The sequence below is a fragment of the Sprattus sprattus genome (genome assembly GCF_963457725.1).
Source record: "Sprattus sprattus genome assembly, chromosome: 13".
Taxonomy (NCBI): Eukaryota; Metazoa; Chordata; class Actinopteri; order Clupeiformes; family Clupeidae; genus Sprattus; species Sprattus sprattus.
In genome coordinates this window covers 19,790,167-19,861,149 of record NC_137911.1, presented here as the reverse complement: position 1 = coordinate 19,861,149, position 70,983 = coordinate 19,790,167, and the positions used below count along the sequence as shown (strand labels likewise).

At 41.6% G+C, this 70,983-nt stretch overlaps 7 protein-coding genes across 8 annotated transcripts; 3 read left to right on the top strand and 4 right to left on the bottom strand.

Moving 5' to 3' along the window:
* The first annotated feature begins 29,955 nt into the window (after positions 1–29,955).
* syf2 (SYF2 pre-mRNA-splicing factor) lies at positions 29,956–33,860 on the top strand. The gene is made up of 7 exons (XM_080849661.1): positions 29,956–29,978; positions 30,536–30,631; positions 30,928–31,053; positions 31,741–31,858; positions 32,148–32,238; positions 32,454–32,552; positions 33,362–33,860. Exons 1-7 carry the CDS (start codon positions 29,961–29,963, stop codon positions 33,525–33,527), a joined length of 714 nt encoding a protein of 237 aa, XP_080705787.1. The 5' UTR covers positions 29,956–29,960; the 3' UTR covers positions 33,528–33,860.
* A 2,742-nt stretch (positions 33,861–36,602) lies between these two features.
* On the bottom strand, positions 36,603–42,336 carry rsrp1 (arginine/serine-rich protein 1). Of its 2 annotated transcripts, XR_013968874.1 has the most exons (6): positions 42,082–42,336; positions 40,776–41,244; positions 39,909–40,084; positions 38,247–38,327; positions 37,804–38,131; positions 36,603–36,729 (listed from the first exon to the last, which is right to left on the bottom strand). XR_013968874.1 is itself a non-coding variant. In XM_080850372.1 (5 exons), exons 2-5 carry the CDS (start codon positions 41,236–41,238, stop codon positions 37,985–37,987), a joined length of 867 nt encoding a protein of 288 aa, XP_080706498.1. In that variant the 5' UTR covers positions 41,239–41,244; positions 42,082–42,336; the 3' UTR covers positions 37,751–37,984. The 2 variants fall into 2 exon arrangements, 1 of the variants encoding a protein (XP_080706498.1); XM_080850372.1 differs by lacking the exon at positions 36,603–36,729 and having other exon boundaries at positions 37,751–38,131.
* A 335-nt stretch (positions 42,337–42,671) lies between these two features.
* Positions 42,672–44,658, top strand: mgst3b (microsomal glutathione S-transferase 3b). Its single transcript, XM_080850034.1, has 4 exons — positions 42,672–42,946; positions 43,385–43,507; positions 43,796–43,868; positions 44,118–44,658. The coding sequence occupies exons 1-4, from the start codon at positions 42,821–42,823 to the stop codon at positions 44,216–44,218; spliced, it is 423 nt and encodes a 140-aa protein (XP_080706160.1). The 5' UTR covers positions 42,672–42,820; the 3' UTR covers positions 44,219–44,658.
* Positions 44,659–45,304: 646 nt separating this feature from the next.
* On the top strand, positions 45,305–50,520 carry tmem50a (transmembrane protein 50A). The gene is made up of 7 exons (XM_080850785.1): positions 45,305–45,366; positions 46,140–46,250; positions 46,352–46,464; positions 46,554–46,621; positions 48,766–48,858; positions 49,350–49,410; positions 49,557–50,520. The coding sequence occupies exons 2-7, from the start codon at positions 46,149–46,151 to the stop codon at positions 49,600–49,602; spliced, it is 483 nt and encodes a 160-aa protein (XP_080706911.1). The 5' UTR covers positions 45,305–45,366; positions 46,140–46,148; the 3' UTR covers positions 49,603–50,520.
* Positions 50,521–50,683: 163 nt separating this feature from the next.
* On the bottom strand, positions 50,684–54,051 carry rhd (Rh blood group, D antigen; the record flags this gene model as incomplete). Its single annotated transcript, XM_080850402.1, has 10 exons — positions 50,684–50,710; positions 50,836–50,909; positions 51,031–51,110; positions 51,206–51,333; positions 51,414–51,551; positions 51,792–51,955; positions 52,477–52,624; positions 52,741–52,891; positions 53,031–53,220; positions 53,919–54,051. The coding sequence occupies 10 exons, from the start codon at positions 54,049–54,051 to the stop codon at positions 50,684–50,686; spliced, it is 1,233 nt and encodes a 410-aa protein (XP_080706528.1).
* Positions 54,052–56,202: 2,151 nt separating this feature from the next.
* LOC308374435 (ras-related protein Rab-39A) lies at positions 56,203–57,053 on the bottom strand (the record flags this gene model as incomplete). The annotated part of the gene is made up of 2 exons (XM_080850211.1): positions 56,203–56,623; positions 56,839–57,053. The coding sequence occupies 2 exons, from the start codon at positions 57,051–57,053 to the stop codon at positions 56,203–56,205; spliced, it is 636 nt and encodes a 211-aa protein (XP_080706337.1).
* Positions 57,054–58,886: 1,833 nt separating this feature from the next.
* On the bottom strand, positions 58,887–59,634 carry LOC308374433 (protein FAM167A-like; the record flags this gene model as incomplete). The annotated part of the gene is made up of 2 exons (XM_080850209.1): positions 58,887–59,150; positions 59,320–59,634. The coding sequence occupies 2 exons, from the start codon at positions 59,632–59,634 to the stop codon at positions 58,887–58,889; spliced, it is 579 nt and encodes a 192-aa protein (XP_080706335.1).
* Between the last annotated feature and the right edge of the window lie 11,349 nt (positions 59,635–70,983).

Below are 70,983 nucleotides of genomic sequence, written 5' to 3'. Positions count from 1 at the left end.
TGCGCGCGTGCGTGTGTATGAGTGTACGAAACATTACGAGTGTGTGTTTGTGTGCATGGCTGAGTTTGTATGTGTGAGTGCATGTGTGTGTCTGTGTGAGTGCATGAGTGTGTATGTGTGCGTGTGTGTGAAAGAGTATGTGGTTGGGTGTGGTTGTCACCAAGTTAATTTTGTTGTTTTCCCCACAGTCCTTAAGAAGCTGTTCTGAATGGCATTTAGCCACACTCAGACATATGCTTCAATCATTTGTCCATCATTTCATGTGTTAGGTAAAATGTACACATACTGTAGTCAATAAAAGCCTAATCTGTGGGTAGAGCTGTAGGAAATTTGGCCTCAAACAGTTGAAAAATCCTCCTGACAGATATCTGCAAGGACCTCCTCGCAGACACACACACACACTAGTCTTCAAAGGAGCCTGGGATATCAAGTCACATATGGAGGACCAGAGCAAACATCTGTGAGGTTGTTGATTAAATCTGAGGCTGTGGAGAGATGAGAGAACGAAGTGCAAAGTAAAAAGATGAAGGAAAGAAAGAGAGTGAGAGTGTGTGAGAGAGAGAGAGAGGGAGGGAGGGAAGAAAAAATGAAATGTTCCTGACTGTGAAATGACTGCCAGCTTTCTATTTGTGCTTTCTTTTAGAGTCTCTCCACGGCAATCCTTTCTACTCCAGCAGCATATGGGATGTGGGATTGGAGTTTTGGCGAATCAAAGCCTTCTGGATAAAGATCTCTGGAAGCTCCAACTAGTAAACAGTGCCATAAAAGTGGCTTGTGGGGTGGAGCGTCAAACAAAAACTTGAATGTCTGCCCACTGCCAATAAAGCCATGGCTTCTACAGCCATCTCCTCACTCACTTTCCCTCTCTTCCTCTCCATCTCTCTTCCCCTCTACTTTCTCTTTCACTAACTTCTTTATCTCCCTCCCCCTTCTTACTGTCCCTCTATCTTACTTTCTGTCTAACACCTTCCTCTATGGGCTCTATTTTCCTCTCGTTCCCAAATCCTTCATCATTCTTTGTCTTTTCGCACTCTTCTACAGTCAGAATTGGGTTCTGAGCCTGTCCTACAGAACTCCACCCTGTTTTTTCCCTCCATTTGTATCAACCTCTATTCACCTCTCTCCTCTCCTCCTCTCCATAAGTTACACCTTAGAGGTAAGATTTCTTTATACATTCATCAGGCGGAAACCAAATGAGGTCCCACAGCCATGCTCAGCGCTTGGAGTAGGGGGTATTTCAGGATCTAAGTGTTTGTGACATTGCGGCTAGACGCGGGTGGAGGTGTTTTGACCAGAATACTCCATCTGAAACGACTCAAGCCTAGTAGCAATATACACCGACACGTCACTGCTCGGGAAAGTGAGACCTGCCCTCCTGCTTTGCGGTGCATACATGCATAGCTGTGGGGCTTCTTTTTTTTTCTCGGTGTGAAAAAAATACCTTGGGAGCAGTTGGCTGTTTCACATCTGGGTCAAATCGTACAGTGTGCTGTTGTGAGGAAGACAAATGTCTAGAGAACTTCAACTGAGACAACAGTGCCTTCCCCGCTGCGCTCCCCAAATCAGAAACTGGGCAGCTGCGTATAGAAGATGAATGGACCCGAGCCCCCCAGCCCTTTTTCAAAACTATATTGCCATCCTGTGTTGCTCCACCTTTTCTGATCTCACAGGTAGATAGTTGACTTTCTAATGGTTAACAAAATGCTCCCTTAAGTCAGTCCATGTGTTTTTTAATGCGTGTGAGAAAAATGGCTTGAGGTGATGATGGAAGTGGTCAGTGAAGGCCAACCAATCTTCATGCTCAATACTGTCCTCTAGTGGTCTTTTGAAGATGAACAGTGTTTCCATTATTCCTTATACTTAAACAGTCCATGAACATTAAGCTTTTTTGGACAGTTAAAGTAAAAGTCAAGCGTAGCAAAGTACAGGTTTGTGACTTATTTAAAATGTGATGTTAAATACCTCATCTCACACAAGATTCATGGGTGGATGGAAAAATCTGCTCTAAGCGAAGTAAAGCTGAAAGGTGGATAGTCAAATGTGTTAACCAGATTGCAAATGGGTTCATTAATGACAATTAAATATTTATTAATTCAAAAGTAGCCATTACAGTATCACTTCCTTGATAATAAGTTCAGTTCTCGCTTCAGAATTTCTCATCAAGGGTGAGACCTAAATGATCCTGACAACATGAAATTCATATCTTTTACTTCTAAATAGAGCTAAATATTCTATATCTATAATCTATAATCTCTATAACTTCCACAACCTCTAAGTACTGGCACTCACAAAGCTTGAGTAGAGAGAACCCCAGAGCCCCCAACCACCCATCATCATGAAACCTGGTGTTAAGGGTTTAATGACCCTCTCCGCTGCATGCCTTGTTAACTCTTCCACGGTACAAATTAGAACGTGGTGTAAAGGGCAAAGGTCATAACAGCTGCTGTGGCACCTTTCCTCAGCCACTCAGCAACAGACACTTTCTTCTTGTCCACTCCAAACATTTACAGTAAACAGGCCTTCAAATACAATTGGACACATTAAAACTAAATTTACAAACACAAAATTGATTGTTTCTTCTAACTCTCCATATTGTTTTAGTCAACAGAAGTCCTTGATCTTCCTCCACGTGGATGATTAATTGTTGTTTAACTGTTTTTGTATGATGTGTGTTTATAATTAGATGTTGTAATCAGTGAAACACATTAAAAAGATGATCTTAATCAATTGCCTATTAAAGTTTTAACATTTATAATGAATAGTGTCAATAATTTACATAGACTACAAAAAGTCCTACTGGTAAAATGATGACACTGTCTAGAAACTTTGCATTTTGCTTCTGATTATCTGGCAAACCGTTTTTTTTTTGTCAATTGTAATGACACAATGTATTAAATTTGTGTAAAACAAATGAAAGAGAGAGATAGAGAGAAAGAGAGAGAGAGAGAGAGAGAGAGAGAGAGAGAGAGAGAGAGAGTGTAAGAGTAAAGGAGATGGAGAAAGCGGATGGGAGCGAGTGCTAATGAGAGAACACCGGAAAAGGTTTCATGTGACCCACTCCACTCACTGGCACTGAAACGCACTTGTTTATTTTGGTCTGCACCCTGTGATTTCTCGGTCACAAGTGTAAATTACATGTCGCCACCATTAATTATTAAACCCAATCGGTGCTAAATTATTGATGGTATCACCTATTATGCAACGGTGCCCCTGCTACAGGAGGGGTCTGACAAAGAGCTTTTCTTCATTAAGATTTCCTTGAGGTTAGAGACTCTGCCCACCATTCCCACCCATTTTTCCTGTTCCCTCGCTCTCACTCACTAGTGATTGATGATTGCAGGAAGTTCGTAAACGAAAGACTCACAGGAAGAAAAAAAAAAACGCCCTCTCAGAATCGTATCTTCGTGGGTTGGGATGGCCACTCAGAGTGAAAGTAAGTGCTTCTCAAACCACAGCTAAGTATTTTGTGTGGACCTGAAGACACTCAAGCTCTCACCATCTCTAACGATTGGTTTTGGGAGTAGTGGGCCGAGGGTGGCGAGTGGTTACCCACAATGCAATGGGAGCCCGTGGGCCTCTGCCTCGCCCCTCCACCGGCGGTGTGTATACGGTTGCATTGGCATGCCACTTCAAAATGTTTAATCTGCACACAGATAATCATGCGATAGCGGCAAATACCACTTAGCACTCTTGGGGAAACATCAGTGACCATGATCACCTCAAGTCGGTAAGGAACACAGTGTTAGCTGGGCCTCAGCTGCCAGTCTTGCTCATGCTGTATATCACAACAGCGGTTGGTTTCGGAGGGCTGTAAACCAAACCCTCAAAGGGCTCTGCAACTTTCTGTTGTGTGCAGCAGAACATCAGTTGTCAGTCAAGTCAGTCAAGTCTTTCAAAATGTCCTGGATAAATTATTAATAATAACAATGACCAATAAAATCTTGATGCTTATTTATGCCTTAGTTTATTTTGATAAAGCACAAGCTAGTTTGGTGATTAGTTTCAACCTAATCAGTCCTCATTCACTCAAAATCACACATAACACAATTCACATCCACATTTAAAACAACAAAAAAACGTAACTTTACAGGTGGGCATCTAACTTTTGCTTATGGAAGAAACCTCTCAGCACAGAAACAAAAGCAGGCTGACATATCGAGGAGTGTCCAGACAACATGACGGGCACGCTAATGAATACTAACAGACAGGGACCCAAGGCGGTAAAAAGCCCTCACCGGGGGCACTGTTAGTCGTCGCTGGCGATAATCAATATGGCTTAATAACCTATAATCGAGTCTGTACTCGTCAGAGGCGATGGTGATGGATGGAGCTGGGCTAGGCACTGACGCTCAGGCTAATGTGCTCTCAGTGAGCGACTGTTTATTACTCAATAAAGGACTCAGCAACTGCCATGATCAATAATGGATGGAGCTCTTTTAACTGCACACACTGGCAGAGGAGCTGGGAGAGACTAGAAGTAGAGGGCCCTGGACTGGCAAATGCCAGGAGTGTAGCCAGTTTGAGTTTGGTTTGTATGGTTAGGGGACCATTTAAAAGGTAAGGTCTGTCATATGGCCCACTTAAATCAAAGGCATTTTCCCTTGAGTAGGAGGTCTGAATCGTGTCATTGTAGAGATTAACATTTATGCAACAGATATGTAACATACAAAATAATTACATATACAGAAATAAAAACAAATACTTCAAACTAAACTTATAAAACATATAAAATGGAAACTCATCATAAGACCCCATACTGTATGGTAACAAAGCTCTTCATCTATAAATGAATGTTTATGGTTGAGAGTGGATTTTTAAACACAATCGGGTTAATGCTATTTTCTGTTTGTTTAGACTCTGCTAAATGGAGAGTTCAGAGCCCTTAGTTTATATATGGAGGTGAGATGTAACTGCTGATTTACCTCAGATGAAGGGAGAGCTTGGACTAAGGTGGCCTTGACGCTCCAAATCTTTGATTCAGCAACCTTGAATGGACCTTTTCAGCAAATTCTTTCACACACATTTTCAAAAACCAGGGATGACAGGTCACCAAAAAAAAGTGAATCTTTCTGGGCCCTCTGAAAATATTTTCCGAAACATAAATAGCAGCACACTTAAAGAATGACACTTTTTTACACGACTGCACAGCAGTGGGCAATATATCAGGCAGCCAGGTTGTCCAGATCTCTGTCTGAGGACGAGATGTTTGTGTTTTTTCTGCCAGTAGCCACAACTTAGAGGCAAAGAATCCTCTATCCTCACCACGGGCCCCTCAGTCAAGTCACTGTTCCTGGCCTGCTAGAGGAGTGGAAAGGGAAAAAGCTGATGGACTCTAAAAGTGGTTGAGGTTTCCTCAGGACTCCAGCGGTCTCTTAGACTTGTCTGTGTGTGTGTGTGTGTGTGTGTGTGTATGTGTGTGTGTTTGTGTAAAACCAAGTGTGTGTGTGCTCAGCGCATGAGTATTCCAGTTCAGTCAGAGAAAGCCCCACCAACATCCGGCAGTCCCTGTCCAAATATTTACCCCTCGTGGGTGTGTGGGTGTATGTATGTATTTGTATTTGTATTTTGTGCGTGTGTGTGTGTGTGTGTGTTTGTGTGTGCGTGAGCGCGTGTGTGTGTGTGTGTGTGTGTGTGTGTGTGCGTGTGTGTGAGTGTGTGTGTATATGCGTGTGCCACTGCCTGTGTGTGCATGCACAAACGTGCATGCATGTGTGGTGTCCAATATGACCATAGGCTCCATGTGTGGGCAGCATCCAGGCTGTTTGCCACCTTCCTGACCTCCCTGCGTTTTTGTCTGCTGCTGCCCCACCTACGGCCCTGCTGCCCAGCCTCAGACCACACAGACCACCCAGCCTGGGCCAGAGCTGTGAGGGGGCCACTATACCTCCAGACTGGCCCTCCTCACCAAATACAGCCCACAGGCCCCTAGTGTGTGTGTGTGTGTGTGTGTGTGTGTGTGTGTGTGTGTGTGTGTGTGTGTGTGTGTGTGTGTGAGAGAGAGAGAGAGAGAGAGAGAGAGAGAGTGTATGTGCCAGTGTCCAGTGAGGGAGCTTTCTGAGCCTTTTTTTCTAAATTCATTCATATTTCTAAGAGCATATAATTTGTGGAGTACAAGTGAGTATAATTTCAAACTATGCGTAGCGATTATCAGACCAGAAAAAAATGCTGACTTAATTTTCGGTTTAATATTGACAATATGGTTGTGTGTGTGTGTGTGTGTGTGTGTGTGTGTGTGTGTGTGTGTGTGTGTGTGTGTGTGTGTGTGTGTGGTGTGTGTTTAGTACAGAATTATACATTACGAAGGACAGTGTGTGTGTGTGTGTGTGTGTGCGTGTGTGTGTGTGTGTGTGTGTGTGTGTGTGTGTGTGTGTGTGTGTGTGTGTGTGTGTGTGTGTGTTGGTGTGTGTTTACTACAGACTTATACAATACGAAGGACAGTACAACACTGAATTACAGTAACAAAAAATCATAATTCTTTGTAAATACATATTTACATATAAATAATGGGCAAAAAGACAGAGCAAGGCAGACAACACATGATGGGACAAGACGGTCAGACACATTGCACACTGCACATTGTTTTTCCTTGTAGGTTTGTTAGAGCAGAAAGAAGAGATGAGAAACAAAATAAAAAAATAAATAAAAATGGAAAAGAATAGTATCACTTATTAGTATTATTATATTATATTAAGGGCTGTTTGGGGAAAGAGGAATCAGCTTTAAAGGTTTTGTAAGAAAAAAAAAGCTTTTGACAAGTGTTTTTACAAGATTTAATGTTGTTTTTCAAAGGTGTGGTAATTTTTTCTAGATTTGAATGGTCTGTCAGTAGATTTAGCCAGTAGGTTTTGGATACCTTGGTTCTGTCCTTTCAGTTCAATTAAATGGTCATTTTGGCAATGGTTAGTGATATTAATATGAATGTGGAAAAACGCCACCAGGTAATGCAATGATGTGGCATAAGGGAATGCTGAGGATAAGGATCTAAAATAGCCTGCTTGTGACCTCTGACCCTACGTTTTGGATGTGTGGGCAGAGCAGGAGGACATGGGAGTAATCATCTGCTGAGGCTGTCCAATATGAACATGCATGACTTTGGCTAAAGCCGGTGCGGTAGTTTGTGGTTCCTGTGAAGGATTTCATACTGTATTAGTTGGGTTTTGGAGTTGCATGCCATAGAAAATGTGTTATTGCCTATGCTTTGCCAACTGATCTCTATTGGTAGGTTACTCATGACTGTGGTTCAGTTGTCTTTAGGGACTGATATTGTTCTGTCTTGGGTGCCAGGGGTTTGTATTTTTAGGATAATATTTTTGATGTCTAAGTGAATGTAACTCAAAATGGGGAGGTGGGGGAGGGGGGGGGGGGGGGTGCTGAACTATTTTCGATTTCTAGCCAAGGTGGATAGTTTTTACTTAACCAGTGGCGGACGTACAGTAATTGGTGTGAGAAGAAATAGAATAAGAAATATGGAGCCCAGAGTCATCTGTGTTGTTTAAGCTTTTGGAGGGTATGCTAGATCATGTAGGGCAGATCACTTAGTTTGTGTTTTTTTGGCGTTTTCTTCAGTAGAATCTAGTGACTGAACAGAAGAACCAGCCTAAGGGTGGGGTGACTGGGGTCATGGAAGTAATTTATTTTTGGGAGGATGTTTCTTTTAACGGTTGAAATTCATCAAATTAAAGATAGCTGTGATTTATTCCCTCTTTCCTGATTGTCTTTTATTTCTTGTGTTAGGGGGGTGTAGTTGAGACATTAAAAGTACATGATGTGAATCTGCAGTGGTGTGAATTTTTTTTCTCAACTGCTCAAATAAGGCTAAAAAATATCATTTATGTTGACTTGCTCACTGCACATGCACCAGTGGCGTGGCTGTTGCTATGGTAACGGTGGAAATAAACAGAACGTTCAGGTGAGATGTTATTGGCTATTTATGATACAGGGCAGGACTTCCAGTTACAAATCTGCCATGTTTAGCATCAGATTCCCCCTCATACCACATTAATCTTCCCGTCAGTGATTTGTCACCTCTCTTATGATATCTCTGATGTGGTGGCGCTGCAAAGTGGTGGTAGTGCTCATAAAGGTGTCAGAGTTCTGAACAGATGTCTGTTAGGAGCCACTCCTCACCATAACTCCTCCCCACATCTAACAGCCTGCCTGAGATGCCCAGAGCAGGTGTCAGAATTCCCTCTATTCCTACACCTATGGGTCACAAGAGAAGCATCCTGACAGGGAGAGAGAGAGGGATGGAGTGAGGGATGCAGAGAGAAAAGGGGAGCCAGTGGTAGCCCTTAGGAAACTGTGGAACCGCAGGAGCCACGGATGAGTCATAGTGCGGAGTCCTCCAAACCCGCTCGGAAAAGGCCCAGGAGAAGCCGCTTCTCGTGGCATCCATCCTCCACACCCCTTTGTTTATTTTCCCTTCCTGTCGCCTGATTGGCTTGTGCGGGCTACCAGTGCTGCACGCGGAGCTCTTCCCTCCCGGGGCCGATGACAGATCTAAAGGATAGTCCCCCTATCCCCTTGTTACAAATAACTTCCTCCAACATGTTTGGGCATGCTGACAATGTTTTGAGTGAAAACAGCTTTCAGGCCTGGCCGGGAGTCAAGCTTTCAACCCCTGGGGTGGGCTAGTTCTTCAATCGCTGTTTTATTCCTCCAGAGAAAGAGACAGAGTAGAGAGAGAGAGAATGTAAATGTGTACGAGAAGAATATATGGATTTGTAGATGGGTACAGGAGCTGTGGGTTTACTGGTGGTAAGACAGGGAGAGAAAGACAGAGCTGAATAAATGACTTTTTTGCCGCAGATTCCTAGTAGAAATAAAAATGTCAGAGGAGAGATTACTGGTCTTTCCTATGACTAGTGAGCAGTAGCTGCTATTCATCATTATCACACTATTCCCATTTTCTTCTCCGTCCTGAGCTACCTTTTCCTCCTCCATCCTCCCTCTCACTCTGTCTGTCCTCCACCTCCCCCTCTGGGTCTTGTGGGAGTCTCGCCTCTGATCAGTCCACCACCGTCAGAGTGTTCTACTCAAATGCTTAATCAGAGGAGATGGCTAGATCGATGAGATGTATCGTAACAGGAATCTGAAATGAATCTGTTCCTCTGGATCAATGAGTCCATGTGTGGAGGTCGACTGGAGGGGGAGGAGGAGGAGGAGGATTTGGAGGTGGAGAGGGGATGGGGGTTGGGGTCTGGAGAGGGAGAGGGAGTCGACCTTCCATGGGATATCAGCGTGCTGAAGAGGAGCTGAATCACTTTTGGGAAGTGGTGCCTTAGAGGAATGAATGAGACAGGGATGCGACAGAGGAGTGTAGGGAAAAAGACGTGGGACTGAAAGTAGCGGGTTGTTCTCCTCTGCTTACCCTGTCCATGAGTACAAGTATCCTTAAAAGGCATCTACTGAAGTGCTTCATCACTCTGTGTGCCAGTGGACTACAGGCAGTATTTATTTGATGGATGTGTGTTTACTTGTGACTTGCTTTCCCAGTATTAGAAATTTGTCAGACTCACAGATCACACTTGTCCAGTCACAAGGCCGTGAATAACCTTCAGGGACTTTCTGATGGGCAAGGAAACCATACAAATCTCATTTACCACACACTGATGAAGGGTCCTTTATAGCATTATTTGTGCTGTGGCATGATTTGGACAACATTGAGGGGCAAAAGAATGTTTACTAAACGTAAACTGATGCAAGCAACGTGCAATAAAGACATGTCTAAGGTATGTATCCAGACCATGTGTAGAAAAAGCTGCGGAGTGAAATGAAATCTAATGTAAACAGACATGGAAGGGGGACAGGAGCCCCATAATCATGGTCACCCCCAAATGTGTCCAGGTACCCTGCAGTGCTTCTACAAGGACAGATAGCAGGTAACACTCATTTAATGTCATAATAACAACACATACGTGTAATCCATTGAAGGTGAGACGGCCCTTTATAAAAGCGTGAATGGATCTTCGCAGTGTTTCTTAAAAGTAAGAAAATCTTCTGAGAGCACCCCTCTAAAAGTTGAAGCTACTGGCAGTTTACCTCAACCCCCAAACTACAAGAAGGGTTGGTGTCAGTGTTCTGCTGCAGACTGGCTTACTTCACCTAGCATAATGCTAAGGTTTGTTTTATTCTTTAAGAAACTGCCATTGCTACACAGAATTAAAGTCTGGCACACCCCCAACCCAAACCTTCTCCTCTTCCCTCTACGTATACTTCACTCAGAATGAAGAACAGATATTGTGAAAAGGGGGAAAGAAGTATAGTGGTAGGTTCTCTGACTGTGCAGACATGAGAGTGCAGCCTCCAGTAGATTAGTACCAGATTAACACCCCTGTAAGGGAGAAGGTTGGGGTGGAGGGGTTGGTGACCTGAAGCCGTGGATGAATAATGGCTCTGGAGCATAATGGAGAGAGACAGGGAGACAGAGAGAGAGCAGACGAGAGAAGCGAAGCGACGAGGAGATAAGCTAAACAAGAAGAAAGGAGAGAGGTCCACGGGAGCGAGTGCAAACAAAAGACACTGGTGAGTCACTGCAAGCATCTCATCCCATATGGGCCTGATCACGGTTTCTGATGGCACGGCTGATGTCATCGTCACAGAAGATGTTAGCAATTAAGTCTCGGGCTGAAAACATCTTCTGATGGCACTTGCAAATGGGGCCTGGATGAAAGAGCTGGAGTTTGCTGTCAATGTTGCAGAACAAGCCAGTCTGCAAACACTGGAAAATTCGCAAATTATCCCAGGTCATGAGAGAGTTAGAGAGCAGAGAGCAGAGAGTAGAGAGTGAAGAAAATGGATGGGATGCCAAGTTAAGGCCTAATCCAGCATCTCCATTTGCTGGATACCTTTTAGAAAGCCCAAAGGGTGGGACATTAATTTACTGTTTACATAAATAAATATTACACTGTAGTGTGCAGGGCAAAGCTCTGGCGTCCAGCCTTTTTTAATGGTGCTACACAAATAACGTTCGATTCAATTGAGCAATCCTGCAACACAGCTTAGTGCACTGTCCCGTCATTGTTTTCATATGTTGTGTCATCCATCACTTCATCTACATTTTCACCACTTCATTCAACTAATACATCTACTACAGGAACTACCTCTGGTATCTGAGACCACAGTCAGAAACAGAAATCTCACCCACTTCTGAATTTAATAGCTGCTTGGCTGGCGGAGAGGACCACGGATGACAAAACACCCTGGCCACCTTGGTCTACATCTGGGGGGAGGTAGAAGAGAGGGGGGGGGCAGAAGCCTTCAATGGTCTGCTGCGCGTCATATTTCTTTATCTGAGGCCCAGGCAGCAGGCGAGCCTCTTTCCCAGAAGCTGTCAGGCGGCGATGAGATCAACGCCTCATCCATCAGAGCGGCCAACTCCAGCCAGCCCCTCCGTCTGTGTCAGGAGGCGGCAGCGGCGGCCGTGGCGGCCTTGTGCCCATTAACTTTTCACATCATCGTCCCGCCGCCTGTCACGGCTCTCAGAGCGGCCAAACGGCAGCCCCTGGATCTTTTCCTTGCTCTTGTTCCCCCTGTGTGGATGTGTATGTCCATGTAGAGTGCAAGTGTGGGTTTGTGTCTGTGTGTGTGTGTGTGTGTGTGTGTGTGTGTGTCTCTGTGTGTGTGTGTGTGTGTGTGTGTGTGTGTGTGTGTGTGTGTGTGTGTGTGTGTGTGTGTGTGTGTGTGTGTGTGTGTGTGTGTGTATGCGTGTGTTTTACGAGGAGCAAAATCACATTTGAATTTGTGACGTGCTCTTTTTGAGGCTCTTTGACTGCAAATGAAAGCCATATTTCTTTTTCGCTCTCACCCCCACAGAGAGAGAGTGGAAAAGGCAAGGAGAAGGGGGAAGAGAAAGAGATGGAGGGAGGGAAATATTCATGTGTTTGGTTTGAATCTGTGTTGGGTTCCCGCTGCTAACATTTTTCTTTCATTACAAGTGCATGTTATTGACAGCTGTACTTGTTTGCAATGCAATACACAAATACTGCTTCCTGTCATCTCTGGCTATTCCTAGTGTGCACTCATGCTAATTGTACTTTGAGATTGACATATGTTGTGGATTCTAATGCAGATTCATGTATAGTATCTGTTACCATTGCAGAATAGTTGGTCTCAGAGTTTGTCTCACTATTGTCTGTGACTTTTTGGTCACTGAATGAATTCTTGTGAGAGTCACATCATTTCTACTCACAGAGGTATTAAAGGACAGATGCCATTTTCGAAAGGGAGAAAAAAAGTGACTGAGAGGAGTGTTTGAGAAAGACAGAGAGGGAAGGAGAGGGAGACTGAGGGGGTTGACAGAAAGTTATAGAGAGAGATATTTAAATGGGGGCCCTGTTTTTTTGTGGTTTATTTTCTTTCCCATATCTCTCATGTTAAACTCTCCGGCATTTAAGGGTGGCATGCAGAGACAGGGGGTTCTCCTGAGGAATTGAACAGGCTTTCCCATTCACCCCTGTCGTCTGTCTGCACAAGTCTCGCCAGCACAGCCCCTCAGCTCCCTCTGCACAGGAAGGAAGCAGTTGTGAAACGCTCAGACAGCTTCCTCCAGAGGCTTCCCCGAGTACCTCAGCCTTAACAACGAGAAGAGCAAACTCATAGTTCCCCTCGTGTTAAAATGGGTTTCAGAATCTATACTGGCTTTTATATACACGGAGGACAATTTTGTCTTCTTGTTTTTGTTCTTTGAGTTTCCCACCAAACAGCCCCATCCAGTGTTGCATTTGTTCCTCGCCTTCTCTCATCTGTCGTTTTCACTCTCCCACTTTCTCCACGTCTCCGCCCTCTGAAGGTGTTTACATAATGAACATATTGAGTTTGTTACAGAGACCGATCCCTATTTCCCTTCACTGTGGGGAAATAAAAAGGGTAGTCTTCGTATTAAAACATATTTTTGAAATTATACGATAATTAAAGCAATTAGAACTTGTTTATGAGGCTGGGCTGGGGTTATGGCCACTTTAGGCAGGCACAGGAACAATATGGATCTTGTTTGGCTGCTGTTTGAAGCGGTTTGGCACTGCAGAGTGTCCTGTTAACAGTGCCTTTCAAGCAGATGATCTGCACTTTGCAGTTTCTGAAAACTCAACATAGATTTTACCCAAGCTGTCATCTACAGTTCTACTTCTAAAGTGTTTGTTGAAGTCAGGGCCCGGTCTTTGTAGGGAGTATGATGTTGTAAGGGTCTAACTTTCTGAATAAAAACTTAAATTCTTTGTGGGTCTTTGAGTATGACTCATCAAAACCAGTTGTCATAGAAACTTTTAATTCATCCTAACAGTAGCAATTTAAGTGTCATAGCATAATTATCAGTGTCCTAGTGTATTGTCCAGTTTCCAATTTCATCATTAATATGGTGATTAACTAGTATTTTATCTACAAGTTACACATTTTACTGACTTCATCGTTGTCTTGTAATGGTCTGCAGTCTACTTTGATTCCATCTGGGACAGGCAGTGCTGATCTGGGCCCACATTCAAGTTGAATCCGAAACACTCCACACCATTGTTGGTTTCATAACAGCAGTAAATCTTTGGTCCTTCAATTTGACTCATCAGTGTATAGATCTCCTCTTTAGTTTTATCTAAATCCTTGTAATATATTGTGCTAAAGACAAATGCCTTGTATCCCTCATTTACATGTTGAAATTTTTCTTTGACAACATCGGAAATATTCAAATCCAGATCTGTACCAAGACAATGTTTTGTGCAAGGGCTGTTATACGTATAGAAGATGAGGCATTCCACACCGTCAGTCGTAGTGCTACTTAGCACTCGCCTTTCAGAGTGCTCCGTGTGTGGTTTACCATCCTTGTTAAACCTACGCAGTGGAATAGCTGCTGTGATTGGTCCTTTTCTGTATATTTCACCTTTTGCCATTACTCCTCTTATGGCTTTGAAATCAACAACATTCAAACTCTTAGTTGTGCCATTACTGCAGTCCTGCTGAGTTAGCTTGAGTGCAATGGAGAACTGCACACCCCTAAATGAAAAAAAAAAAAACAGACCCAAAAACAAACATAGCAGCAAAAATTATTTTATAATTAAATGGTTAAATCTGTCTGACAAGAAACATTGCACATACTGTATGTTGCATCTAAAATCAGATTTCACATAGATTGTCAGGTTAAGTTAGGAGATGTTAGAAAAATGAAATATAAGATTAGCATTGCCCGATCTGTAAGTAAAACATTAGTTCATTTTTGTATCACACCCATTGCCGTTAGCCTCAAACTTTGAATGTTTCAGATAACTAATCAAGACAGGAAGGACTTAAATTAAAAGCAATGATGATGCTTATAGTGATGATATTAACTTGGCATCTTGCGTTTACCCTCTACATAACCCTGTGCTTCAGTCTCTGCCTGGACTTCTGCCTGTAGTTTATTGTGGTCAAGCCTGCGGAGAAGACATTCACACAGTCTTTTCTCTTTTCCATTCTTGTGGCTCATAGAACATTGAACCTGATATATATACTGTATATACAGTATGTCTTCAGTTTGTGTTACAGTTATGAATAGCATTCTGAAAGTGTAACTGGTTAAGAAGATGGCTACAAATGAGAGATGTATTACCAACGGCACTTACTCATCAGACACTCTCTGTATTATGGATGCCAGTTTAGAGTTTGTTAATCCATCGATAGGTGTCACAGATACGATGCACGTGCCTGTTATCACAGTGATCATCAGAATCAGTTTCATACCTATGGTCTTCATCTGGGTCAAACATATCAGAAAGTGTGAAAGGGTGAAGCATTATGATAATGTCAGGAAGAATAATTTCTGAAAAGACATTTTACATTTCAAATAATAGTCCTGCTTGTTCATTGAACTCACCTGTTCAATCACGGAATGCCTTCATAGCGTTCAGGATTTGTGGAGTTAAACCACTAGTTTCATTCCATTCCTCCTTCCACTGACTGACCGATGACGTGTCCGTCTCGTTGAGACGTTATCACTGAGAGGCAGTCCATTATATGCTCTGATGTTCACCTAAGTAACGCCCCTTCAACACTTTCATGGCCAAAATGATAATTTTTTCATCACACAAGAAAAAAAACTTACCATGTACCATACCATGCAACGACTTCTCTGAACATGTGTTAATAAATAGCAATAATCAATACTTATGACTAATTGATACTCAATATATTTTATTTAAGCTTTACAAATTCAGATTCGAAACATTAATAACGTTAGCCAAGTACTTGGGCAGGTGAGCTGAAAATCCATTTTCCTTGATTACCCTTGAGAACTTAATCTGTCCAAAACAAAACAATCCCATCTGGGCTTTTCAAAATGGCAAGGAAAGTTATTTTGTTGTTGTTAATGTAACAGGTTAGAAAAGCTGTGTTAATAATTGCTCAAGATCTGTTACCTGTATTTCAGTTTCTTTTATTATTACTTTTTTTTTTTGGTATCACACTGGTATTGGGGTCTCTGGTAGCCCCCCCTGTCTCCCCTTGTATTGTCCCTCTCTCCCCCCTTCCTCTTTCCTGTTTGTTTTATGCATGAATGAGCCTTTACAGTATAGGTGAAGCAAGCAGGCTGGAAACTATTTCTGTTGGTGTGTTTACAGGAATAAATTACCATCTTACAACAGTTGTCCACGAGACATTTTTTTATAACACAACGCAGAGATTTACACCGGTTACATTAACAAATCTGGATTTTATAATTATCTGTACTACAACTGTTTGACTGACTTGCTGTGCTGTAAAAGAATGGGCCTGTCCGTTTTGTAATATCTGACCTGTACAATCTGGGCATGCCTTCACAGCTGTCTGGATTTGAGGAGTTTAACTACTAGTTTTATTACATTCTTCCTTCAATTACATTACAACACTGTCTGGTGCGTCAGACACACAACATTCACAATCCAGGCCTGTTATCACCCTTGCTGATAAATGAATATAACTACACTGAAGGCCTATGGAAGTCACTGAATGGCACAGGCCTGTGGACCCCTTGATGACTCACAGAGGAAGACAGATTAAATGTGAATGATTTGATAAACAAAGTGTATCTAATTCCAAAGCATTCCACCACAATGCTTTGCATGACAGCTCAGAGTTGTGGCAAAGCATGAATATCTATTAAATGCTTTTATTGGTGGCTGCTATAGAAACATTGACCCAAAGCAGTTTTCAGTGAAATGCTGTAGGCCTATAGTTTTGGTTCTTTTTTTTGGGAGGGGGGCATTGGGGTCATTGGGGTCCTGCAGGGGTATTTTGGCACACATGGACAGAAACACACATATGGACAGACAACCAAACTCTAGAATGAAAAAGGCTGTGAACAGTTTCACAGAGCAAAATTAAATTAAGTTAATGTTATTAGTCAATATGGCCATATCAGTGTAGTTATTTTAGCCTGGTGAAGATGACAGTGTAAACAGGAAACAACTCAGACATAATCATACTCATTTCAGTTGCTTTCATGTTCTGTCTGCAAACTTTGGAGTTTATATTAGCTACAAAACCCTACTATGGGCTCTCTATATTAGCCATTCAATCTGGACCAACCCTTTGGAGACTGCTCTTTGGCAGCACGATAGCTGTACATCACACCATAAAATCTGGTTAACACTATATTAAAAACTATTAAAAAGCCACATGTGGGAATGAAAAAAATGGTTAGTGGTTACCTGACCTCACTTGAATTGTAAGGTTATGTCAGAACGAGTGCAAGTGAGTAGCAAACAAACAATGCTGCTTTGTGGCACTGCAGCTTCAGGGGATGGTTGCATCATGAGCGGCGGCTCACCCGTCAGATCTACCCATCAAACGGCTTCTGTGGCAACAGCTCCTAGCCCAAATATCATCATGTGTGGGAGGGTTGGTGTTTGTTTTATTCAAAACCTCGCCTCATACTTTTGGTTAACCATTATCTTGCATCAGGTTTGTTGTTCCAGTCGGCGGGTGCTGATCGGGCCTGAAGCGCGTGGTTTGTTTGAAATGTGGGTGGCGCGATGGCTTGGCTGGCTCAAATCAGACGGCATTAGCTGAGGCAGCTCGACCGGACCCGCTCGAGAGTATTTTAAACCTCCCACAACATGAATGGCTCATTCAGGCCACAGACCCCCCTATTCCTCTGACTGCACTGTCGCTACAGCCCGAATACCTTCGGATGTGTGTACACAGAGCCACAGCCGTGCCTGCCCCCCGACTACTCAAACACATGTGCTCACAGACATTCCCCCGCCCCACCTCCCACAGGCATAAAGCATTATGACGCCTTATGGGTCATCTACTGATAAATGTCACTGGAATGCCAAGGATACCTGTTTCAATAACCATACAAACAAAATTGCCTTGTCATGCTTTGCACTTTAAGTGTTCTTTGACATTACCATTCGTGCCAACCTAGCTGTTAATATACATACACGCTCACAGTGTGCACACACATGTATACATATTCACACACACACGCACACACACACACACACGCACACACACACACACACACACACACACACACACACACACACACACACACACACACACACACACACACACACACACACACACACACACACACACACACACACACACACACACACACACACACACCACATACGTGAGTAGCCAGTTCGCAAGAAGTTGGGAGGAGTGTGACAGAGAGCCAACAGCCACCCAGCCGAACATTCCATTTTAGCCGGGACATGCATGAACTGAGTTCTTACTGAGGAATGCAGACATGAAGACAAATAGCTGCCTCCTTAATCAAACATCAGCAATTAAATCACTCATGTTTTTTCTTTCCTTGTTCGACAAAAGAGGCAGATCAGACCTTATCAGCGGCTTGATCAGATGAGTCAAAGTCATCAAAAAGGTTCTCACGGCAGTTCATCAACAACCAACCAGACACTTCTCCTTAAAGCAGAAGTATTGACAGCAAATAGTGCAGTGCTTGGGTTTCCAGTCATGGTGATTGGCAAAAAAAAAAAGAGTCATGCTCGTTGTTTAGAATATTTTGTGAGCTTCCCATTTCTAAGAACAAAAAATATATATTTTTCATGACTGTGTGTGTGTACCTATCTAGTGTACAGCAGACACAGTTCAGTTGAAACTAGGAAACAATATGTATTTACTAAACAGTGAAACACTATAGATTTGATACCGCTCATAAAAGAGACAGCTGAGGAAACCAACAAACAATGCCTGAGTAAATGAATGATAACAATTAATGATTAAAAATTCTTGTAGTGTAATTGTTCCCCTTTCAATTCCCTCGCAGATTGGGCCGATTTACATGTTCCATGTAACAGCGATACAGCTTTCAGGATATAATTCTCCCATTAATATTTCATCGCCATCAGGAGTGTTTTCCAAAGTATAGGGTGACGTGCTGGTCAATCCCTCCACCACCCCCCACCCTCACACAGGCCCTCAGCTCAGCTACAATCCAGCCGATCTCCGCCTGGGTGGAGGAGGGCTGTGGTGTGGATGTGGAGGGCAGAGTCTCTGGAGTCATTTTATCCTGCGCGCCCCAGCGCAGGGGCACCTGTAGCATCCTGGCAGCAACAGTAAATCACGTGACCATTTCCGCGCGAGGAAATCCTAATCCTGACGCTGATCCGCCGTGCCCTGGGCCCAGCGCGGCTGATAGAGGGCACACTGAAACCCGAGGCGACGGCATTAAGAATTAAAAAGCCTGGAAAGTGGTCCCCACGCTCGCCTTGTTTTGTCATCAGTGCTCCATTAGTGTCACTTTAGGCCACGCGGCCCCTCCTGCTGCCCTCATTGTGTTTGAGTCAATATCGGGAAAGCCGGCCCGTTTCGGCCCAAATGGTTACAATACACCGTCTTCACGCCTAAAGAGCTGACAAAGGTTATTATAGTGACCCACTGGGTAGACATGGAGGAGATAGCTCCAGAGGATAGATCGTTACTGTATCGGCCCCGGGCACAGCAAGTAATGCGGAGCATTGGTGCAGAGGTGAGGCCCTGTTCACTGCTGTGCTTAGAATGCCACTGGAGACAAGGGCGTCATTATGTACCTTCCATCCCAAATGTTAACTTAAAGCTTTCAGACAAACTTTTACAATTTTGAAATTGAATGAAAGTGATAATGAATTTCATGGATTTTTTATGGATTTTAACTACTCCTGCATGTTACAATAAAAACATTGTTTTACCTCTTTAGTCTATTTTGTTATATGCTTTGATGTGTAGAGGAATTCCACATTAGAATAACTGTATCATATAGTCGTTCGCTGTGTTGGTGTCCTCATCCTCTGGATACATACAGACGTCCTGTGCTGAACTGAACTGAGGTAGGAGGCCATGGGGGAGGCTGGAAGGTGGAGGGAGGTGACCCAGGCGGGTTGTTTATGATGTGGCCTGCTCAGGTGGTCTGCTGCACCCACAGCCTCCACAGATCCATAGCCACTGCCACTGCATCCCCACAAGCACAAAGCCACAGGGCACCCCACCCAACCCAACACAGATATCCTGCTCCTGCACACACACACGCACACACACACACACACACACACACACACACACACACACACACACACACACACACACACACACACACACACACACACACACACACACACATGGTTTATAACACAGGGCACCCACCCAACCCAACACAGATATCCTGCTCTGGCACACACACACATACACACACACACACAAATACACACACACACGAGTTATAATACAGGGTACCCCACCCAACCAAACGTAGGGCTGTCTTCAGAACACTGTTTCACCTTACCCTTGCTCTCAACTCGGCTGCATCAGTCTCATTACAGGTTAACCAAAGGTCTGAGCACCAAAGAAGCTCAGTCTTTGATCTGCAGGATTAAATATTTGACCTTTTCAAAAAACAATTCTTCAAAATCATGCTTATCACATTGTTACAGATAGTGGTTACAGATTATGTGATGAATGAAGCTGTGTTTGTGGGTTTTAGAGAATGATCATTTTATGAATTATCATGAATTGGGTATGAAAAGTAGAAAGTGTTGTTTTGCTGGCTCTAGCCTGTCCCTATGTAGTAATGTGTGTTCAATACACGTGGCCCATCTGCCATCATACACACCAACACAGTTATCCTGCTTCTGCACACACACACACACACACTCTCTCTCTATCTTGCTCTCTCTCTCTCACACACATACACACACACACATACACACACACACACACACACACACACACACACACACACACACACACACACACACACACACACACACACACACACACACACACACACACACACACACACACACACACACATATTAAACCGAAAATGAAGTCAGCAGTTTTTTCTGGTCTGATAATCGCTAGGCATAGTTTGAAATTATACTCACTTGTACTCCACAAATTATATGCTCTTAGAAATATGAATGAATTTAGAAAAAAAGGCTCAGAAAGCTCCCTCACTGGACACTGGCACATACACTCTCTCTCTCTCTCTCTCTCTCTCTCTCTCACACACACACACACACACACACACACACTATATATACACTAAGGGTTAAAGACTTCTCTTTCATCCCCCAACCAAAGCTTTGTGCTTCTCCAGAATGTCAATAAATAAACCAAATAGCATTAAGAATAACTTGAACTATATGATCAGGCTCTAATTTCATAAAATTTGTATCAGTGTTTTAAGGTTTGGCCATTTAGGTGAAATCCTAAGCCAAAGTGGGAGTAATTTGGTCGTAAGGAAATTGATTTTGAGCATCAGCACTTTCTCATTTTCAAACGGAGCCTTCAGCTAACCAAGTTAATTTCTGTTAAGCGCATTACCCAGGTAGCTCCTGCCCTCCCTCGCAATGATTATGTGTCGGAGTTGAGGGATTAAAATTTCGTGCAAATAAGAGAATTATCATCGTCCCTGACTGGAAAGGGAAATTAAGAGCAGCCATTACGTTCTGTCTTGGGGCTCAGAGCAGAGATTAAAGTTGATATTATTAGGAACAGTTTGAGTCTCCATGGGATGAAATAGAGATTTCCATCAAATGATTTCTGTCTCTCACTGGGCCACTTTGTCAGGTTGAGCCGTTCACAAAAGCCGTTCACCCATTTTAGATGGGTAAGAATACACATAAAAAGATGTTGACTGGTAAACTTGCTTTTTGTCCTGAGTTCAATTTAAGAATCACACTTCCTATCTGCCCAACTACATGCTCACATAGAGACGTATATAGATATGTATATCAAAACTCAACATTTATGCTAAATCCTCTGTACCCCTTAATCTACATTGAATTCTACATCTTTGTTCTAAAGAACCTAAAACGTATGTCACATGTTGGTGTGGCCAGCCTAAGCCCTATCAATGTATGCTGCCTAGAACATCCAAATGACCTCAGTCCCTGGTGCTGCCTGCCCAGCTGCCTGTGGCCCTGTCTGGGGGCGCGTGTGGCCGTTGGGTGGTGGTAAGTGGAACCATGTGGGGGAACCCGACACTGCTGCTGAATGGGCAGAATGGTTAACCTGGTCAGACAGGAAAGCCTCAGAGCTCTGAATGGATGGTGCTGTAAATCCTTTCAACAGAGAGAGGAGCAGATAGACTGGCACACTGAAAAAGAGAAAAGTGGGTAAGAGAGAGAGAGGGTGGGGTAGAATAGCTGGAAAGAGGTAAAGATGGGGAGAGGTAGTGAGTGAGAGCGTTCGGGATAAGATGCTCATCTGACGAGAGGCAGAGAAAAAGCAATGTAGATTGGGAGGAGAAACAGAGACAGAGGAAAGAGACTTCTCCAGTCCAGCTCCGTCTCAGGGGTTTCTGCGGCCACCGTGCCTTCCAGTGTGGCCGCCAGACAGGAGGCATTTACCGTACACCATCCGGCAGGCAAACAACAAGCAGCCACACTAATGGGCGAAAAAAGCAAAAAGCCACAAGCCACACGTATCCAGTAAATAGCCGAGCGACCGCAGTCAAAAGAAATGCAGGCCCTTTCCATTCCTTTTGATTCCATATGCCAGGTACACTCCTGCGCCCATTACGACGTCCAGGCCAGTCGCTGTCTGACCACTGTTGTGACTCCTGTAAGTTCATCTCAGGGAGTGTGGTCGCATCCCTGGCTCCCACTGAAATGAGAGGAGGGAGCTTTCAGGAGAGGCTGTGTGGGGGCATGGAGAGAGAGGAGAGGCGCTCTAGTCTGCTGAGTTCAAGAGACTTAGTCAGCCATTAGCCTGTGTAAATATTTCATTCTCCTCCCAAGATGCATGTATTTGTATGTATGTGCGCACGCATGCGTGTGTGTGTGTGTATATGTGTGTGTGTGTGTGTGTGTGTGTGTGTGTGTGGTGTGTGTGTGAGTGTGTGGTGTGTTATCTGTGTACTGGAAGATGAGAAGGGTCAAATGCTGATGGATCTTCCTGAGGTCAAGTGGGCAGTCCAGTCCCCAAACAGGGATTTGGGGTGGTGGGGTGGCAACCTACCTCCCTATGCCTCAAACCTCCTGTTGACTCCAGCATGTGCTTCAACTTAAGGCAGCGACTGCGTCTGATGAGGGGTTAAGTGAATTTCCCAGCTCACCGGCGTCTGGGCTTATTTGCTTTGTTCAGCTCTGCAACGGATTACAAAGAGCCCATGCCCTCCAGTCGCATGCCCACAAATCCCCCCCAGGTCATTACTGTTACAGGAATGGTGTGATTGAGGCCCCCTTGTATTTGACTCTACACAGAGATACAGAAACCTGACACACACTGTTACACCAACACTGCACAGACCTTCAGCATGCATTCATTCAGGGCCAACTAAAACTGGTATGTCTGTAAGATTGAACTTGATCTTACAAGGTAGTATTTTTTCTCCCTTGCTTTCTCCCTCCGTACTCTTTCTTTCCTTTTCACATACACAAGCTCAGAGACTTTTTCCACTTTGTCCATCCTTAATGTCAGTCTTTTGAAAATGCAAGTTAATCTTCTGAACTTGATTTGAATGCTCCTCTGTTCACTGCACTTTCCTAAACAATTCTACATTCTGTTGCTGCTTGAAGCTTGAACATTTCTAAGCATCCATAGTAATCATTAAACTGCAGCTGGGATGTTGCTCTCTCTTGCAAAAATTGTAGCCCCTCTTCTTGTATCGCCAGCTCCCTGACTCTCTCCTTCAATCTTTCTCTCACTCCCTTTCTCTCTCCCTCACTCCCTCTTTTTTTTTCATTCTTTCACAGACGCTGTTCACCAACAGCACTGGCGCCTCCCTTAGGCTGTGATTAAAGTCAGTGAGTGAAATAAGATACAAGGAAATTGAAATGATTAGCTTTTATTGTAACCACGGCGACTGGCACGGCTGCCCTGCCACAGAACAGGAAGGCAGGGCCCATAAAACAGGGGCGCTCGACTGTGAAAATATGAGTGAGGCCTCGCTGTGCAGGGAGGAGAGGGAGACGAACGCTGATTATATGCTGATTTCTGCCGCGCTCCATGAAATGCGCCTGACCTCATCACACTGTCTCATGACTCCTTGGGACTCCGCTAGATGCAACTGAGTGATCGATCATGCCGCATGGGTTAAGGCATTAGTCTGCTCATATTTTTACCTTCCGTGGAGAAAGAAACAAAATACTTACTAACAGACATCCTAAAAGTATCTCTCTTCCTTTTTTGATATGTGCGTGTATATTTTATTAGCCATTAAAATGACTTGCATCATGGAAAATGTTGATGACATCTGGCATGGATGTGAATGTTATGAGCCCTGTTGTACGAACCGTAAATTTGAGGATGCCAAGGTAGTGCCCTGAATGAGAAATCTGATTAAAAAGAAGGGCTCGGCTCAGCTTACTCCCCCTTGGCACTCCTCTGTTGCTTACTGATCTGTTTGATCCCTCCCCCAATCCACCTCAGCCCCTTCCGAAGTCATCCCACTAGTCAGCCATACTCGGGCCTGGCAGCAGAATAAAGGCAGTTAGAGCAGCACAACTGCAAGCGGGCCGGGGCCAAACGGGCTCGGTGCCATCTGTGCGTTTCCACATTCTCTCATCGCCAGCGCTGTGCTTCCTCTCCGCAGGCAATCCATCACTCGCCACACACACCAGGCCCTCTCCCCACCGCGCCAGTCAGGCCTTCACCCCGCGCTCCCCGCGCCTCGCCGCACAGCTACAAAGCCACAGGGGAGGACGGATGAGTGCAGACGGGTTGGAGGGCGTAGGCGGAGCGCAACAACGTGGGCAAGAAGGCCACTGTCTCAATCAGGGGCAGATGAAACGACTTTGCCAGCTTCCTCCCTGACTCCTCTCTCCGCACCCCCCCACCCGCCCCCAGAGGAGAGGGGATTCCTCTCCCCCATGGCCTCCCCAATGATTTCCTTCTCTGGAGGATTTATTTAATTTCACGACGGGCGGCTCGGGTGTTGGCAGAAGTTCGGCTTCCCGGTGGGGCACAAATTGTCACGGCCACCAGTTGGCCAATCGCAAACCACCATGACAGGGAGGGAAGTGACATCATGCGCCCTGGCTTGGTGCAAGGGTGTGATGGTACTATAATGGACGTGGCACTGCACGTCTGACGCCTGCCAAGAGCCGCTTAACCACCAGGAACGGCGATGGCGGCAGAGAAGGGCTTGCGCGCTGCCACAAACGGCATCTTAATTTGTCCCAGATAGCTTCCTGTCAGGGGGCCTCCAGCCTCCATCCGGGCCCAGCTTTCCCTCCCTCACCACAGGAGCAGCGCCTGATGCCGATGCTTGTTTTCCTGAGCTTCATCTGCTTGTTGTGGTTACACTGTCTTTATTTTTGTGACTACAGAAAACACATACAGGACCATGGCAAATGGAGACAATACACAGAAGGACAGATCCATGACTTAGTAGAATCATGTTGCCCTGATGCCCAATAACATGAACTAAACAAAATATTCAGTGCAAAATTTGTTGAAAAAAAATTATTGTTGAATTTTGTCTGTTTTTCTAAATAATGAAACTATAAACTGTGCAATGCTTCCACAAATGCCTTTGCCCTGACCTCATGAAGATATTTTATTTTATTTGTGAAGTGAGTGTGATCCACAGTGACATCGAATCGGATTTAAAGATATAAATTTCATAAGCAGACAGCATTGATGTCAGTCAAATAACCGGAGGCCTGTGGCATGACTTCATCGCTCTGAAGGAGAGTTAGCAAAAACATGCACTGGTGAGATCTCTGCACTGCCAGTTCACAGCAAATTTGAAAGATGCTTCTTATTTAGGCAAGCATATTACATTGCAATGTGATACTGGATTACATTCTGTAGAAAGAGGAGACGGGCTCTTTTTCCCCCCCTTCTGCCGTATCCCCCACTCACTTTAGGACGTAACTTCATCACTGATGTTCTGCCAGAGCCGCTGGGGAAGCTGAAGTTTGGAAACACCACGCCCCATCAAGCCCTCCCAGTCTGAGGAGAGTGTTTAGCCGTGAGCTGAAACACACAAACACAAAGCTACGTCCAAGAGTGATATCTGCCTCAGAGGATTTGCAGTTTAATGGACTGGGCTAAATGCATTCCCTCTCTGTGTTACCAGGTGAATAGGGCCATATCTGGTTTCTGCGCGCAGTTTTTTCTCCACGTCTCGTTCTCATTAGCACTTATCCACTTTCCCACTCCATGGGGGTTTCCCTCTCCTCCTGTTAAAAAACAAGTTGGAGAAGTTAGAGAACAGCACACCTTTAAGGTTCATTTCCTCACTGGAAGGAAGAGAATTTCTTATGCTGACAAATGCCTCAGAGAACCATGATGATGATCAATCCTGCACATTTTGCATAATTGTTTGGCATCATTTGGCTATTCTTACTTGTTTGGTGCAATGTAATGCTGGGTTGGTGCTATTCACAGCCCCAATAGTAAGTATGAGAACATGAAAGCAGATGTGCATGTATGACTGTTTTGAAACGTAGCAGTTGATGTTCCAACTATGCCATTTTGTCTTTTATCTCAGTCCATATCATTGTGATTCGTCAGTCAACAAGTCATTGCATGCAACAGCAGCTGTTGCACAAGCAATGTCACAAACAAGAAGATCAAGTGATCCGGGCTATCAATCACAACATTTGCTAATATGCTTTTGACTTGTGCATTCATTTCATTTGGTCCTTTAAAAAAGACCTGTATCTCCAACCAAGGGTCGACTTGTCACAAGCCTGGGGATCAGCTGGTCTGCAGTTAGATCACTGATGGTGTGAACTTGAGATGAAAGGAGTTCTCTGGTCTCCTTTATTTCCCCCATACTAAATTGCGTGTAAGCCATCCAAGCATCCGACGTGAGGAAGCTGCGGCCATACGCACATCCCGCCGAAAGGGACCATTTGATGTTGGGTCACATTTTCTGTGCCGGCGGAGAGACAGATAAGAGCGACTGTTCCCCTCACAGCTGTGTGTCCAGGGGCTGTTGGCAAGCACGTCCTCCAGTGAGCTTCCTCCACAACAGGCCATTGTGCCGCCAAGTGAGAACTGCAGCATCTAATTAAGGTCAGAGGGAAGAGAGGATGGGAGCCGAGATGCGGGGGCGCAAGAGGGAATTGTTCTCCACATGTGATGAGGGGAGGGAGACAGTATGCATTGGAGTTATGTGGTTTTGAACGGAGAGAAAATAAGGCTTGCCTGTGATAATACATTGTTATTCCGGCCTTCAGTCCTCACCTGTTCACTGCAGTATCTGTTGCACAATAGAAGTATAAGACTGATGTTCATTTTCATACTTGGCTGCCTGTTTCCTTGCCTGTTCCACATGTACCAATGCCTTGATGATATTGTATAATGATATATGGAGTAAACAGGGAACTAAATTGTTCTGATCCAGCTATTTGGTGTGCAAGCTTATTATAAATATTTCACTATAGTTGGACTTCCAGTTCCATACTCACCTGGTCCTTTTTATAGTTTCAGTTCCTGCATATTTTACCGTCACTTCTTTCTGCTTCCTTTCATTTTCTTTGAACTGTGCTGCATTGTTCTGCTTAGACAGATCTCTTTTGATGAGAACACATTTGTTTCATTAGAGATTAAAGGACTGTAGAATGTAAATATGTCTTTCTGGTGGGTAAAATGTTTTAGATCATTGCAACTGTGACAAAATAAGCCATTGTCATTGAACTTTGATTCCCAAAAGCAATGTTTAAATGTGTTTGATTCGTGCACTGGCAGATGTGCATATGCATTGCTCAAAGTGCACCGACACAAAAAATACACCCGCACCCACAGAGAGAGAGAGAGAGAGAGAGAGAGAGAGAGAGAGAGAGAGAGAGAGAGAGAGAGAGAGAGAGAGAAAGAGAGAGAGAGAGAGAGAGAGAAATAGGGGGGGACGGAGATAGAGAGAAAGAGAGGAGGCATTGCATGTTACATGGTGCCCTCTTGTGGCATGCAATCTTTGGATCTTCCATCATGATCCTGTCTCCAAACGCAAATGTTACTCATGCTTTCACATTCCATTGCCATTCGCTATTTGATGGACACTGTCAGGGAGCCCCAATGGTCCTGGTTTTTTATTTTCCCTCCACTTTTTGGTTATTTTCAGGCCCTAAATTCTAAGCGCTAATTATAATAATAAGCATGCAGATTAGTCAGCATTGCTTCAGAGAGTAGACTGGAAGACATTTGTTTATCCACAGTCTCTGGCAACAGCAGGGTTCTCTGGTGGTTGGTGTTTGTGGAAAAAAACATAATGGGACTTAATTGGGAGTTTAATTGTATGCAGCGCTTCAAGAATGATAGCTCCACAACCAGTGGTATTTGAATGTGTTTCATGTCTGCCCTATTCGCCCTTATTTTGCCTATGGTCCATAATGCTACGGCCATGGTTCTTTAAGCACATGGTGTGAATGGCTGAGGACGTCATTCACAGAAATGATACCTTGCGTGGCCAATTCAGGGAAGTCTATGCAATGAAACAGTTGTTCTCGTGGTAGTTTTCGGGGGTGCATTATGCATGCTTTCTCATCTTAATATCCAGAGGGGGACCTCCATTCATGTATGCCCATCGGACATGTACATGCATCATGGGCCATGAAATCAAAAACGCATGACGACTTTTAAAATGGGTTGATGATGAGATCTTGAATGAACTATATTTGTCTATGCATAATTATGTATGGGACATATGATGTGGTGTGTGATTTGGATTTTAGCAAAGGCATATAACAGAGGGGGATGCTGTAATTTGAGAGTGCGTTTGGATTTTTATGAGCAGGCACTGTGTAACATGTCCCCTTCACCAACAGAGAGCACCTGATAGCCCTATGGAGTGAACGGGAAAAAAAATGTTGATGAAGGCAAATGAAAACAGACAAGCTGTAGTAGGCCTACAGCCACGGTGCCAAGCTTACCACAGGAGCTCAAATTAATGAGAGAGAGAGAGACCGATAGAGAGAGAGAGAGAGAGAGAGAGAGAGAGAGAGAGAGAGAGAGAGAGAGAAAAGGAGTGGCAACTCTGTGTGTTTGTGTATGTGTGGATATCAGTGTGAATTTTTTTTAAATGGGTGTCAGCTGATTAATAAATCAATGTATCATGGAAACCGAATGAGAATTAATTGTATGTTTCTGTGCTTGGATTTCAACCCTTTTGTCAATAGCAGGGTAGTGTAACAACTCAATGGAGACGCATGTTTTTTTTGGCCCGGAATTATTAACTTTTCATTCAGTGCGGAAATGACAGGGATAGCAATTAAGGAAATGGAATGATTTTATTGGCCATGATGTTTATGTTACTTTCCAGATGTTGGACAGCTGTACGCACTAAGAGCCCTGGCCTTACAGATATGGCAGTCTGAAGAAACTGGCAAGAAGAGTTGTATTTAATGAAAATTGAGCTTGCTTTCTATGATGCTTATGATGAACAACAGAGTGTGACTGGTTACTTTTCTATTCCCCTATGACAGAGGGATATACCCTCCTTAGGATATCCAAAGGTAATTATAAAAACAGCAAATGTTTTACATATTTGAATTAGGGTGTTCGAGTTTAAAGAGATACTGTTAAGCTTGTTGCACATCAACCTAATACTAGATTTGTGTATGTTTATCGGGTTTTGTGTGAGCCATGAGTTACATCTGCTATGTACCATGAAGGGAGAGAAAATGGAGAGCCATTTCCTTCCCTCAGTCCCAACAAACAAACACACACACACACACTCTCTCTCTCTCTCTCTCTCTCTCTCTCTCTCTCTCTCTCTCTCTCTCTCTCTCTCTCTCTCTCTCTCTCTCTCCCTCTCCCTCCCTCCCTAACTCATCACACCATCATCAGCACCAAAACATAATTTACAAATCAATTGTTATATCCAGGTCTTATCAAAATCTTAAAATCCTTTGCCATTTTCAAACAGTACTTCACATAGGTGGCCAATTGTTTCCCCGACTACTGTGTTTCTGACCAACTGATTGTTTCACATAGTTTGGATCGTTGTGATGGTCTTACATCTGGTTTCCAGTGAAAATGCATCACCCCATTACCATCGCCTGTGATCTGAAGGATGCTTTAATCTGAGGCTATAAACTCTGCTTAATTACATCCTCTTTAAGTGCTCAGTTAATTATAACACAATCAAACAGGAAATGCATCTATTTTAGTCAGATCAGCAGGCTGTGTTAAAGATGCTCTGCAGACAGTTGTTTATATCCCTTAATTCTTGAGTGTAAACCACAAAGACACACATGAAGCATCATGCACTCATGATGAGTTTAACCTCTAATTGTGCTGAACTGTAAGAACGTTCAGAACGTCCTATAGGCTACTATTAACACAAAGAAGGTGGAAAAAACACTTCACTCTGAACTGCATCAAAATTATTTAAGATACTCCTCTTCTCCTCTTATTAATTAGTCAAGATATTCTAAAGTACAGACATCTTACATTGAGTTGGGAGTACCGTGGACAGTAAAGCGAACCGTTTTTTATTTTTTTTATTTAATCAATAACAATGAACAACAATTCCAGAGAGGTATCAATACAGCCAAGTGAAATAGAGACAGAAAATTAATTCAGCGATTCGTCACTTCCTGTTTACACATTTCAAAATGGCGTCTGGTGTTGAGGTAAGCATTGCTGTGATACGCTTTCAGACACATGCAATTATTGGTTTAAAAAACATTAAATGTATTATTGTAAACTACGTTTCATGGTGTTGCTATTTCTAAGACAGCATATATTGTTCGATCCTTCCCTAGTTTGGGCTATAAGCCACAATTTACCGTCGATAACTTGCTGTTAGCTAACTGGCTAACACAGGTATTTTAGCCAACGTTGGTTGAAGTGGCTGGCTATTATTTGAATTTACTGGTAACTTGTAGACAAAGGGGGGAAATACGGATGAAACAGGCTCTTGGTAATGTAACATTACGTCCTCAATGCTAAATAGGCAGCAGCGGTGGTCTTATTTGGTCACTGTTGATGTTGTCAATGCTAAAACGGTAACGTTACTGTTTTAGAAATGTAGGCTGCTAGGTTTGTATTTTTCGAAGTGCTCAACTTAACATTGCTTAGACCGTTCGTCCGTAGAACCTGGATCCGTGTTATGAGGGAGGCACGAGGTATCCTGCTGTCTGATAACTTTACATACAAGTAATTTCTGTCACTGATAATCCTCACTCAGGTGTCTACACCAGTTCCCGAAGAAGATGCAGAAAGCCTTGGATCCCAGAAGAGAGAAGATAGATTACGAAAGTTTCGTGAACTTCATTTCAAAAGGGTATGTGATACTAACTAATCTAACTGTCACCCCATGATATTTCTTGTCCTTTTTTTTGCAATACTTGTTGGGAAGTGTTGTATGAGGCAAAATATCTATAAACCTAAACAACTCAAATGTGTCATTTTGTGAAATTACAAATAATGACTCAGCCTTATGGTTAACATATCTTGCAGTGTTTAGAGATTATTGACCTTTCATTTCCATGTGTTTGAGACTTAATTAAATGGGATTTGTCCCCTGTGTATTATCCTCATTAGAGTAGGTAGTGAATGCGTGGTATGTCTCTGTCATAGAATGAAGCTCGCAAACTGAACCACCAGGAGGTGGTTGAGGAGGACAAGAGACTGAAGCTTCCATCTAACTGGGAGGCAAAGAAAGCCCGCCTGGAGTATGACCTAATGGTCGACGACAAGAAGAAGGTGTTGTAATTTTGTCTTCCTTTTTGTAACCCTTGAAAACTAGCCGTTTTAGCCATTTATGGTTAATTGCATGTTTTAAGCTGTCCAATTCATATTAGGCCCAAAAGTGTTTTCTTATTTTGCCTTTTATCTTTTATATTTGTTTATCTATAGGGAAATCTTGTTGACTATTAGTGTAATTCATAATCCATATTCAATTCAATTTTATTTATATAGCGCCATAACAATACAATTGTCTCAAGGCGCTTTACAGGGCCCAGAGCCTGAATTGAGCTTGATATTGTGTTAAACATTTCAAATGAAGGGTTCTAAAGAGCCAGCAGACTTCAAATGAGACGGCAGACATAAATATGAACCAATCTAGCCCCAATACTGGATTTGATATGAATACAACTGCTGAAGTTGCAATGTATTGGCCCAATCAATAAGCTTTAAACCACTTTGGAAGGCCAGAAGTGCAGACCAATGTCCAAACAATGCTCACAGAAATAAATATTTCAGGGCCCTTTCTCTCATCTGTGCCCATCTCTGAAGTCAAATTAGGCCTTCTGCTTCCTTAAGCTAAAACCTGGAAAGTGATTCAGAGGTTTTAAGAATGACCAGTGAGCGAGCCCTGCAGTGGGTGTCATGACAGACATTCGTCTGTACTACAGGCACAGGTTTGATAAGCTGTTGTGTGGTTTGTAGGAGTGTGCTGACAATGGGGAGGATTACCACCGTGTGAAACTGCTTGAGATCAGTGCAGAGGATGCTGAAAGATATGAGAAGAAGAAGAAAAAGAGGAATCCGGACCCAGGGTTCTCTGGTGAGTCCTGTTCACACACCGTGGTAGAACACCACACGGGTACATCTCCCCAGTACTTGTGGAAAAACTTAGCAGTTTGCTCCTAGATGCACAATTCAGTATTCATAATACTCTGGCCAATATGGCTGCCAGCTGTTTCTTTTCAAGAGATTAAATTAAAAGGGGGGCCGAGGGAGGAAACGGTGGCTGTTACTCATTGGTTCTGGCAATTATGAACCAAATTATTTTCCTCTCCCTCTGACTTTGTATCTCTCTCTCCATCTCTTTTTATTTCTCTCCAAACCAATAGGCTATGCTGAAGCCCAGCTGCGCCAGTACCAGCGGCTCACCAAGCAAATCAAGCCAGACATGGAGAGCTATGAAAGGCAACGAGAGGAATAGTAGGTTCCTTGTTTACTTTTCTTGACTTTTAATGGGGCTACATTTGCTGCAGTTTTAACAATTATACCATTTTAATATCTATTAGGGTTAAGATGATAATAGGATGAGGTGTTACATGGTAAATGGCATTTCTAAGGAAAGTGTTGTGATAATACAGTGTGCCCAGATAACAATGTAGCATTTGTGATATGAAACCTCTCTGATTGTCTTTCAGTGGCGATGACTTCCACCCCACCTCCAACAGTCTGATTCATGGAACCCACGTGCCCACCAAAGACGGCGTCGACCGCATGGTGCAGGACCTGGAGAAACAGTAAGTGAGGGGGTGGAGGGTTAGAGAGAGACCAGAACATGCCTTGCAATTGTGAAAAGACTCTTCTGTCCACCAGTGCTGTTGTGGATAACACTAGATGATGGTATCATTTTGGTTGTGCTATTCATAGGGATCTTTGCATTCATTATACAGCATAAAGCAAGACAATGCCAACATGAAATTTAGATAAAGGCTAAAGGGAAACAGTAGCAGCAGTGATTACCCTTTAAATTATTATCTGCATCAGTTTATGTTTGGCTTTGTAGACAGCTGCAACAAAGCCTTGGAAAATTGTGCCAACTTTTATTTAATATACATGGAGCACTTTTATCTATGAGATCAGGCTAAGGGCATTTAGTGTGACTTTCTTTCCTGGATTTCCATGACAAACAGCTCTTGGAAAACTGATAGCGTGTGTGTGTTTGTTTCTCTCCTGAGCCTTGGTGTTCTGGGCTAGATTATGCTCTCGAGCTCTATTTTGGGTGTCCTATTGTAGCCATAGCTTCTGTGAGAGATTAGCCAGTGCAGATGGTGCCAGGACATGACGCATATATCTACGCTTTGAAGACGCTTGGGGGGGGGGAGCTGTGTCTGTGTTAGCTGTGCCGCTTCAGTGGGCTTGGTAGTTGACTGGTTCCATTGTATTATCAGCTCCACGAAGGAGATGTGTGTCGGAAAGTGAAGCAGGACCCTCTGGAGAAGCTTCTGTCAAAACGGAGATTTGAGTCCTTCTTTTAGGGTGTTCAAAGTTCAAATCTCAATTGTCTTTAACCTTTTACCTCTCCCCACCCTGCCTACCCCCCAAACAGGATTGAGAAGCGTGCTAAATACAGCCGCCGGCGTGCCTACAATGACGATGCTGACATTGACTACATCAATGAGCGCAATGCCAAATTCAACAAGAAGGCTGAGCGCTTCTACGGCAAATACACGGCCGAGATCAAACAGAACCTGGAAAGAGGAACTGCTGTGTAATTGTGGGTTCATTTGGGGTAATGTACTGGACATTTCCGCATTCATCAGCTGTCCATCAGCATGTAATACCAAAATCACCCATAATTTGTCCTTTGGGTGATTTCACTGTTGTCTTTGTGGTGAACAAGCTTCTCTTTGGCTGATGGTTAAAGGATGGCAAAGCAGTGGGAACTGTTATCCTCAGAGGTGACTGAAATGGATTTCTCTTACACCTTTCTGTATTCTTTCTTTTAAGCAGTTAAAGCTTTTGGCTATCTCATTTATATTATTTCTTTTTTGTCTTGCATAATAAACAACTATGGTGTTGATATTTTATTACTTCTAACCACAAAAGTTGCAATGCCTTTTCTGTCGACTTGTCGGTGACTCACACTAGTGATGAGAGAGTGTGGGTGTGCGTGCGCGTGTGTGTGTCTGCATGTGCTCATGTGCCTCCAAGTGTTCGTGAGAATTCAAAACCATTTATCTCAGGGGGCATACTGCCAGCATGCCATATTAAAAATACCAGCCAAAGAATGTGTTAGTGTAGGTGTAGGGAGAAAAACAACAATTCAGCAATTCAATTTAGTGACTTTATCAGGCCCATCTCAGGCCTTGGAGCATAACGACATGAGAGGATAAGGCTTGTGACCTGAAACTAGATCAAAGGAGACAATGAAGATTCTCATGCTGTCATAATTGGCCATGACTTCTGTCCACACTTTCCAACTCCAACAGTGCATTTCCCTTGCTTGCCTGGTCAAATGCATCCTGAGGCTTGGACAATATTCTAGGGGGCCTGAGGACACGGCTTGACTTTAATTAAACCCCTGCAAAGCAGAATGGAATAAAAACCATCTTACATGAAGAGAACACAAGTCAAAGATGCAGCACTTGCAGCCGTTTATGTGCACAAACAATCAAAGCTGTGTGTGGGAGGATCTTTCTTTGAAACGTCTTACGCCCTCATATGAATCAGATATGCGCGTCTGAGTTCCATATGTGTTAAATGAATGTTGTGAATTAGCCTGGGGGGTAAAGATAATTGCCCATTTGGTTTGGGGATAGGGATGGCTGCGTTCAAAGGCTTGTGTGTGCAAAGAGTTAGTGACAAGTTGTTTATGACTCCCCTGTGCATTTCTTCTCAGTGGCTGAAGCTCAGGGCAGAGGGACACCATGATGAAAAGGGATCAGGGTTTAGTCAGGGCCAATCAGCTCGCTTTGATACTTAATCTGGTCACCAAGACTCATACAGAGAAATAAAGGGTCAATTTCTATTTACAGTCTCTTAAAGTTTGAATCATTTGAATCAAAGCTTCTGAAAGTGACATTTTGTATTTGGCTGATAGAAGACCCCAATTATATATCCCATCTATTGCCTCTTCTGGTCATTCACACGTATGGAAAGCCAGGTAAAGTAATCAACCTTAAAAACACTATCCTTGTAGGTGTAAAATTAGCTATTACCTACTCTTTTTCACATATACTATATGCAACATGCATCTATATTCAATTGTTCTTTACTAATTCAAGCCTGTGTGGCTTACTTGTTTTCACATTTTCATTTAAATTCAGAGTGGCTTGGGGACAGTTGTAACGGTGGCCGAGGACAGTTACATGCCAGTTTAACGGGGTAAAGTAACATTTTGAGCAACACCCATGCATTATCCTACATAGCCCATAAGGTAATATTGTTTTTATCTTGTGGAAACAAGTTCATTATCTTGTGCGCACAAGTTCATTATTGTGTGGGAACAAGTTAATTATCTTGCACACACAAGTTATTCTTTTGTGGGTTATTATGTTAATATATAATTGACATGTTCCCACAAGATAAAAACATTGTTTTTCTGCTTTTACTCTATAATAAAAGGACATTACAGGAAGATGGTTGGTAGATTAATGATGGTTAAAATGCCCTATGTTTTGACCCAAGTATGTCTATCCATCATCGTTCTATTCGGAAAACGAGTTTCCCCCGTCCCCTACCCCTTTTTCCACAAGTTGACACGTTTTTGGGAGGAGGTCTCAATGAAATGTCTGTGACATGCTTGGGTCAAAATACCACAAGGGACGAGAACCTCAGCCCCTTTCTCACCCTGTCTAAAACAGCCTTGTTCAGAGAGACTGGAGACTGCTTGTTCCTTTAAATGATAATGAGCCACTACTCACCCCACCCCCTCTTCTGAAGGTAATGATGACACCAGATGACAAACCTTTCTATTGTTACTATCACAGATTTAATTATGCTACATTTACTGTTCAGTGTAACCCGACCACACACACAGACAATAACACAAAACGACGTCTGTCTATAATGCCATCACTCGTCGTCTATGAGCTTCATCGCACAATGTTTGACAGGAGCTGAGAAGGGAAGTTACAACTTTAAGCCTGTCTGGTGTCCCCTGTGTTGTTTTAAAACTATATCTATCTTGTGGAACATACTGCACTTTTCCATCGGATGATAATAATGACATTTGACTTAACAATATGCCAACCTACTGTTCCTTAACATTTATGTAACACAAATCGTATCTTTCATTAGGTTAGGGCCTTTCTATCAGTCTGCATCCTTTAGAATAGCCTACTACCTGATTAGATTACAGAGGTGTCTATACAAGCTTGACCTCTATTCCATTGCTTTTAAATGATGAAGCCTGCTTAGAGTTCATTCAGGGCTGCGTAACATCAGAGAGAAAAGTCTGCCAAAGACAAATAAACACAGCAGGTAAATGGCTTTCCAAGATATAATGTAACCGTGCAGAAGATTGATGATGGCTAGGTGTTTATAGTAATTTGATGAGGATAAGATAGCCCTATAGTTACACTCGTTAAGAGTTCTAGGACAGGCGCCTTTGAATCAAAAATTAAACTCATGTGATGGTCTCAAATAGATGCATGGCATCCGTGGCATTAAAAGAGAAAATTAAACATCAAATAAACTGTGCCTGCGAGGGGTGACTTGTAGCATTTTTCTCAAGCAAAACTGAAAAGGCGTTCTGTGTCTGGCAAACAATGGAGGCCTTTATGTGCATCTGTAAACACGCAGGGTATCTTCAGAAGATGTGTCAAGATTCTTTTGTGGTTTTGCCAGGATGTTCCCGATTTAGAGGGCAGCGTTCCCTTGTGGCGGAGTATCGGGCTGCATCAAGATGGAGGCTACGAGTTGCAGCTCACAGTGCTGTGAGGAGTGGTGTCATAACAACGCCTCCCTGAATACCTGTGGACATTCGAATAATGTTAATGTTACATGGGGAGAAATGGCCAACCTGAAAGTGCTGCCTTGTCATAGCAACATATTTCTGTTTGCCATGTGGCTCATCCATCTGCAGCAGAACCACTTTTGTAAACTCTCTGAATGAACCTATTCTTTTCAGCGCAAACTTCTATCGGTTGTTGATTTTTATAGCCTCTAGGCCTCCATTTTGATCACTACAATATATCACATGAATTAAAACATTCAACGACGATGAATATTATGTAGACCTGCTTGAAATGCATAATTCAAGATAATGCAACGTAAATGTTATTATAAAATGAATTGTAAATTAAAACAGTAAACTTGTAGTCAGTTGACAATCTTGAAAAACCTACTGTCAATATCTTGCTATTGTGCTGTCAACAGCCGTTCTTGAGGTAAGTCTACCGGCAAGCATGCCTTAAGTCCATAATTACTTAAGCTAATGTCACGTCAGCACGCCCCTGTCAAAACAGTTTAATGAAAATTGACTGACGCATAGAGAGGTCATGGAGGGTTACACAAGAATTGACATGTTCACTCGCATGGCAGACGGCTCAAATTATTCTAGAACAAAGGCAGCGGGCTGTAGGGGCCTACACCTGCCAAATATGGGCTTTATATACAAGGCGCTGCAGTTGTGGCTACGAAATGAACTGCGGGAGATTTATGGCACCCCAACATTGAAGTCTGTGATCTTCAAAAATCGTTTATTAAAACTACCAACAATTTTGATAAACTCATTGGTCTACTGATTTGACGTATACCAGTAAAGATCAAAGGTAGCATTAGGACATCCAATTACAGAGGAATTCCACTTATTACGTAGACCTCTACTACCATCTACTGGCCTGTTGTGCAAAATGTCTGGGGAAGTATCAGATGTATCCGGTCCCAGCTTTAGTTTTCTGGGCATCATGTCAACATGTGGTTTTTCCGTCATTTCAATTTATAATTTCCTAATTTTCAAAGAGCTAGACAAAAGGGACCAGTCAGTCATACATCCATTTTAAAATGTCTTTATTTAAAAGCACAGATGTCACAAAAATATCCCACCTGTAGATTTTCCTCTTGCCTTCACAATTCCCTCAACTGTTTCTACTGTACATCTGCAAGTAAACATCTAAAATGAATTACATACCCCCCTTTCAACTCCATCCTGCCAACACATTTATATACAATATCTACAATATTTACAAAGTCCATGTGTTGAAGCACACATGGGCTAGCAAGCTTTTTACTTTTTGGATGAAAAAGGGCCTCTCTTTTTGACTGGGACCCAGTGCCCGTAAGGCTTTTTGCTGCCCACGATGTCGACCCTGGATGTTACCTTAACCTCTCCCATGCCCTGAGGTTTGCCATTTGTTGGCTTTGCAAAAGTGTTCTGTGAAGACACGAAAATAAATGTTGTATTTTCATTGTATTGTAGAGGAACATACAAAAAAAAATATGCTTGCATGCATGTCTAACCGTTTGAAACTTTTGCGTTTCATACTCACATTGATGCTGAATGTAATGGGTTTTCTCTTGGGAGACGCCTTGGGGCTCAAGTCGCCATCTTCTGACGCAGAGTCCGTGACCTGCCAAAAAGACATAGGGAACAGACTTGTTTAACAAAGTGATCCCAAACTTATTTTTCCCCCCAGGTTTCCCCCATCTCTTTTTTTTCGTCATTAGACAACTTATCCATGCATGACTATCTCAAGTCATTAAGGCCATGAAGTACAGGTATAGTTGTGACAGAATATCTATGTTTGCAGTGTTAAGATGGAGTTCTGTCTGCACTACTGCCAATGGGCAACCGCAGACCTTTTAGATCAGTTAGTTACAGTACACATTTGATGGAAAAAATGAAAACTGCACAAAAATAAAAAGATCCTTTCACTGATGTTGCTGTTTCCGTACCCCATCTTGCACCACAACATGGGCACAAACTTATCTTTGGTACATGGAGAGGGGAGGGGAGTTGTTTCTTCTTCTGTTTTAAGTTTTCAGGTCAGGGATAGTCACTATATCGCAGTCCAAGCGCCTGCACTTCTTCTGCAAGCTGGAGGATGGCTCTGCTAAATAACAACGCATCCGTTTCAACCAAGAGCAACAATCATCAAACGTTTCTGTTATGCATGAAGAACAGATCCTGCTGTTACGTTACATGTAGTCAGATATTTGGCGTTGGCTGCTTCTAAAGTGCATGTTGGAACGAGCTACAACCTCCAGTTTAAAATGATAAGAAGCCAATGCCAACGCTACACAAAGATGTGTACTTAAACAAGGTACACTACTGATATGTACTTAAACAGAGTACACTACAGGCATCAACTGTTACTTGACCTTTTGATGTGCAAATGAGACTTAAGAATTGACCCTTTCCACAAACCCAGTGGCGTCACATGACTGCCCCCTCGCTCTCCTAAATCCGAGGGGTGCTGGAGAGCAGACCATGTAATCTACAAAAGTGAATAAACAAAAAGGCAGAGCAAATGAAGCTAAACCATGTTCCTACAGACAGTGAAACGAAGGCTGTCAAGAGTAACACAGACTTATACAGGGAAGAATTAAGTTTCACACCGACACAGGCGTATGCTCAGGCAGGCGCACACACACACACACACACACACAAACAAACACACACGCACTCACACCAAGAAAACTGTATGTTTACTACAGGAGAAACCTCATTTACCTTCAACAACAGTTGATGATTTCGAAATACGCAATGCCTCTGCTGTACATAACACACAGCATTTTGAGGACTATTTATAAGCAGCCTGTTCCAGGCCAGATCGATGCCTGCAAATACACTTTCTATATTAGAAGAAATGGGAAAAGTTTTGTAAATGGCCCAGAGATGTCAGTTTGAAAATAACTTTTTGCACAATTAAAAAACTTAAAGGAGACCCCTTCAGTCTTCAGAATATCTCTAAGAATTAACTCAAACTTCTAGCAGTCATGTGTTATTCTAGCAGTTCACTCATTGGCTGGTGATAGACTACCGAGCTAACCAGATTGGTGATGAGGAGTACTCCTCTACATAGTCAGAATTACACAACTCAAGTAACGTATAACTGTAAATAGGGGTCTGCATGAGTTCAAAGGTCTTTTATAGCACTGTGTCTCATCCAAACAAAAAACAAAAAAGTTACGCTTCTGTTGATGCCCACCTGTGTTGGACTCTGCTGTTGTTCTGTCTCTGGTCTTTCCCATTCCTGTTGGACTGGACCACTATGATCTGGAGATGGGCTGGCGTTCTTTGATGCTTTCGTTTCTGGCTGGAGGACACTCTTCACACCTTCCTTCACTGCATTTTCAGTAGCAATTTTCAGGAGCTCCCTCTTTTCTGTGAAGGAACAAGTCGAGAAGATCCACCGTCAGTTTGAAAACTCACATTTAGGGCACATTAATAAACTTTATTACAGGCTCTAGGCCCACATGGAAGATGTACAATACATAAAATCAATAAATTACATATAAATATACATACATACAATCATAAATATATATAAATGCACAAGGAAAGAAGGGCTAAAAAAGGCACTTATGCCAGTGTTCCCAAATCTTAGATGTGTACTTGACAGAGCTAAGGCCAGGGTCTGTCATCAGATCAATTATAACATTTGAAGAGCGGTCCAACCGACACATAAACTTAAATGTAAGGTTCCTCAGAAAGGCCATGAAGGTGGTTAGACCCGCATTACAGAACAGCTGACTGGCTCTAGTACTCCTGGGTTTCTTCAGGAGTATCCTAAGACAGTCATTATAGGCTACTTTCAATTTACGCAAGCCCTCCTTCTTGTAATTCACCCAGAGTGGAGCTGTATAGAGAGGGGTGCAGTAGGCTCTAAACAAATTCATTTTTACATCATATGTACAGTGGTGGAATTACATTAACAGCTGTTGCCAGTAGTGAAAGCAAACAGTTATTCAAAATAATTATTCAAGTCGGTGCCAGTGCTTATATTTACTTGAGTTACTATTTAAGTAAATATAAGCACTGTAGACTGACAACACACCAAGAAACAAGTCCTTACCATCATGACGGCGATAGACTGAGGACCTGGACGTTTTGTGGTTGGGTGACCTGGAGCGAGAGCGGCTTCGGCGTCTGTCGTGGCGGTTGGACCCTTTGTGCCTTCTGCTGTGGGACTTGTCTGTGGAGGGGCTGTAGGAGCGGGAGTGTGCCCGGTAGTGGCGGGGTGGTGAATGACGGTGGCGACGGCAACGGTCGCGTGATGATTGTCTGTGGCAACGCGGATGAGAGCGAGAGCGGTTGCCTGATGTAGAGGAAGATCTGGAGCGACTTCTCCTATGAGAACGCTTCATGCCTCTGGATGAGTGACGACTGGTGCCATGACTGCTCCTTCCACTACTCCGGCTTCTGGAACGGGAAGTTGAGGAGGGAGAACTAGATGGAGCCTCTTGGTCAAAAATCAACTTCATCCCCTCACTGAGGCGTGCTGTCTGAACCTGCATGCTCTTGTCAGTTGTCTTCATGTTTTTCTATGGAGAGAAGTTGGAAATCATTATGACTTGCAGACAAGGTCTCATTATGGTTCAGTCAAGCAGAGTTGTTTCCAAATCTGCAAACAATCCGTGTGGTGTACCCTTATTCTTGTAAGAAGACAAGACATGGGAAGAAGGAGGAGACACTTACACGATTCAAAACCAATGAAACATCTAACCATTAAAAGCATGGATATATTTACAAAGTGGGTGTGTACTATGACCAAACGAATTTGCATATAATTAAAATCGAGATAACGTACACATTGGAAGATTATTGTACACTGTTACATTCAATTAAACCTAAACGTTTAAAGTTAGGTTCGAACAAAAATAACCAGATACTGGCTGTTGGTAAACAACAGACACCGTTCAGTTGAGAGCTTGAAGTTACACAACAGAGAACAGCCGACCCCTGGAGGTTGACCGAGCGATTAACATTACGCAACTCTTGGAAAATTCCAGTCAGGACTCGTACGTTCCGTAATCATCACACTATGACTAGAAAATCAAACAGAGCGAGTTGGCTGGTGTTTCTACTGCTGTGATAATCTACAGTGACCAAATGGTTTACGTTAAATACATAACATTTCACATTAGCCTGTTACTCAAAAACTCTCATTTCGTTAGCGCCCCTCTGCTAGTATATATGCCAACACGTTAGCTAGCAATACTTAAGCTAGCTGCGGCCGCTTCCGGAAACATTTCAACCAGATCGTGTAACTGATTAAACCCAGCAACGTTCAATTTGTAACCAAATTGTCGAAAATATTGATCACCATGGACTAAATGTTTAATGCGAGTTAGCTAGTTAGGTATCTATTTCACACTTACCAGTGATGGCAAACGTGAAGTTCGTTCGACGTTTGACTTAGGCCACGCTAGCGAGCTCTCCTAGCTAGATTACCTAAACTACCAGAACTCTTGATTTGAAGTTCAAATATGTTTCCTATAGAAACACACCGATTTGATACCTGTTTCCAAATTCGAATTTACTACAATTCACGAGAAAACAATCAACAATCTATTAGAAATCTCTCTGTTCGACGACTGAGGACTTCTTCCGACGGTTTCCAATGGCGACTGTGGTAAAAACACGACGACGACCACAGTCATGTAATGTGGTGACGTCATACGCGTTTCGCTCTAGACATTTCAAACACAATGCTTTGTTCCAAAAGCCTTATGCTGTCTCGGTTTGTTCACATCATAAATATCTTGTTTGTATCTGAAATATAATTATTAAAGACTAAATGCTGCCGGTGCAATCTTGAAGGAAGCCAATGACGAACAATACACTTACAATTAAATCATTAAAGCATGCTAAAGATAACCATCTAGGAAAAACAAATCGCAATCATCGCGAGAACTGTTATCTTTTACACCAGCTATCGCCTGGGCTTTTGTCGTAGGCCTAGCCCCGAGCCAGCACAGTTGTTCTTTCTACTGCATTTCCTTGAACGCTGTCGACTTTGACATTTTCTGTAGAGCGACGGGGAGAACGATAGGCTTATCACAGGATAGTGACTGCAAACATATTCGGAATACTTTATCTTTAGAAAGTACTTGCATTATGGACATTCTTGACGTGTTGCCCTCAAATTTCGGGCTTGTTATCTTCACGTACTTGTACAGTTGGATCATGTTGGCTTACCTTGCTGTGAAGGTTGGGTCTGCTAGAAAGAAATTTGACGTGAAGGTAACTATACATATGATTTTGTTTGTAAAAATGTAACTTCCTTAATTGTCTGTACCATGCCTGTATTGCAATGCACATGCGTATCCACATATGCCAGGTTAAGTGCCACTTATTAACTGAGATTAATGAAGTAGGCTAAGTAAATGTTTGGAATTTGTTTGAAATCACAATGGTCAAATCATCATATGAAAAATCTGGGCTGAGTATTGAGAAATATAGACCTGTATCCATGTTTTATTGACCCATCTGTATGACGAGCTGGAGGGCATAAGTCCAGTTGTTAGAAAAAAGTTAACTTTGGCCTTTATCGTTAAACCACATGAATGGATAAGGTGTGGTTTGAGTGGCCCTACCAAAGATGGTAGAAGTGTTTTACCTGTTCCTTATATACTTCTCAATTATGTGCCTCTATACAAATGGACCTCTCTTCATTTTTAGTACCCAACTATGTACAGTGACAAGGAGCCGGTGTTTAACTGCATCCAGAGAGCACACCAGAATACCCTGGAGGTATACCCTCAGTGGCTTGTCTTTCAGACCATTGCAGGGCTGATCTATCCTGTAAGTTTCAACTATGTTCGATAAATGTTTCATTAAAATTACACATTTCATATCATTCACATAAGCTACATACATTCATGCACATTAATATGAGACACTTAAGTTCAATGACACCATTGATATAATGAACTTTGAACCTACCTTGTTGTTCTGTGTTGAATACTGAGATACACTGAGATTTCAAAAGGAAGAACTGCAGTATTTAATTGACAGTTAGAATTTGGCATCCGTACCTTCCATTTCTGAAGCTACTTGTTCCCAAAGTGATATCTCATCCTTGCTGACCAGGTTGCTGCCTCTGTATTGGGTGCCATCTGGGTGACCAGTAGGTTCTCATATGCTTGGGGTTACTACACGGGAGGTAAGGTCTTCTGTTACCTTAACTGTTCTTTAACTTGTATCTGTTTATCTGAACATGTAACAGCAATAAATCAGACCTGCAATGTTTAAACAGCGTATGACTAAAATATCATCCCATCCAGTTAAATAAAAAAAAGTTTCATTTCAGTTTGTAATTAAATTATATATTTTATTTGTATTGTTCTTATGAAATATTTCTGTGGGGAATAGTTAGTCACATGTAAGTTTAATGGGTGTGCTTCTACTATAGATCCATCAAAGAGGATGCGTGGTGTTTATGGCTACATTGGATACCTTGGAGTCATCATTCTCTCAATTTCAATTGCTTTGCAACTTCTAAAAGTGTTCTGAACATGTACAAAATAAATCTTTGTTATTGTCATGGCACACAGCTAGGTGAAACAGTAATTTTGCTGCAATAAACATTGCTGCACATGTTACCTATTTAGTTGTCTCAACTGTGAAAATGATTTGTCTGCGTAATGCACTGCTTTTAGTAAATTGCTAATCTAAAAGACAACTATTGTTCCTCATCAGTTACATTTGATAATGACTTCAGAAGTACATTCCGGATTTGTACATCATAAACTCCATCAATCTGTGGCATTAGCAATTGTCTGCATTCATATTTTACTTATCTTTGTTTGTTTATAACTGAAAATATGCTAGTTAAAAAACAGATACAAAACAAAGTGAGTTTATACAACCATAGATTTATCAGGTTTAACAGATAACTCAACTTTTTTTAAATGTGTAGTTAGAGTGGTCATTGTGCGAAGATGTTTATACAAATTTATCCGATTATGTGGCACAAACCCAGAATGTTTCTTGGTTTACTGTCATATGCCATCATGTATCCTAATGTCTGAAAATGAATCATAACATTAAAATATACCATGCCATTGAGTTGATATTCACATTTATTTGATACCACTAGCAAATTTATATTCTGTCAAATCCCTCTTAGAGCTATTGTTTGAGCAATAAAGTATTTTATATTCTAGTATTTATGTTGTTGCTGATTTAAGAAAATCTCTTAGTGATCGTATCTTCTGAGGACAGTCAATTATTTCGCATGGTTATTACTGTCCTAATAGACCTGCAATAGTAAGTGTAGCACACTTGTAGACCTACCAAGTAGGGCAGAGAGCCTGAGGCTTATCCTTTTGATCAAGAATGACTGTCATATGACCAACAACATGCTCCCTCCCATGACTTAAAAACTAGTAATCTGGCACTTTTTGATAGGGGGAAATACAATATACGACCTATTAAGAAATCACGAATGTGACATTATTATAGAGACAGATGAACCATTAATATTTAAGATGTAGCCCAAAGCACTGGAATATGGTTAGTAACTGCACCCCAATGGTAGTGAAGCTGTGCAATCAAACCTCCTCACACGCAAATAACGCATAGACGATAACTGAGCATGCGCATGATACATTTAGGTCGGAAGCAAGAAGGAAACTGGACCGAAGACAACATCTGAACTGGTAATGTGCCGTATATGTACATTCACATCTAGATTCGTTTAAATGTGTGGTTGATAAAAAAAAAAACACATTGCCCCTTTATCTGAATTATGGTACGTTTTGGAGTAGTGGGTCAACGTGCATCTCTGGAATGACACAAGCTAACTTAGCCAGGATAACGTTAGCTCACAAGAGCTGGCAGCTGACTGCTACCTAAGCTAGCTTGTTGGAGGAATAGAGGCTTTTATTCCATTGGCAGCATTTGCAGTCGATAGAAAAGCCATACATTATCAAACATTTATAAACACAAGTAATTATATTATTTTCTAAACTGTCTCATGAAAACAACTTTCGCTATCCACTAACAGCTAAGGTTAATCCTTTGTGTAGTGTTTCACTAGAGAACATTCATTGTGATTGCGCAGTGTCGAGGACACTACATCGAAAGTCCAAAAATAACGAAGAGGTTTTAGCACTCTGGTTCACTGATAATAAGTTCTTCAAATAAGACATTGGTCTCCTTGGCTACATTTGAGGGGGCTTGGTTTTTGACAGAAATTGTAGTTTATATTAAGTTCCTTTGCATTGTTTTGTAGGAGGTAGTGCCTTAGTGGCCTACATTTCCCAGTTATCAACGCGAAGAGACCTATGCGTTTGTTTTGTAAATGTGCGAGCCTTTTGAATTGAGTGTGATGTTGGGCCTGTTTTCAGTTCCATTTATGGCGATATAACCTGTCTAACGAGTTGCTTATGTGAAATTATAACCTGTTTTTGTATTTCCCTGTGTTTCTCAGTCAACAATCATGTCAGGATTTCTGGATGGAATCAGATGTGGCGACTGTGAATGCAATGTAGACTGGGGTGAAAAGAGAAACACAATTGCTTCAATAGCTGCTGGGGTTCTTGTAGGTTAATTCAGTTATATGCACACATATGTACAATTTACAATTATTATATTTTGCATAATCTAATCTATAATAGACTTACACTGTCTTTATCTCTGAAGTTCTTCACAGGTTGGTGGATCATCATTGATGCAGCTGTGAAGTATCCAAAAGAGGATGAATTCCACCATGCATACCACACATGTGGGGTTATAGCAACTGTAGCCTTTTTAATGTAAGTCACTGCAGTGGCTCACACTAGAATGAGACTGTGAAATACTGAGACTGTGAAGTCCATTTGCAATGATGATGTTCTGTTTGCAGGATCAATGCAGTCTCCAATGGACAGGTGAGGGGAGACAGCTACAGTGAAGGATGTCTGGGACAGACTGGTAAGTGGCAGCTGAGATACTGTCCCACAGTATTATATATCCTGTGTCAGTTTTAACACCACATGGATCTTGAAGCTCAAGCATTATTGTTCTGATAGTGGTTCTCCCCATAGTAACCTCCTTATGCTATTTATCTAATTTCACCAATCTCCTGCCTAATTAGTGCAATCTCAGTAATTATACGGCATTGATTATACTGCAGACACGCACACCGAAAGTTGTGGCCCATTCACACTTAGGCGTTGCCATTTAACATCACCCGCAAGTGGTTGTGATCACTGTAAACCCAAGACTGCCTTTAAATGCTGAGCTGATTTTGAGAAATTGGCTCAAATGAACACTATATATATGGATGTTTAATTAAAGTTACCATCATATTCCGATTGGATGATGATTAAAGCTTATTAATTGCAAAGAATGATTAACGTGAGCATGTTATGTTTGCCCCCGTGTGCTTTAAACCATAGGCAACTTAGGTAACCAAAGCTGTTAAATTAGCGTGCTATGATGTCTAACAGCAATCTATGCCTGTGCTGTTAGCTGGCTTCTGTTTAAGCCATGTCTTCAGGCTATTGTGATATGGATTTATGAACTGCGCCTATAGTTATTATAGTGCCTATAATCATTATTTCAAAGGATTCATTTTTCCTTTAATGAGCTATAAATGGATCAAATTCAAACCATAACAGTTTAGGTTTAAATCGGTGTAGGAACAGCCCATGCTATTGAAGAGGGAACTACCTAATACAAAAATTAAATACGTATTAACTCAGTTTAATTCCTACTCACACCTACTCATAAAACATAATAGTTCTACATACTTGTTAAAGCTGATTAAAGGCTGATTCATGCTTCCTTACGTAAGCGTAAGCGCAAGAGGCCGCGCAAGCCCCTTGCGTGACCCTTGCGCGACTTCTTACGTCTTGCGTGCGTCGGCCCCTTTTTCTAGACTTGCGTCATTTTTTACGTAAGCCCTTACGCGAGCCTCGCAGCCTGCATTCTATCAACGAATGATACGAGATGAGGTTACTAAAATATTCTGCATGTCTACTCAGTTTTACAGTGCTTCCCAAGTAAAGGTTTGAAAAGAACTTCAAGCTTCAGACTTTCTGTTAGGGAACCTGTTATCTATCTGCAGAGCAAATGTCAGGCTCATACAAAAACATTAACGTGAATTACTTGATGCTAATACCTAGCGCGGTGTCTATAGGATTTTCCATATACGTTAGCATTAAGCTAACGTATTTTCTACCACAGTAAAACATGCAATACTATGTGATTGTTTTTAGAAAACGAATGTTACGAGATGAGATTACTCAAATGTAGTCTGCTTCTCTGCTCAGTTTAACAGTGCTACCCAAGCAAAGGTTTGAAAAGAACTTCAAGCTTCAGACTTTCTGTTAGGGAAACAGCTTTCTATCTGCCAGGCAAATGGCAGGCTCATAACAACACGCGCAACCTTTGGGAGCATGAACTGCACCGAGTAAATTTTGCGCAACCGTTAACCCCCAACGCTGTAGCATGCAGCCGCCTTAAGTTGCATTGACTGTCACAAATGTTTGGAACTTTTAACTGCTCCATGCCCCAGCTGCCAAATTCTGGGTGATAAAAAATAGTTCCATCTGAGTTAACGGGACCTTTGTTGAATGGATGGTTGCTGCGTTTCTTGTGACAATTCTAAACACAAGGCTCATACAAGCATTTTGAATACAAAGCAAGCATACCCTGTGACTTTTCCAACAGGGGGTTGCTAGAGTCAAACCATTCCTTTGTTGGTTGAAACATTCACATCCTTGTACCTTGCATAGAGTGAGAAAGATCAGGGTCTTCTGATCCTGTGATACAATCACACTTAGCATTTTCTGCGGAAAATGCATCTTTAGTTGGTTTTTGAAAATGATCTATCCCAGTTTGTGGTAGATATAAGGAGGCCCTAATCTAACAGCAATTCACTGTCACAAATTAACAAGTGAAGATGGTTTTCAAATGCTCAATAGAATCACCCCGGTAAAAGAAATCACTATGCTGTTCTGCTTGTGTATTTGATTTTATGACTGGTATGTAGGACCTCAAATTATTGATATTTTAATATTTATACCTTTTTAAATACAATGTACATAATTCCATTTAATGTATTATTCTAGGTGCCAGAGTGTGGCTTTTCATTGGCTTTATGCTGGCATTTGGATCACTCATCGCCTCCATGTGGATCTTGTTTGGAGGATTTGTTGTCCCCCGTAAGTCTCCTTTACCTGCAGGTGTTCTGCATTTTAGATTACTGACCATATTACAGTAACCTGGCTGTAGCTAGTCTGGAAACGAGCAGTTAAAATAGAAGGTCCATTAAATAAATACTGTCCAGTATTTTATATTATTTAAATTTCCAACGACGAAATTTCCAAACACTGGGGAGTGGTTTAGGTTATAGCTGCTGTAAAGGAAGTCAGAGCAGATGGTGCACACCACACCCCTATAGTATATGGGGGTCAGTGATCATAAACATGTGAGTACATACTTGCCACGAGTATATTCAGGACCTTACACAGCCATTGTCCAGATTTTACTCGAATAGACTTGTACTTTGAATTAAACTTCAGAGGGAGGAGACAAAGAAACATGATTTTGTCTTGGCAAAATACTCACATTTTAAACTAAATTATGAATTACTTTCTTGTGTGAAAATGTTGAGTGAATCTGTATTGTTCACGTTTATCTTCTTTGTGTGCAGAGAAAGTAATTGTCTACCCTGGGATCGCAGTGTTTTTCCAAAATGCTTTCATTTTCTTTGGGTAAGTGTTTCTGTTTGGTTGTCTGTTATGAAAAGTAAAGTTAGTGGGCGTAATTGGATCATAGCAACTGTGGTGAAATGAAAGCTTGACTCTTGAGTAGAGTTTTGACGTTAGTGTTTGCACCAACATCTTCTTTTACGTTTCAGTGGCCTCGTGTTTAAGTTTGGACGCACTGAAGACTTGTGGCAGTGATGATGTCTTCACTCAACAGCTCTGTTATGCACTCCTGCTTCTGCTGGCCTTCTTCCCTTTGGTTCAACCTGACCCCTGGTGTGATCAAAACTGCAAAATGGACCCCAATGTTAGGTGGTGAACATTAGAATGAAAAAAGGCAGGAGGCCTCTGCCATTTTTATATTAAACTCATTCAGGCTCGGGTTGCTGTGTCTGTAGTCTATACCATGGTGTGGTATTTCATTTTGCTTGATGCAGATGTCAGTGGTAGGAACACTTAACCAAAACAATATCCTAATAAGAGTAGTGGTTGGGGACCGGGGACTGATTTATGTGTCAGTAAAGCAGAGGTGTAAATTGTTAATACACCCAGTGCTATGATACTAACTGCTACAGCATTTTCTTTTTTTTATATTCTGTATATTTTCAAATACACTAAATCAAAGTTAGTATGAGTTTGTATGGCTATTCAACCCAATATTTCAAAAGGGAATGATTTTAAAATCATAGAGCTTGAAATTCTGTTCATGTTGTGAATACAAGTATGTTACGGAACTTGTCCCCCTTAACAAAAAGACATTAAATGTACCTTTGGCTAAAAGTGTTTGTGCTGTAGCCCTCACGACATATGTCTCCATATGAGCAAATACAGACTGTATATTCTGTCGCTTTCACTTAAGTATATACTTTATTTATATAATGGTATGTGGTTGCTTTAGCAAAAAACAGTTGCATAATGTAAAAAGCACAATTTGATATCTGAGGTACATGTTTTGAGAAAATAAATAAATAAACTGGTCTTGTCAACACTGTTTGAATGGTCTACATCTGATGTTGGGAAAGGAATATGTACTCCTTTTTAGTTTTTGTTCTCCAAGATGCCACAATACTGGCTCTTTACATGGCTTACCTTGCAAAACAAATAAAAAGTGGACTACATAAAGATTCTAAGATTGTTTTTTTTATGTATATTTCCGGATGGAAAATGTGCCCCACATATGTGCTAATCAAGCTTCTGAAGAAGTAAATAAATTCAAAAGAAGATAATTGTATATGGTTTTATTATTTTTTGTCAAAGGTTATCCATGGTTCCCATCTTCTCATTTGCGTTCTGCCAGGTGGGGGAACTGCAAAACTCTTGGTATTAGTGTATTGTAACAAATACTAGTTTTTGTTGGACTAAGATGAACATCTGAATATCATCATCACATTTGTAACAGAGTATAGGTACTTTCACAGGCAATAAACTTACTTCCCAGAAGGCCTGATCATCAAAGCACTTCCTGTCCTGAAGGGGTCTCCAAATCTTAAATTTTAGGATGAAGCCTGAAAAATACAGCCAACATCCAAGAAAACTTCAGCAGGTGGAAGGATCCTCTCTATATTGTTGCTGAGAGGAGATTGTCAATCTTTTAAGTATACTTTTAAAATATGAATCCCTATGTACCTGTTATGACTCCCAAAGTAACACTTGAAGCAAGTGTGAAGAGGAGGATTGTGATGTGGTACGCGGCAAACCTTACTGCCCTGATGGATCAGGATTTGAGAATGTTTTAACTTTCAAGCATTGCTTTTGGGTCATGGAAGAAACCCACAGGAAAGTTTTATAAAATGCCACCTACACTGTCGTGCTCTCCGAGTTCGCAAGCTGAAGAAAGAGCCGAACAAACCATCCCAGAATGCCAGGGATCCCATAAACACTGAGTATGCTGCAGGTGTCGTGGCATTTGAAAACTATTTGCATAAGTGGCTTAATGAGAGAATACAAAGAAAGGTTATTACATTTTGCCAATCCATACTCATCAATCCAATGTAAATACAAATGTGTACCTTGATGTATATAGATCCCAAGGTTGACATTATGCCAGCTGATAACCCCACTGCCATGGCAACCCAAGGTAGAGGAAATGTTGACATAGTGGCTCCCACAGCAACACCACCAGCAAGAATGCCGCTCTGTACATGAAGCTGGCAGAATAACAGCTGGAGCAGTCAGCTACAAGCATAATACCACTCCCCGAAGTGTCAACTGTATTGCAAGGTGGAGATGTAAAGTTACAAAATCTATATTTTTAGTTGACACACGTTTCTGTATATACTTCCTTTGATTAACAATGAAAGACTTCATGCCCTCCCTCTTTCTTTGGCTCAGTAATTGTTGCTCATAAAAAAAGCCTTCAAGACTCTGCAGTTCAGTGCAAACCTCACCATGTTGATTTTTCCACGAGGGTTTGAGAGGACAGAAATTGCGATGGCAGTCACAGCACTGACAGCCATAGACAGGTATGTGCTACAGATGACATTTATTTTAGCTTTGGTCGAGAAAAACAGTGAGTTAAAGCTGGGCCAGAACATCCATAGGAAGAGGGTCCCTGAAAAATAGATATCAAACCAAGACGAATTACTCAATCTGTAGTGGGGAAGAAACAGGGCTCATAAAAAACAACTCAGTATCAATGCCAAATAGTTATGCTATCGCTCTGTGATCGCAGTTGAGTGCTTGACTGATTGACAGTCATATTTTCCCTGTCACTAAAGGATCGCCACTATGACCACAATCTCATCCACATATTTAAAGCAGCAGAAAGGAGATTTGGTCTAAAGCTAAGCGTGCTAAAAACCTTTCAAACACCAACAACACCACAGCTGGCACTGATAACAGCTTGCCAGCATGCTAACTGATGTCTTTTGGCTATATAGCAAATATAAATACCTACATACCATACGTTGTGTGTTCATCTATCCTTCACATGACCTTATACCATCAAAATGAATTTGAACAAGGTACCAAAACCTAGTAACTTATATGAAAACATACCTTAAGCGAGGCAGAATGCTCCACACGTTTGGTTTAAGAAGGTCAAAGTTAAATCACCTGCATTTTTACACTCACCAAATAATGAGAATAAAGCCATCTTTCGATCCGACTTCTCTTTTTCATGACGCGGTTCAATACCCTTACGATACAGTGTCCATGATGTCATAATTCCAAAGAAGGCCCCATATATGTGGAGGAGCATGAGGCTGTGGTGTAGTTTGACCTGGTAGGATGCATGCTATTTAATTATATCCCCAGATCTCTGCATTTTGAAATACACAAGACATGTAAAACATAACCTCATACAATTAGATGGTTAATCCCAGGGTTATGTTTTACCTTCAGTAAAGTTTGAAGTAGCCAGTGATTTATGGTGAACCCAGCAACCTCCATCAAAGACATGAGGAGAAGGTGAACAGGGTTGGTCTTCCCAAGAACAACACCCATGGCAATTACAGATGAGGCTGCACTTATCTCTGCAAACACCAAACTGGCACAACAGACATTAATAAATAATGGGTTGGGATCATTGTTTAATATGAAACCTTACATCATGTCTTTTCACAATGCTCAGGTGAGTGTTGATTTTTGGTGTCTGATAATTCTCAGGATTAGGCACAGAGTAATACCTTTCTATGGTGAGTCTGGTCTTTCTCCCAAGATGTGGTAAGTGCAGAAGAGTCTGAACCACAATGGCCCACTGCACTGCCATGGCTGCAACTAGTAAGCTGAAGCCAGAACTGCTGAAGCCATTACGCACCAGGAAGGTGGAAGAGAAGGCAAAACCCATAAAAACCATCACATGGACATCCTGGAACTCTTGAAACCAAAAGAGAAAATGCCTTCAAATTCAGGTTAAATGTCATGAACGCTAATGGACACACATTAATCCAAATAATGGCTGATTTTAACTGTAGTGTGTAGACCATAGTTATCTTGCAGAAATTGAGTGAGTTTAGATACACATTTGTTTCAATGGCAGTTATGTTGTTCCTTAAAAGATTAGGCAAAACCATTGTCAATTCAAGGAGCTCCCGGTTTCAGTGCACACAATTAAGAGCCAGTTACCCGAGCCACGCAGGCCACATGACCATTCCAGTCTTTACAATGCCTTAATTCCTTTCATTGGCAAAGTTTCATAAGGCTAACTGTCGCCATGTAAATGTAAGCCTATAGGGATATTTCTCTTTAAAGCTTAAGTCATAATTAAGAATTTGGCCCGGATGGTAATGCAGGGAGTTTTTACTGTTATCAGCATTAGCCAGGACTGCATAATCTCCATCTCCACCCAACTGTAGAGTTGGAGAAGCTACAGATGCATGTAGAAAGAATGTATTTTAAACTCGCTGTTCTAAAAGTCTTATTTGACTGTTTGGGTATGTTAGAATATTAGATTATTATACAAATACTGTACATGTCTAAGTCACAAAGTATACTCAAATGCCTTAACTTTTTGGAAGAAAATAAACACATGTTGTACCGTGGTGGCATATATTGAGGCAATATTTTGTACAAACCTGCATAAAACCTGACGGAATCTACGTATGAAACATCCACGTAAAACACAAAAAACAAGACAAATACCGTCTCCAAGAGAAAGGCAATGGGAGGGAGACGTGACCGAAGACTAGGTGCGTATTGTGGCGCCATTATTTAGTGTCAACTGAAAAATTTTAGCATTCGCTCACACGATGATTTACTTTGCGTATGGGGCAAAAGGGGCGTTTCTGCTGTAAAAAAAAAAAAAAAAAAATAGAACTACTGATACATTACCCTTTCATCGTTTGACAGGAATTCAAGTTGACCTAAAAGCTGAATGAAACCAGAAGATATTCTTAATAGGATACTAATGATGAACAGCAAATGTATTGCTTTGACTAAATTCAGCCTCAATATCACAACTCAGTTTCCAATGGGACCTTGAACTCAGAGGATATAAATGTATTATCCACATAAGCTACAATAGAAAGAAAACCGAATAATTACAAAACAAATATCGTAGCCCGACCTATTATCCCGCACGACCTATTATCCCGCAAGCGCTGGTAGCCTACACGTTACTTAATATTGATTTCTGTGCCATCCAGGATCGCGGATTTCGGAAAACTTAAGTCCCTGCCCAAAAAGGGTATTTAAATTAGCTTGGTAGCAAAAATGGCACATATACAGCGTATTGAAGTGTATAAGATAGTGTTGTAATAGCCTACTGCGTGTACAAACCAGCCTGATACAAATAGTAGAATTTTGATTTCGCGACGTTCGGTGTAAATTCTTTTTCTTGTTGAGCTTTATTTCCAACGGCATTTTAAATCAATGCGGGATAATAGGTCGTTGCCATTTTCGCGACTGTACAAAACAAATCGGAAAATACGGTAAGAAATGTTCCTGCTGAGAGTCAAACAAGACTTCGTGCATTGTCTACAGACCTGTCACTTGTGAAATATGTAAGGTTGATTCATTAAACCATATTTATATTGATAAAAACATATTTGTTAAGCGGATTTTTTGGTGGCCCGCGGGATAATAGGTCGCGTTACGATAGGGGTCCTAAAATGATTCCAGTTCAACAGAAAAATGTGGCCACTTAATTATGGACAAATAATGATATCTACTATATTGTTAAAAAGCACACATTGGAGAGCCAGAAAATCAGGATTTAACCTGCACACAGGGTTGCAAAGAAATTCTACAGCATTGATGGAGAATGTTTTGTCTCCTAAAGAAAGAATTTAACATGTAACATGTTTAATTATTACAAATCTGACATAATCATCCATAATCCATAATCATTCATCTGACTCTTTATCCCCTATTATAAGTTTATGGTATGATCAACTGATGAATGTTCAGAACATATGACATTTTAATGGTGTAAATCAAAAAAGTGAACATTTGGGAAAAAAAAAAACTCAGCGAAGCTTTACAATACAATATATTACTGTAACATCTCATCCTGACAAAATAGAGAATTGAGAATGCAAACAGATCCAGCACAACTGAAGACAACCCCACTCATCATGTGACAACTCCAGCTTTTCGCAGTGAAAGTAAAACTAAAAGCCCTGAAATGGTCTCAATTCAATTCAGCGCCACTGTTTGTCTGTGTCAAGTGTGAAAGTGTCACTTCCACTTCCCATGCCACTGGGTTAACCAGACAGACAGAAACTGGGTGCAAACATACAAAAGACGGGGTAAGGGAAAGTACAGAGGGGCCCCAGTACTCAGAAGACAGATGAATTAAAGAGAAAGGCAAGCAGTGACAGCTCTTTCCTGCTTTGAGCATGTACAGGAAAGTTAATGTGGAACATGAAAAGATATTTACATTTTCCTATTGAATGGAATATTGAATCTAACAAAACAAAAAAACTATTCAGGATTAACTATTCAAAATAACACAAGTTTGGAAACTATCCATACCACCATTTTTAGAATAATATTTGTCTGCTTCATTTTTCAGATTTATCACAGTTTATCAAAGTCATCAAGTTAAAAGAACATGTTGGAATGTATTGATCATTTCTATTTAACATCCAGTGTGTGTTAATGTTAGAATGTGTCTGTGACACCAAAAAGATGCATTATTGGCACTATTCAATGCTTCTGTAACCTGCATAACTGCTGGTGGCTACTGTGGCATCACTACGGTTGAGTATGCACTCTGACTGCCATACCAATGACCCTGCTCTTTTGTATTGGGGTCAGGGTGAACATTTTTGTACCCCACAGACCTGGGTTGGAGTCCGGACGGGGGTGCCTGCTCTCTCCTTTCGCTACAGTTACACTTTTTGTCAGAATCCATCCTCAGCCACACTGACAACCAGATTCCTTTGTCTGGACAGGCTTAGTCTGGACAGGTGCTCCAATTGTAAAACCATACCATCCGTCTCGAATGGAGATTCTGCGTTTCTGGAACTGATTATAGATCCCCTGGGCCAAAGTCTGAAAAGCCAGGCTAACATTAGTGTTGTCCTTTGAAGAGACTTCCAGATAACCCACCATGTTGAGCTTCTTAGCCAGGGCCTCTGCTTCCAGCATGGTGACCATTCTTCCTACATCCAAGTCACACTTGTGGCCCACCAGCATGAATATCATAGGGTTAGGTTTGACATAGTCAAGCACCTCCTGTTGCCAACTGCGGATACGCTCAAAGGTCTGTCTCTGGGAGATGTCAAATACGAGTAAGCACCCAACAGAGTTCCTCATGTAGGACTTGGCAATTGACCTGTGTGAACGTAAACATCAGTAACAACTTGCCATGGCAAATACGCCCCCAATGTTTCTTCAATATGTACAGTATATATATATTACTATGCCATAAAATGGTAATTTTATGTTTTTACTGATCTATGCCATCAATCCATGATGCTTGTTAAATGAGAATACAACTTGTACTTTCTGATAGTAATATAATTTTTTAACATGATTACTACAGCTCACCTGAATCTCTCTTGTCCAGCAGTATCCCACAGGAGCATTTTGATTACAACACCCGGGTCAAAATCCAGATGATGAACTTTAAAATCAATTCCAAGTGGAGACTGTCTGGAGTCATCAAATGTGCCCTCTGTGTAGCGGTGGAGAAGAGAGGACTTCCCTACTGATGAGTCCCCAAGGATGACGATTCCAAACCTGAAGTTCCACGATGCCTCCATTCTGCTGCCAGTATGAATGGATGAAGAGCATACGTTGGGAAACAGTGCAGTTGGCTGGAGAGATCTTCACTGCTTCAGCTCGATTTTTAGAATAGTTCCTTGCTGAAATAAGTTTCAATGAATGTTGGGTAAATCCTACTCTGACTGAACAAACAGGTTGAATACAAAAGCATTTCTTCACAATTGTGCTTGAGTCCACACCTAGGTGTGAATGGGTTAGGCTTTGTGTATATGGGCAGATCTCAATACTACATTTGTGCGTCATAATAAAGCTGACTATGTCAGAACAGGCACTTCTGTCTCTTAAGTGTCATACTGAGAATTTTGGAACATAAATAAACTTCTTGGGGATGCAATGGATGACTAAATACATCTACAATGCATTCAGAAAGTATTTAGACCCCTTCACATTTTCACATCGTGTTATGTTGCAGTCTCATGCTAAAATCATTGAAATTTTATTTTTCCCACACCAATCGGTGCTCAATACCCCATAATAACAAAGAGAAAATGTCTTTCAAAGGAAAAAAGTATTTAGACCCTTTGCCTTGACGCTTAAAATTTAGCTCAAGTGCTTCCCATTTCTCTTGGTCATCATGCACCTTGCATGGAGTCTGCCTGTGGTAAATTCAATTGATTCAATTGGTCATGATTTTGGGAAGTCTCTGTGTGTGTGTTTGTGCGTGTGCGTGTGCGTGTGCTGTGTGGCTGGGGGGGGGGGGGGGGGGGGGGGGGGGGGGGCAAGGTTCTTGGTAAGAGAGGTGACCAAGAACCTTATGGTCACTCTGGCTTAGCCCTAGAGATGCAGAGAAACATTTCTGGTTTTCCTTTTGAATAAATACGCAAACATTATTAAAACTATTTTTACTTTCATTATGTGGTATTGAGTGTAGATTGATGAGGGGGTACATTAATTAAATGGCATGAGGCTGCAACATGATAATATGTGAAGGGGTCTGAGTACTTTCTGAATGCACTGTATTTGTTCAGTTTTCTCAAAGACAAGAGTCCATTCTCACCTTCCTTCGTACTGCATACCTTTGTTTTGCTGACCTTTTCCTTTTCTTTGAGTTGTCAAGCAAGACAGAGCATGACTTTGGCCCAGTGGCACTATTTGTTTTTTTCTTTTAGAAAAGGGATTGTCACATAGTGTGAATGTACCTTAAAACAAAGCAACTATAAGATAGGCCAAACCATACCCTTATGTCAGACCTAACAAGTCAGAAAAACAGCATGACAAAACCAACTAAATATCATGACAAAACAATTTATTCAAGAAAAACACTGATTTATCGTCAACTGAAAATCAAATATGTCATACAATTACAATGGATACACACAGAACATGGTAATCTCATTGAGAATGAGAGCGATGTCCTTAAATTCTGTGCAGTGGCCTAATGATAAGGCATGTGTAATGATAAGGCCTTGGTGTCGAGACATGACCTCAGGTCTCCTCTTGAATAATGTGCAGTACAGACTTTTAGTTGCAGCTGAAAGGGTTCCTCAATGTTATATCAGAAAGGCTGGAGCTTGTTAAAGATAAACACAAAGGTCATTCAAAAACCATGACCGTGACTTACCCATACAAATTCTTTCAGAATAATTAAAATTCCTAATCTCAGCTCAAACAAAGGTGTTAGCTCCACTGAGCCGAAATAATAACTTTAAACATGATTTATATGTTTAAAATATGTCAAGATTTGATATTTGTTCATCCTACAATCTGTCACGGTGAAAACACATTCTTCCATACCAACACATCATACCATCCATCAAACACATCCACATGCTGACGGTGCTGAAGGTGCCCTCAGCCGTGCATCGGCTCTGCTAGCACAGGGAGAAGCGTCGGGCGTTGATGTTCATCTTGGTGACCCCAATGAGCTTAAGCGGGGCAGACAGCCCGAATCTGGGTGTGATGGGTGAGTCGCAGAGCAGGTCTGACAGCTCGTCTCGTTTTTCCAGCTCAAGCGTGGTGTCATTAAGCATCTTGCGGTGGAGGTGACACGTCTGCTCGATCTTCAGCTTGTTGATGTCACTGCGCAGGCACATCAGTTGCTGGGCCAGCTGCTGGTCCTGTACACACATTTCTTTCTGAGGATGAATGTTAAATGATGAGTTATTTCAAAAAAATAATACCACCACCTCTGTCTGTATGTTTTGGTCTCCTAAATAACAATATCACCAGGGCCACTGAAGTGGCATTACTGAATTTCTCCATTGGCTAATTGAAGTTCATCGTACGTTGTCACATTTTGTATGCTCTGTTGCACCCCTTGCCAGGCCCTGCGTCCCTGCGTCCCTGCGTCCCTGCGTCCCTGGGTCCCTGCCGCATCAGAGATCCAGGAGCATATTTGTCCTCTGTGACTGCCACATACTCCACTTTCCCATTCTGGCCCCTCATAGCCTGGGCCTCCAGCTGGGCCATCCACTCCAGGTAAGAGGACCTTCTTGTCTCCAGCTGCAGCTTCTCGGTGAGAGCCTTCAGACTCAACAGGTGGTCTTCCTGGCAGAGGCCCAGTATTTCTTTTCCTCCAAAATCTCCCACCATAATGCTTGGGATTCGCTCGATAGCCATGGCCCCTTGATGAAAGACATGTTTACATTTCAAATACTGGTGGAATATTTATTTCAGACCAAATTACAGTGAGTTGTTACAGATTATATTTTATATTCAAAATGTGACTAGAACATCAATAGACAGAAGCGATAATAGCACTTACCTCTTCTCCTTGTTAAGACCAAAACTTGATACTTTAGGAATGCCTTCCTAAAATAAAATAAAGTGTATGTATGTCAAGGACAATTTCACATCTCGGCACTTCTCACTTGATCATTTTAATTTGAATTGCCATTTCCATTAGTATTCAAATTATATTAGTATTTACATTGGTTATTGAAATGCAAGTTCAACAAATCAAAATGTCAAGAGGAAAACAAAACCACAAAATAAAGCCGTTTTTGGAAAAGAACATGCACTTATACAACCATTTAGTTGTGCAAACAGTAAACAGGAAGTGAATCAACCAAACCAACATTCCCGATGAATATAACTCATATAGCAATATAATAATTGATTTTATTCAGAAAAACACTATGTTTACAAACTATGACTGCATTAAGATTCTTCTTGCTCTGCTTTGGACTTTTGCCACATGCCTTACAAGAGATTGGGATTAGCAGTTACTCCTCCCTGTAATTAGGTGTCTGCATTGTTAGTATTGCGAAATTTCCTTTGCAGCTAAGATTGAGGTGAGGATTTAATGACACACCACTCTGTTCTCTTGTCGGAGAATGACATTTGCGTTCATATACTTTACAAAACAATACTTTGTAGAATAGCCTTTAGAACAGCTATGTATTAAACATGATCTTGAATTGCTTGAGATTTGCTCACTTGGCATGATCAAACAGTTTCCTTAGTGAAAGACGCAGGGAGTTAACATAAACGTGCCCCTCATTTTCATAAACAAAAAAAGCATGGTCCCAAAGACAATCAAACACGTCATAGACACTTATTAATCTGTTGATTCAGCCTCATCTAAATGTAAATCCAACAGACAGTGAATCTGCTGTACCACCTACAGTTCAGAAGAGGTTCACCATCAAGGTTCTTAGTGTGGACACACTCACAATTCCATCCCATCAAAATAACAAATGCATTGTATGAAACTGAATGAAATGCAATATTTTCCAGTTGACCACCTGTACAACCTACAATAACACACCATGCAGCACCAGAGTGCAGCTAGCAGCACTATCCAATGTAATGAATATTATGAATGGGAGACATTGTGATGCATTATCAATTGCTATGGAACAGTAACTTAAAACTAATGAGTTGACATAATTTATAACAAAATCACTTTAGATGAATGCATATATTTTTGACCGCCGCGCGATAGGTTTAGTCAGAGTTTTTTTTTCCATTTTTTTTTTTTTTTTTTTTCTGTTTGCCGATTTTCTGTCAACGATTTCCGGTACACTGAAACACCGGGGTGCACGAAATTTGGTGGGCATGTAGCCTTTCTAGATTAGCGTGGAACCACTGATTTTCGTTTTGATCCGTTGCACTCCCGTCGGACTGGACCCCTTTTAAAGATGGTGGGGCGATTCAGTTTTCTGTGAATAAGTCGAAAACCGTAGGGCCTAGGAGGACCACTTTTTTTTTGTATGTTGGTCTTAAGAGGCCACGTCAACCATTCCACTACCACTTATTTCATGTATAGGTCCACCTTAGTCTGGGAAGTCCCGCCCCACTTCTTTCGGCCAAATTGATTTTGCCTCTGCAGTGGGTCTGGCCAACTTTGGATACCCGTTCATTTCAAGATTTCCAGAATCCTTGGAGCCAATCACAAACTGGCTTTTGGCTACCTGGCGCACCATTGGCGGATTTAAACTTACCACGGCTACGTTACAAAATCTACTGCACAGAGAGTTTTTAAACATTGGACATGGTGGCCGCCGAAGCACTGCAAAACTTCGATAAGGCAAGTTTTCTTTGAAAACAGAACAGAAACTTGCCCTGGAACAATTCATACAGAAAAAATATGTGTTTGCTTTATTACCGATCGTTGTATCGTTGTATAGTATCGTTGGTCTGATTGGTTAAAGGCGTGTCCAATTACGTGAGTGAAGTGAATCGCTGATGAGTAGTTGGCCAGACTAACTGAGCAAATGCAATGCAGTGAAGGGGCAGGGAATTCCCAGACAAGGTCCACCTAGTTACAAATGAAAAAGAAAAAATGGAGTGTTGTAAAACATTTTAATTGTAAGTTGACAAGGTCAGAACTGCACGAAATCGGAGGTGTGGGATCATTATGACACTTTCTGACTGCACGTTAAGTTTCGTGGAATTCCGTTCAAGGGAGGGCATGCAATAAATTGATTTATATGATTAGTAGGTAGGTGGCGCGACACAGTTTTCTTCGAATATCCCGAGAACCGTAGGGCCTTGGAGGGCCAAATTGTTCTTGTATGTTTGTGTCAAGGGGCCATGTCAACCCATACCATAACCAGTCATTACATGTATAGCGCCACCTAGTTAAAAATTCAAAAGCAAAAATGAGTTGTTTTAATCGGATATGTCAAAGTGCTCGAAAAATTACCAAATTTGCCAGGGACAGCAAGCCTGTAACCGTCCATCTTCGGTAGAGTTTTTGTCCATGGATGGAGCAAAATGGCTCTGTAGCGCCCCCTAGAACATTGCAAAAAACCCTGCGCATTGGGGTTATTTTGGCGTAGCTTGACGGAATTCGGTACACGTCTTCATAATGCTTGGACGCACTAAAAAGTCTCTTGACTTCATGGTGGCAGGTCCACAGGAAGTCGGCCATTTTGAGTGAAAGATGCATTTGACGGCGTTTGCAGACCTCGCATCTGGTCGAACTCCTCCGACAAATTTAATGGTAACGCCTTGAAATGTGGTCAGGTTACTCTTCAGCCATGGGCGACTAAAAGTTATAGAAGATTTTCTCATTAGTCGGAAGGTGTGGGCGTGGTAGACCCTCAAACTTTGCCAACTTGCCAGTGCTTGCCACAAAACACAAAGTCTCTTATAACTCTTGCGTACATTGTTTGATCCAGAGAAAATGTCTTAGGGTGGACGCTGGATCCAGCCCGAACGCGTACATATGCCTGACTGATATCACCTATAGCGCCACCTGTTGGTGGTTGGAAACTTCACTTTGTTTCCACACCTTTTTATTTGACCTGTTTTAACAAACTACATTGCAAAAGAAAATTATACCAAAACAATCCACAAAAAAGTAGTACACAAAACATTACATAACCAAATCATCAAAATCTATCACAAATTCTTTTAATACATAAAAATGAAACACAAACCAATTTACACACACAAAACACATAAAAACACACAAACACACTGACAACCATGACTCATTCTGTGCCAAAACCTACTGAACAGTTTGGTGGTCATATTTTGTAACGCTTTGCGTTACGTCTAGTTTCTTTCATATTAGTAGGCTAGCTATGGTATCACACAATGCCATTGATTAAAAACAGCTTATGTAAGCAATCAATTATAGCATATCAATATAAATAATATAAACACAATTTGTGAAAAACTCCAAAAGTGTCTCCGGAGTTTGTTCAGCTTGCTTCCTTACAGCACTTTACTGGAATAAAGACAGTTTGCTGCATCATGCACAAAATAAATGTCCTTTTTCTTAGAATAATTTTTGAAGAACTGGGCAAGGGACTACATTACATAAATACACCCTTGTCTATTGAGTAATGTAGTCACTTGACCAGTTCTTTAGTACAGACAAGGCTACCAGGGGCAGGACTGGGAGCAACCAGGCTTCCCATGATGAACCAGGAAGTCACTGTACCCTCTTCCCAATCTCTACCTGGCTAACTGAGTAACACATCCACCTAAACTCTAGTTACTCAACATCATGCTTATAACAGACAGCTGTCCAGACATGAGCAGGAACAGTGTTTGTCCTGGGATCATCAAATTCACCTTGTCTTGGTATTTGTGTAATTGAGTTTGGCTGTCTGTTAACCTACATTAACGCACTGGTGGTGTAAAACACGTAGCGGGAACAGAGCAGTTAGGCCATTGAGAGCATCTCAGACAGTGGGTCAGAAAAAACAGAGATTATCATACAGAACAACAAAATTGAATTAGAAGCCTGTGTCTTAAACAGTATGTACGGCTGGAGTTGGAGATGCTTGTTGTTCAGATATGCACTGCTGAATCTGGAGTATGTTTTACCTGCTTCCTGTTACTGCACTTTACTGGACAGACTTTAACACGCCATCAACCACAAAAGAAACTTCCCTTTTTTACAACACCATTTCTGAAGAACTGGACAAGTGACTATTTTACACAAGTACATCCTTATTTGTGTACCGTAGTCACTTGAGCAGTTGACCATTGTGTAATGTAGTCACTTGACCAGTTGACCATTGTGTAATGTACTGTAGTCACTTGATCAGTTCTTTAGTAATCCATGCATTTGGGGGCAATCTCGCAAAATTCCTTTTAGTTCTGGTGAAGACTCAAGAAGTGAACTAAATAATGCATTCCCAAAGCAACAACCGTTTCATTCAAAATGGACATCCACAATAGATTTAACTACTAACCATGTGAATCTGCCCTCAATACATTTAAGTTGCTATTTGGCACAGCTGTCTCCAGAGGTACACTGTATAGTCCGATTAGATATGTGCAAAGTCTTTCTGAATTTTGATGTGATTGTCTTATTTAAATCATTCTGAAAGAAATATTGTTTGTTACAGTGCAAAATTAACTAAGGGCCCCCTCAGGCTGGTATTTCCTTTTTTGGTTTCATGTTGAAAAGGAGGAACCTTGTCTCTTTAACCTTGTCTTTGGTTAAATGAGCACGACATTGACTAAGCCTTCACAGAACTTGACTTTCTCCAGAACTAACATGATCATTTCGGCTCTATTCATCTTAACTGCCCTGGCAGAAGTGCCAGTTTCGGCAAAAGTTGTTGATGATTTTGGCCAGTGCCCTGACTTCTTTTATAAGAGCACCGAACCACAGGGCATGGATCAAAATGCCATGAAAATTTGCCAGCAGCATGGGTATGGTGGGAATTTCTATTCGTCACTTTACTCAACCTTCCACAGGATTCCTGTGTACAGTGCCTACACATTTGATGTTAGCTGCAGAAACCAAGATGGACGAAAAAGTGGTGACTGGTTTATAGAGCCTCAGGTAAGTCGTCAAATCATATTTCATGGTTATTTAAACTGACAGAAAAAACTTTAGGAGATAGCCATGTGCATGTGACAGACGAGTTCATGTTTAATTCAGTTTAGCCTTGTTTTTTAGTGCCCGATCTAGAGTTGTGCGACAGGTTGTGTCTCAGCCCTTTGCATCAGGAGAAGCACCTTGGCAGCAGCCAGTGACTTGTGTGTGAACTGGCAGCACACACTTCGTTAAGACAAAGCAATGATCATTATGCCTTTATCTGTAAGAAACTTTCCAAACAGTAACCTGGTACCGCATCTGGAGCAAAGCTGAATTTAAAACTCTGGCTTTGATGAATACCAGGCCAGGTCTGTCATATTAGTAGATAAAGGCTATTTCTTTCATTAGTAGGCTAGCTAAGGTTTCATATAATGCCATTGATTAAAAACAGCTTATGTGGGCATCAATAATAGTAGGCCTACTAACAACGAACAAGTTGGGTGCATTCAGACAGTCCATTAAACTAAATTTAATTAAAAATTCAAATTTAAAAAAGAGAGATGAAAAGTATAGTATGAGGAAGTGGAAATATATTTCATAATTAGTATTATGTGCTAAATAAATACATTAAATAAATAATATGATGCTTTGAAAGCACACCAGTTGCATTTCCAATGAATATTAGGTTGGAAAATAAAGCCTGTTTTGACAAGGCATAAGCCACATCCACTTTCTGTTTTCTATCCAACAGATACAGAGACAGATCATTTTGTTGGTTTAACAGACACAAATACAGTCACAGATAATGACATTGCTATGATGTAAAGCTGAATGCAACACTGGGGTTACTGTAACTGTTCCAGCAAAAGTATTTAGTTGCACAGGCTAACACTTTCACATTTCATATTTACAGTATTAGAATTCCATCATATGATTTCTTTTTCGTTACGGGGAATTTGTTTATTTAATTTCATTCAGCTTTCTGGCATCTCAGAGGACTCAATGCAACCGGAGAAGAACTACAATACATCTGCAATAAAATCCAAACAAGCTCTAAATGGTGACTACAGCAACACAGGCTATGACAGAGGGCACCTCAACCCCAACAGTTTCCAGTGTGGTGATGGCCGTACAGCTACATTCACCCTGACCAACAGCGCACCTATGGATGCTTGCTTCAACCGTGTCCACTGGAAACAATGGGAGGATGGTGTCAAGGAAATTTTAAGGGCCCAGCCTGCAGTTGTGGGCACGGCTTACCTGGTAACTGGAACGGTACCTTCGTCAGATTTAAGAATACCAAGACATGGTGAATTTGATGATCCTAGCGCAAGAGATTTCAACAGAGTCACTGTTCCTACTCATGTCTGGACAGCTGTCTGTTATCAGCATCATTCTGATGAGGAAAAGTCCTTTTCGTTTGCTTATATAGGGTTGAATCAGCCTGATAGTAGAATAAATGTGAAGACTGTACCTCAACTTGAACATGAGCTATCTACAATTTATTCATCTCAAGTAAACATTTTCAAAGATGACTGTTTTTCTACCAACCGTAAATCTGAGGAAATTGTCAAGCAGCTTTACAGGAAAATCCAGCTGCCCATTAGTGACAGACTGTTCATGTCTGGTGATGTTCTGAATTTGTTTCATACTGCCGTGAGCCAGTTTGATGATGAAAGGCAACTGCCTTCTAAGAGGCCAAGGGTAACAGGGATGACAATACAAGAGTCTTTTGACAGCCTAGAGACTTGGTTTGGAAAGACAGAGAGCATGAAATATGTGTCTGGCTTGGCTTGTGTACTGTCCCAGCATTTCACCGGGCCCATTTGGAGTCTAAGTAGCACAGGGATTCAAAAAAGAGACAGTGCTGATGATTCTCAAGAGCTTGTTTGTAGTCTCGTTCCAGAGCAGATATCAGACTGCACTAGCTCTTGCCTGTACAACAAAGAGGCTAGAGGTTATTATTGCGACTATGGAACTTCAGAGGGATTATGTTCTCCTGAGTATTCTGTTATAACAGTCAAGGGAACCAAGTGTAACAGTGACCACACCTGTGGAACACACGGGTATGACTTCTACTGGTGCTATGTTGATAGTTCATGGGAGTACTGCAGTCCCCCCTTACCCATGGGCAAAGCATATGGAGGGAGGTACTGTCGTGCTGACCACAACTGTGCACAGTATGGTAATAGATACACCTGGTGTTACACTGATTACAATGATAACTGGGCTCAATGCTGCAGTATTGATGATCAGTATTCTGCTCTAGATGGCAAAACCTGTAAGCTTGACCATCCATGTGATTACTACGGTTATAGTTACCTTTGGTGCAAAACCACAGATGGGTCTTGGGGATACTGTTGTACTCTTAGTTAGAGGGCTGATTCTTATAAAACAATTTAGGTCAAAATGAAATAATATAAACACATTTTCTCTCCAATATTTTTCATATTGTGTATATACTGTATGACCTACCTTGCACACATGTGAGTTGACCCAGAGGCTGCTGAATTTTGTCCTCTGCTTAATAAGAGGCTCAGCAGTTTCTTTTGGAGATATTTAATTTGTTTAATTTTGCCATTTCTCTGAGATTTTGACTTCTCTTTATTCTTTATTCTTTTTTTCTTTATTTGTATTAATACATTTGTTTTGCATTGGATTTTTCTTTGGGTTTTCTGATCTACATTTTGTGTTAGTCTTCTGGCTTGCTTGACCATTTTCAAGATTTAAAGTATTATTATATAACGATTTTACCTGAAAATAACCGCTTCAAAATCATTTTGGTGGTACCCTGCTTGTATAATGGAGAATAGCATCTGTGCCACAGCACTCCGTGCGCCTGGTATTGCACTATGGAACTTCGATTTTTCTTATTTACATTTACATTTTGCATTGAATTTTTTCTTTTGGTTTCCTAATCTGCATTTTGGGTTTGGTTTATGGCTTGCTTGATCCAGTTCAAGCTTTAATAAGCCTTCATGACTTTGAACTCTCACTATGACTCTGAGCTTTTTGGCTGCACCCAGCGATAGACGGTAACACTGCGATCAGGGCCATCACATAAACCAAGTGTACCAAGGAATGCGCATTACCTGGTATTTCCTTGTTTGGTTACCTGTTACAAAGGAGGAACCGTCTCTTTAACTTTGTATTTGGTTAAATGAGCGTGACATACGCTTTCCCAGAACTTACTTCTCCAGAACTAACAGCATGATCATTTCAGCTCTATTCATCTTAACTGCTCTGGCAGAAGTGCCAGTTTCAGCTAAAGTTGTTGATGATTTTGGAGAGTGCCATGAGTTTTTTTTTGTAAGAGCACTGAACCACAGCGCATGGACCAAATTGACATGAAAATTTGCCAGCAGTATGGGTATGGTGGAAATATTTATGCATTATGCGTCACTCAACAGTCCATAGGATTCGTGTACAGTGCCTACACATTTGATCCGACTGCATCAGCGAAGAAGGACGAAAAAGTGGTGACTGCTTCATTGAGTCGCGTGTAAGTTTCTATTTTGAGTAGTGATGCGGGTCCATTTTGAACAGAGCATGTGATATGTAACATTGCTGAACTGAAAGTCCAGCATCAGCAATTTTCTACCCTTCCCATTTACAATCTATAGCAATATCCCCACCAGTGTAGGTAAATGGTGGCATGAACCTGAATAAAAGAAAGCCATTCTTCGTTTAACTGCTTTCCTGATGAAGAGTTTGTTACCTTGAAGGAACTGTGGAAAGATGACTAGTAGGCTACGGTTCTCTTACACATCTGACCAGCCTCTTTAACACCTGAAGGGGGGAAAAAAATACATTTTTAACATCTAAAAATACATTTTGACACACTGTTAATGACTTATACATTAATCAAGTGCCTTGTATTAAGTATCACCTTTTATGGATCATTTGCACATGTAAGCAGGAACATGGCTTTTCTGTGTGTGTGTGTGTAACTTTGATTATTAGGTGCTGACGCCATTTAGTCTGCATATGAGTAAGAGTTATGCGTAAGGAGAGAGACCTACATGTGTTTGGGTGAGCTCAGTGGTGATAAGAAGGGTTGGATTGTGCTTGTTCTACCCTGCGTAAAACTGACACACTTGCATTTCAGAAAGCGCAGTTGAGACGACACAAAAGGACTTTTAGTGGCTCTTCTTGCTGACATCATAAACATTTATGGCGTCAGAATTAGATAAACCCGGTGCGATGTTAGTGAAATTGCTTCAATTTCATCCTTTTGCTGCGAGTGAGCCCGACAGTTGTTGCTGAATAAATATATATCTACAACTCCGGGGTCCCGAGATAACTTGAGTAAATGTTCCCCTTACACATTGTATGAAAATTCACCTGCTAATATCTGTGCTTATTCACTTACTCTTTTGCGTGATAAACAGACAATGCTAACACAAGCCAAATTGGACAGCACCAGTCTTGTCCACTTTTCTGTTTTGCTCAGTGGTTTTGTTGTTGTTAAGAAGATAAAATATAGTCATTGTGTTGATTTTCAGAAATACAAATTGTACATTTGATTTTCTTTTTTGTGGGATCAAAGCAGAGAATTTTACAAAGGCAACAGGAAAACAAATCTAAATGTATTGTCATTCTGGCATTCGCTGGAGGTTTTTGTAAGATGATTAACATATTTTTGTGAAACATAACATGTCTTAGTGTTGTTTTGTTTGTGAATGTGACTTCCATTGACTTGGCAATAGTCATTTTGTATGTCCATTTTGAAATAAATGGTTTATGTTTTTAGTTCACCTCTTGAATCTTCACCTGAATTTCAGGGGTAAATAGCGAGAATGCCCCCAAATGCATGGATTACTAAATAACTGATCAAGTGATAACTGATTAAGGCTGTATAGTCACTTGTCCAGTTCTTCAGAGATGGTCTTGTAAAAAAAAAGGAAGCTTCTTTTGTGATATATAAAGCAATCTGTCTTTATTCCAGTAAAATGCAGTGACTGAAAGCACATGGAACATACTCCAGATTCAGCCGTGCAGATCTGAACAACAAGCACCTCCAACTCCAGCCATATATACTGTTTAAGACACTTTCTTGGCTGTTAATGTGAAAGGGCTAAGCTTCTAATGCAAACAGGTCAGGCAACCTATTGTTGTTCTGTATGATAATCAGTTTTCTCTGACCCACTGTCTGAGATGGTTCTCAATGACCTAGCCCCATTACCTACTATGATTAGGAGCAGTCACACACACCTTGGTTTGCTTCCTGACCCCCATTCGATAAGAAATATTTTTTGCATTTGTGTAACTGCATACTGCATGTGTAACTGCAACCGCATATGAAAGTGCTTGGCACACACTCTTCTGCCCGTAACTATGGCCGCTAGCACACACAAACACATATGGACTTGCATACAAACTCACACGTGCACTCACATACAAACTAGTATACTTGTACACACGCAAGCATGCACACAAAGAAGTGCCACCTGTGTGCATGTGAGTTGACCCAGAGGCTGCTGAATTTTGTCCTCTGCTTAATTAGAGGCTCAGCAGTTTCTTTTGAAGGTATTACATTTGCTTCATTTGGCCATTTCTCTGAGATTTTGACGTTGGACTTTTCTTTATCTTTATTAATACAGTTTTGCATTGTAATTTTCTTTGGGTTTAATTGATCCGTTTCAAGGTTTAATAAACCCTTATCACTCTCAACCCTCACTCTGCCTTTGAGCTTTTTGGCCCCACCTAGCTATGGATGGTAACCCTGCGATCAGGGCCGTCACATATACCAAGTGTACCAAGGTTATCATTCCGCATTGGCTGGTATTTCTTGGCAAAAGGCAAAAGGCAAAAGGAAAACAAATCTAAATGCATTGTCATTCTTTCATGTAGAAAGGTGTCGGTAGGTTTCTGAAAGATGATTAACATTTTTTTGTGGTTTTGTTTGTGTGTTTGTAACTTAGGCTCCTTACTTGGCAATAGTCATTGTGTACATCCATTTTAAATGAAAAAGTTGATGCTTTGTCAGTGCCTTGTAATGTTCAGCTGTTCAATCATCACTTTCCCAGTTTTTCAGAATCAGAATCAGAATCAGAAACAGATTTATTGTCACGTAGGTATGTGCCTACCTGAAATTTGTTCTGGTGCATAGGTGCATACAGTAAACATAAAAACACAAAACATACACACACAATAAGTAAGTACTACTACATAACATAAAAACATAGGAACACACTAAGTACAACACATAACATAAGTACTACAGAACACAGTAT

Bases quoted from the DNA above. Each gene is read 5' to 3' on its own strand.
- syf2 (XM_080849661.1), top strand. The intron at 30,632-30,927 runs GTATGTGATACT...TCTCTGTCATAG, and splicing joins GTGAACTTCATTTCAAAAGG to AATGAAGCTCGCAAACTGAA. The intron at 31,054-31,740 runs GTGTTGTAATTT...TGTGGTTTGTAG, and splicing joins TGGTCGACGACAAGAAGAAG to GAGTGTGCTGACAATGGGGA.
- tmem50a (XM_080850785.1), top strand. From the start codon at position 46,149: ATGTCAGGATTTCTGGATGGAATCAGATGTGGCGACTGTGAATGCAAT. The intron at 46,251-46,351 runs GTAGGTTAATTC...TTATCTCTGAAG, and splicing joins CAATAGCTGCTGGGGTTCTT to TTCTTCACAGGTTGGTGGAT. The intron at 48,859-49,349 runs GTAAGTCTCCTT...CTTTGTGTGCAG, and splicing joins TGGAGGATTTGTTGTCCCCC to AGAAAGTAATTGTCTACCCT.
- mgst3b (XM_080850034.1), top strand. From the start codon at position 42,821: ATGGACATTCTTGACGTGTTGCCCTCAAATTTCGGGCTTGTTATCTTC. The intron at 43,508-43,795 runs GTAAGTTTCAAC...CTTGCTGACCAG, and splicing joins TTGCAGGGCTGATCTATCCT to GTTGCTGCCTCTGTATTGGG. The intron at 43,869-44,117 runs GTAAGGTCTTCT...CTTCTACTATAG, and splicing joins TTGGGGTTACTACACGGGAG to ATCCATCAAAGAGGATGCGT.
- rsrp1 (XM_080850372.1), bottom strand. From the start codon at position 41,238: ATGAAGACAACTGACAAGAGCATGCAGGTTCAGACAGCACGCCTCAGT. The intron at 40,085-40,775 runs GTAAGGACTTGT...GTTCCTTCACAG, and splicing joins AGTCTATCGCCGTCATGATG to AAAAGAGGGAGCTCCTGAAA. The intron at 38,132-38,246 runs GTGAGTATGAAA...GTGTCTTCACAG, and splicing joins CCATTACATTCAGCATCAAT to AACACTTTTGCAAAGCCAAC.